Genomic DNA, 65,706 nt, shown 5'->3' with positions numbered 1-65,706 from the left:
TCAGATCTTGGAAAGGATATTTGTGTGTTTATTGTGTGGTCAGGGCATGATGGCGAGTGAGGGGTGTTTGTGTGTCTGCTGTGTGGTCAGGGCATGATGGCGAGTGAGGGGTGTTTGTGTGTCTGCTGTGTGGTCAGGGCATGATGGCGAGTGAGGGGTGTTTGTGTGTCTGCTGTGTGGTCAGGGCATGATGGCGAGTGAGGGGTGTTTGTGTGTCTGCTGTGTGGTCAGGGCATGATGGCGAGTGAGGGGTGTTTGTGTGTCTGCTGTGTGGTCAGGGCATGATGGCGAGTGAGGGGTGTTTGTGTGTCTGCTGTGTGGTCAGGGCATGATGGCGAGTGAGGGGTGTTTGTGTGTCTGCTGTGTGGTCAGGGCATGATGGCGAGTGAGGGGTGTTTGTGTGTCTGCTGTGTGGTCAGGGCATGATGGCGAGTGAGGGGTGTTTGTGCGTCTGCTGTGTGGTCAGGGCATGATGGCGAGTGAGGGGTGTTTGTGTGTCTGCTGTGTGGTCAGGGCATGATGGCGAGTGAGGGGTGTTTGTGTGTCTGCTGTGTGGTCAGGGCATGATGGCGAGTGAGGGGTGTTTGTGCGTCTGCTGTGTGGTCAGGGCATGATGGCGAGTGAGGGGTGTTTGAGTGTCTGCTGTGTGGTCAGGGCATGATGATAAGGGAGTGGTGGTGAGAGGAATTACAGATGGTTAAATAAACGAAGGTAGGCAGTACTAATCCCATCATGTTGCTAGACATACCTCCTGTACAGATCATTCCCCAAAGCACTGGTTATGCCCTCCACATTATTAGTCACCAACCCTGTGGTGCTGGTCACACCCCTTTTGATGGCACACAATAGGCCCTTCATAAACTTCAGCTCCAGGCCAGTGTGGACCTTAATCTGGCACTGACTATAGGGAAATGTCAGACTGAAAATAATTAAAGGACAAGCATATCAGACAGCCTTAAATCTTATTTTAGCTGTTCTTTATTAATCATGCCTGTTTTCCCTTCATGTTGATGAGCTAGAATAACCAGACATAGCAAGACTTGTTCAAGGTGAACATTAAATATGTTGATATTACAGTATGTAGTTAATTGGGCAATTCCGGTCAGATCGTGGTGGCATTAGGGCAATACTTGCCTTATTTTGTAAAAAGCATTTCAGGGCGAATGTGAAAGCAACATCCATACCTCCCAACTGTCCCGCATTCAGTGGGACAGTCCCATTTTCCTAGGACTGTCCTGCTGTCCCACTCACAGGCCACAGTGTCCCGCGGTGGGAAAGGCAGTAGTTGGGGGGAACACACACCGCTGCTCACCACCGCTATGCAGAGCAGCGGATAAACAGCTGGTAAATACTATAGACAATTTGTGCATGCACAGCATCTATTCACCGTGCAGGGGGAGCCTGGGGGCATGCCTCCACAGTGACAGAAACGGCGGTACCACTAAGCTCCACCCATTCATTGAGGCTCCACCCACTTTGCGGCCACAAGCGCACTTTAGGTACACCTAGGGTCCCGGTCCACTGGCCACCAATGTTAGGAGGTATTGCAACACCTATGATCAAGTTGTTAAAATGGACATGTACTTGCCCACTTGAGAGGCGTGTCATAAAATTGACTTACATACAAATGTAAATGAGTCTCAAAGCAGTTACTTAGTTTGTCACAAATCCTGGCTATGAGAAACCTTATTCCAAAATGCATGTAGCAATAGGGATCATTGTGTCTCCTAATAAGAAGTGGCACTGATGATCCCATTTGAATGTATATACCTGTATCACAAATTTATTTTTGTAACAGCAACAACATTTGGTTAAGGTGCAATCAAGGAGATTGCTAGACTCTTCAGTTGGGGAGAGTTGGTAAGTATGGCCTAGGGCGTGCTATGGCAAAGTTTGGGAGGATTGGAGGTGGAGCTTTTTTGTCCCGATTGGTCATTAGTAAATGTTAGGAGCCATGTATAATTAAATTAGCAGGAAATGTGGTAAACATTAGGGACGGCCATCAGTATATCCTCCATCAATGGTTGCCATTGATGTAGAATATGGCAAGAACCATTGATGGTATGTATTTTACAACGTATAATCAATGGTTCTTACCATCAGCGTTTTATGCATGCCCAGAGGAAATGTGCGGCTCCAGCGGCTGCTACTGCACTAGCTTTACTGCAGCCACTCTGCCAGAGTCAGGACTGCCGGGCTCCTTCTCTCCCCATACTGTATGCTGACCTCTTAAGACTCTGAGACCAGTAGTTGCACAGCCCCTGCCCACTCCCTCGTAGACAGAGCAGTATCACACGCCCTACTCCGAGCCTATTGGTTCAATATCAACATTGGGCATACGTCTACCACTGATGTGGGGAAAACATCTGCTTCCCCCCATCGATGGCAAAAAATATTCAATATTTGGCATAGACCATTGACGATTTTGAATCATTGATGGTTGAAAGCCATCTCTTGTAAACATTCTTTGATCTCTGTTAAAGACAAAGCCAGTCAGAGCCAGGACTAAATTTAGCCCAAATCACCATAGGGCCTATTAATCATTCAATATTTGCGGCATATCCCCCGAAAACACCCATTTTCAGGGAATACCTGCAATACTAAGTATCACCCCAATGTAACATGGAAGGACAGCAGCAGTGGATTACTCCTGATAATGTCGATATTATCTTAAAACATAAAGCTATACCTTTAAACACACTTTTACCATGGAGCCGCTGCGGCTGCTAGAATTAATATGCACTCTACGTACCTTTTACGCTATTTGCATAATGAGTCCCGTACCATGTACGGACTCTGCATACAAACGCCGCGCTGGGGGTACAAAGTACACGCAGCGTGTACACACTCAATTAATACACTTTTAAACCTTATACAGTTAGGCAATGTAATACACTTTAAACCCTAGCAGGGAAAAGAGGACACAACACCGATTTGTAGTTAATAATCACTGGGTTCCGACACCACAGAGTAATATTTCTGAAAGGGGGTTAACGATACAAATTATGCACTACAATACAACAGAGTAAATGGCTACAGTCAATGTACATACGTGAGAATATTCGCATGCGCCTCCCGGTCCGGTCCTCCGCTATCAGGTTGATAACGTTGAGAGTCTTGTGCCCGGCCAGGCTGCAACTGGCTTTTTATACAATACTTCCAAAAGCAATACAATGGATACTGTAATCCCTTTGTCCATTGGACACAGGAGTGCACCTTTACAGTACAGGAGAGGTCATAGGTTGATTTGAAAAGGTGGGCGATGTCTTTCTCAACTGCTCTTGTGGGTGGTCTCCTCTGGATTCCCACCGCATACATAATATACAGTAAATACAGTTTATATCTATATTCTGCTTCTGCATCTAACTATCCGCAGGAACATGCGATCTTCCGCAAACCAACACTGGAATGTTACCCTTAATATACCCTACAGCTGGATACCAAACACCACCTTATAACCTTAGTCTGTCCCCTCTTATCCTGTAAAGGCGAATCCCTTTGTTCTGGATTCATTTAAACTGTTGATACTTTCTGATGTGGTGCAGGGGGACTATGTGTACAATGTGCACTATTTGGATTAAATATGTAATGTTTTGATAGCTCTCCATGCGTTCACAAACTCCGCCGTAAATACCCATACCACGCGCAGGACCGCGGGAACGACCATTCGCAAATTGCGGATATGTGCACGCACGGCGGAACAAGTGCACGCGCAGTGGGCATGTGTATGTATTTTATACGTGCTGTGTGTTCTGTAATATTTTTCGACTTTGACAGTCCACCCTTTGGCAGTCAACAATAACTGCCACTATCTAATCACTAAACAGAAAAATATCAATACAATATCTACAGACGATTGGATGGTAGGAGGAGAGTTGTAGGCGGTAAATGTATGACCTAGTGGGATAGTAAAAAGCATGTATGTATGAATCCATGTCTGAGGGGCATGTATCATCGTGCCGTATATCTTCTAGATAAGCTTCGAGGTATTGCGAAGTATACATTAAATCCTTCTTATCCCGTATTAAGGGTCTGTAAGTGGGCCAACAAACACTACCGAGCTCTTTTCGGCTTCTTGTTCCAACAAATGGGGTGCACATTTAGTTGATGATACATGGAGGGGGAACATATGTGAGTGCTAGTATATGTGGATATCACCTGCCGACTATGTGTGTCATTAACTGGAGGTTGTAGAGATGAAGATAAGACACATATCTAAAATACATTCACATAACATTTTCATAATCATTCTTGGGTAGGGTCGATGTCTTTTCCGGATCGGTGTGTCTGGGCAGAGGGGGAGACAAAGGAAAAACGGGTGAAAGAAACAGGCCATGGAATTCATTTGCAATCCTTATCATAACACTGTCTCTATGGATGGGTCGTAAATTAAATCTGCTGCTGCAACAGCGCCCCCGCTCCTTAGACTCATCAGTTTTGTGCCGTGCTTGCGCCGCGTTAGAATTCGAACACACCTAAATATCAAGCCAATAATTATGATGACTCCCAGGATACAAAGGAGAAACTTTCCTACACTCATAATAACATTTTGAGCCCACTCTCCTAATCCTGAGAACCAATTTCGTGGGTTCAACCATGAGACCCAGCCGGTCAGCTCATTACCCACAGCGGTCAGGGTAAGGTTGTGTCTCCTCCGGAACTCCCACTTCAAGTGCAATATATCATCCATCTTTTGATCGATAATCTCTGTGGGGTCGTCAGTGCTGTTAGTAATATACGTGCAGCACTTCACACCGTATTGAATTGCCAAAGTGACACAGTACCCACCCGTCACGGCTGTGATATAATTGAGGACCATCCTGTGCTGGATCAGTTCTGTCTTGTAAGCTTGTAACTCCCTACCCGTATACCTGAAGGTGTCATCATACATCTCAGTGATATTATCTATCAAGTTCGCTAGCGCATGGATATACCTATAATTTATAATTCCTCTGGCAGTACGGGTGATGTCTAATGCGAGAAGGAATTGAATCCCGGTGGATTCGTGGATCAAATCAGAGGCTACGTGCTCTGTCCTCTCTATGAGGTGTCTTTTGATGATGTGTTCATAGTGAGTATGAGTATAAGGAGCCTGAGCACTGCGGTGAACATCTTTCATCTTATCATGGGTTATGGTCATGACCTCTGGCAACACTCTTCCAACATAACACAATCCCTCTGAGTTCGGGGTAAGCCACTTATACACCTTCCTCCCACATATGAAATAGGCATCATCGGGGAGAACATATGGGACAGAATATGACATTACCATATTACAAACTTTCCAAGTGAAAACCCCAATCCCTAGTTCTCCCATCTGCTCAGTACAAGCATCAGGCTGGATGATATGAGCACAGTACCCTGGTGATACTTCTCCAACCCACATGGTCTTGCTTCCTCGAGTATACCTATACCGAAAATACCTTCCACCGTTGGCTATTTGGTGTACAAGTTTAGAGTCTATGGGTATCCTATCAGCTCTGTGCGAAAAGGCCATTGTCTGGTTAGTCCATGTCACTTCCCAATTTCCCGGTTTTCGGTAATTGGAAATATTGAAACATAATAAGGATCTATCTACATGATACTGGTGGAGCTTCAAACTAGGGGGCCTAGAAATATTGAATTTCTTGTCCACCGGTCTCCCACCCCGTAATTCGAGTACCTCATCTATTGCTAACGGGTACGGTACTAATCCTGACTTGCTCTGACCTTGAGGTACTTGTGAGCACACCCAGCATTCTGTCTGGTTTAAGACCTTACCCACTAGTGAGTGGTAATCACTCAATGGATGACGGTCCATGTTGATATTAAGGCTGGATTGACATCTCTGGATGCACCCATCCTCGACTATGTTCTCACAATTCTTACAAATGCGTTGTTCTTGAGATTCTACAAATCCATCCTCGCCATCAGAACCCATTCCAGATCCTTTCTCGACCTCTCTGGGACCCTCACCGAAACAGACTGTCCTGGTCAACAACAGGATTAACAGTTAAACCCGGAACGCAGTCTCTTGGGGTAAGTCCATCTTGCTAAGGGAAGAGAAGGGAAACAAGAAGGGGGAGAAAGGGAAGGAGAGAAGGAGGGTAGTGGGGGATGGAGAAAATAAAAAAAAACTTGTGTGACAACCGCCTCTGGTCTTGTTGTTCTCCGCGCTCAGGTGCCGTGACAACAGTCCTGCCTCTCAACTGTCACGGTCCGGCGGATCGGGTTCCGGGACCAGCGGTACTTACCTGTCCGGACGCTCTGGCGTGGTACCTCCGATGGGGGTGCGGGCTGCTGGCGAGGGGCACGACTTGCAGGCATATCTGGGAGGAGAGGTCTCAGAGGCAGCAGCAAACGTTTGTGCAGCTTCCAGCTGCAGAGGTATGTGATGGGCGTCGCCGCCTTGGAAGGATCAGCTAATCTAAAACACTCAGTCACCTGCAAGGTTTGCAAAACCAATGGGAAACAGTCTGCAGGTATAAATCTGGGGATTTCTGGGTAAGAAATCGCCAGTGCAACGTCTCTCACACAGTAGTGTGTGTGTGTGTGTGTGTGTGTGTGTGTGTGTGTGTGTGTGTGTGTGTCAATCTGCGCTCCACAGCCTTGAATCTACAGCATTCTGTTCCAGTTTCTCTGCAAGTTCCTAGAATTCCAGGCTTCTTCACTTCACTGACTGAATCCTCAGTTCTCAGCTCCAGCATAATCCTCTCAGAAGTCCTATGAAAAAGACTTTTATCCAGCCTACCCGGTTTATCCTGTGGAAAGCTACCGACACCGAAACCCAAGCCACAACTCCGGATATTCAAGATCCAAGCCCCGTGACAGTTTGCACTGGCCCAATGGATCCGGAGGGAGCGCAAGGTTCCGGTACGGACCTTCTACAGAGTATCGCTTCTCGTCTCGGGAGTCTGGAGGAGTCCCAGCGTCAGTTGGCGCAATTTTTTCAAGGTATATCTACTCGGCAAGATTCCATGCAGGTCGACATCGCCAACATGGCCGCCAGTCGACGAACTGAACCTCAACAAGTTGCGCCTCCTCCAGTGCCGATGGTTGCATCACCCTCTTCCTTACGCTTACCCACGCCCACCAAGTTCAACGGGAACCCGAAGATGTGTCGTGGGTTCTTGAATCAGTGTGAGATTCATTTCTCTCTGCAGCCTTTCAGCTTCCCATCCCAGAAAGCTAAAGTTGCTTATATAGTATCTCTCCTGGCAGGCTCTGCTCTGGACTGGGTGTCACCTCTGTGGGAAAGAGCCGATCCCCTACTTGATAATTACTCTGAATTCCTAGTCTCCTTCCGTAAGATTTTTGACGAACCCGGAAGGACCACATCGGCTTCTATTGAGATAATGCGTCTCCGGCAAGGGAACCGGACCGTCGGTCAGTACGCAGTGCAGTTTCAGACCCATGCCTCTGAACTCCGGTGGAACGAGGAAGCATTAGTAGCCGCCTTCTGGAGTGGTCTAGCAGAGAAAATTAAGGATGAACTGGCTACTAGGGATTTACCACCCAAGTTGGATGATCTGATTTCCTTGTGTACCAAGGTGGATCTGAGCTTCCGAAAGCGACAATTGGAAAAGAATCGAGGGGAACATCCGAGATTCCGTCCTCTGCCACCTCCTTCTACCTCTCCACCTGAGGTGACTCAAGACGAGCCTATGCAAGTTAATAGGGCTCGCCTCACGCCTGAGGAACGTCAAAGGAGACGCAGGGAGAACTTGTGTCTGTATTGCGGAGCTTCCGGCCACTTGGTGGCTTCTTGCACTCAGCGTCTGGGAAACTAGACCTCCTAACCAGCCGTGGAGACACTAGGTTAGGAGTGTTGAATTCGTCTCCATCTCACTCTGAACCAGCCTTTGAAGTTACCTTGACCTTGCCGCAGGGTCCTAAAAATTTCCATTCTCTTCTAGATTCGGGAGCCGCTGGGAATTTCGTCACAGCAGATGTGGTGCAGCAATTTCAGATACCTACAGTCAAGCTTCCTCGTCCGATTTCTCTTTCCGCTATGGACGGTAGCAGAATATCCAGTGGAATTGTCACCCAACAGACTCTCCCTCTTCAGTTATGTGTAGGAGCACTCCATAAGGAGTTACTTAATTTCTTAGTTATTCCAAGGGCTACTCATGATATTGTTTTAGGGCTTCCTTGGCTCTAGAGGCACAACCCAAGAATTAATTGGGAAAATATGCAAGTTTTGGCTTGGGGAGAGACCTGTTCCCGTTCCTGTCTTCCTTGTATCAAACCTCTGAATAAATGCAACCTGGAATCTCATCCTCTAATTCCGCCTCAGTATTCTTCTAATTCCGATGTCTTTAGCAAGTAAGCAGCAGAGGTTCTTCCTCCTCACAGATCCTGGGACTGTCCTATTGATCTTCTACCTGGGAAAACACCTCCTAGGGGGCGAGTATACCCTCTCTTGGCTCCTGAGACAGAATCCATGTCGGAGTACATTAAGGAAAATCTGGCCAGAGGGTTCATCCGGCCTTCCACGTCCCCGGCCGGTGCAGGGTTTTTCTTTGTACAGAAAAAAGATGGAGGTCTTCACCCTTGCATCGATTACCGGGGTTTAAATGAAATAACAATCAAAAATCGTTACCCATTACCCCTGATCTCGGAGCTTTTTGATCGAGTTAAGGGTGCTTCAATCTTCTCCAAATTAGATCTCAGAGGAGCATATAATCTGATCCGGATTAGAGCGGGTGATGAGTGGAAAATGGCCTTTAACACTCGAGATGGGCAATTCGAGTATCAAGTTATGCCCTTCGGCTTTAGTAATGCGCCAGCTGGTTTCCAGAACTTTGCGAATGAAATCTTCAGAGATCTACTGTATAAATCGGTCGTAGTATACCTAGATGACATCTTGATTTTCTCGTTCTCTATGAAAGACCATCGTTTGCAAGTTCAAGAGGTGCTTAAGAGACTTCGGCAACACCACTTATACTGCAAGCTTGAAAAATGTGTTTTCGAACAGCCTTCTATGCCTTTCCTGGGGTACATAATTTCAGGCTCTGGGTTGGAGATGGACCCAGCCAAGGTACAAGCGATCCTCAATTGGCCCAAACCCAACACTCTTAAATCTATACAGCGATTCTTGGGCTTTGCAAACTTCTATCGAAGATTTATCAAGGGATTCTCTGCTATAGTGGCTCCTATCACCGCTCTTACCCGGAAGTAGGCTAATCCTAGGGAATGGTCACCAGCGGCTGAAGCAGCGTTCCTACACTTGAAACAGGCCTTCACTACGGCTCCGGTTCTAAGGCAACCTGCTACCAACAAAGCCTTTGTATTGGAGGTTGACGCTTCTGCCGACGCTGTGAGAGCAGTCCTCTCCCAGAGGTCGGAGGATAACAAGTTGCATCCATGTGGATTCTTTTCCAAAAAATTTCTTCCAGCGGAGAGGAATTATACTATAGGGGAGCAAGAACTTTTGGCCGTAAAGTTAGCTCTAGAAGAGTGGCGGTATCTCTTGGAGGGAGCCAAATTCCCCATCTCTATTTTCACTGATCATAAGAACCTAATCTTCCTCAGGAATATCCAGTGTCTGAACCCTCGCTTAGCTCGGTGGGCTATGTTCTTCACCAGATTCAACTCTGTTCTTACTTTTAGACCCGGGGCTCAAAACCAAAAAGCAGATGCTCTCTCCCGGTCCTACTCCTCAGATGACTGTAAGGACTCACCTCCTCCTCAGCCGGTATTAGAGACTCGAAATTTTGCTTCGACTAAGATTCAACTCCCAGTGGGGAGGGTGTTCGTTCCTCTCTCTCTCCGGAAGAAGTTGTTATCCTGGGCTCATTCTTCACGGTTTTCCGGTCATGCTGGAGTCCACAAGACGACAGAATTTATTCAGCGCTCTTATTGGTGGCCTTCTTTAAAGTCTGATATCTCTACCTTCATTGCCTCCTGTACCAAATGTGCACAACACAAGATCCTTCGACAACGTCCCGTTGGGCAATTGTCTCCGTTAGCTGTTCCCAAGTTGCCTTGGACACATCTTTCTATGGACTTTGTCACAGATTTACCCGCTTCTAAAGGGTACACAACCATTTGGGTAGTTATCGATCGCTTCTCCAAGATGGCTCGATTTGTACCCCTCAAGGGTCTTCCTTCGGCACCTGAATTAGCACAGCTCTTCATCTCAGAAATCTTCAGATTCCATGGTCTGCCAACCGAGATAGTTTCCGATCGCGGAGTCCAGTTCGTGGCCAGGTTTTGGAGAGCTCTCTGCACAGCTTTACAAATTCAACTAAAATTTTCAACAGCGTATCATCCTCAGACCAACGGGAGCACGGAAAGAGTCAACCAGGATTTCGAGACCTTCCTCAGAATTCATGTCTCGTCCTCCCAGGACGACTGGTTCGAACATCTGCCATGGGCAGAATTTGCTCATAACAATTCCTACCACTCTTCCACAGGTCATACTCCCTTCTTCACAATATATGGGTTACATCCCTGGGTTCCTCAGTTCTTGGCTCTACCCAATCTGGATCTCCCTGCAGTACAAAAAACTTTTAAGGAACTCTCCAGAATTTGGAAAATAGTTCATCAAAATCTACGAAAGACATCCATCCGTTATAAATTCTGGGCGGATAAGAAAAGAAGAATTGCACCTAAACTATCTGTAGGTGATCAAGTTTGGCTCTCAACTCGTAACTTGAGGTTACGTGTTCCATCTATGAAATTTGCTCCTCGCTACATCGGTCCCTTCCCAGTGGAACAGGTGATCAGCCCAGTAACTTACAAACTTAAGTTACCTTCCTATTTAAGAGTCTTCCCAACCTTCCATATCTCGCTTCTAAAACCCCTAATTTTAAACAAGTTCTGCAAAATTCTTCCCCGTTCTCCAAGAGTGGTCACAGACCGCGGGGTCGAATTCGAGGTTAAGAAGGTCCTTGATTCCCGGATGCGACACGGTCGTCTACAATATCTCCTGGACTGGAAGGGATATGGTCCTGAAGAGCGTTCTTGGGAGGATCCATCAGATATACACGCCCCTGCGTTGCTTCACAAGTTTCATGAAGAGAATCCTAGCAAGCCTGGTGGCTGTCCAGTGGCCATCCCTAAAAGGGGGGGTAATGTCACGGTCCGGCGGATCGGGTTCCGGGACCAGCGGTACTTACCTGTCCGGACGCTCTGGCGCGGTCCCTCTGGTGGGGGTGCGGGCTGCTGGCGAGGGGCACAACTTGCAGGCATATCTGGGAGGAGAGGTCTCAGAGGCAGCAGCAAACGTTTGTGCAGCTTCCAGCTGCAGAGGTATGGGCATCGCCGCCTTGGAAGGATCAGCTAATCTAAAACACTCAGTCACCTGCAAGGTTTGCAAAACCAATGGGAAAAAATCTGCAGGTATAAATCTGGGGATTTCTGGGTAAGAAATCGCCAGTGCAACGTCTCTCACACAGTACTGTGTGTGTGTGTGTGTCAATCTGCGCTCCACAGCCTTGAATCTACAGCATTCTGTTCCAGTTTCTCTGCAAGTTCCTAGAATTCCAGGCTTCTTCACTTCACTGACTGAATCCTCAGTTCTCAGCTCCAGCATAATCCTTTCAGAAGTCCTATGAAAAAGACTTTTATCCAGCCTGCCAGGTTTATCCTGTGGAAAGCTACCGACACCGAAACCCAAGCCACAACTCCGGATATTCAAGATCCAAGCCCCGTGACATCAACCTTCCCGGAACAGACACTCCAGTGATACGATGTTCTCTACACTCTGCTCTTTGTCACGGGTTCTCTCTGGGTCAGCGACCTTCTTACAGTGGGACGAGTGGACCCAAGTGTCTCTTTCGGCAACCTTTAATGCTGTCGTGCTGGTTAGTAAAACTTGGTACGGTCCTTCCCACCTGTCAATGAGGCAACCTGAGCGTAGAAAATTTAGAATCATTACATAATCCCCAGGTTCAATGTCATGACAGAAAAACAGAAAAATAGAATAGGTGAGCGCCTGACACAGAACAGGTGAGCGTGTGCACGCCCCGTGAATGTCTAAAATAAAAAGCCGTATCAGGACATCAAGTCTATTCACTAACTGAGGAAGCCGCCGAGGGTGATAGGAGGCGGAGAAACGCGTATGTGATTATCAGCAGCAGTTACACGGATCCTCTCTGTTCTACAAGTCCCCTACAAGCCTGTGTGGAAAGGATCAGAGTCTCCGGATAAGGCTCACGGAAAGGAAATTCAGCTAACAGAGCCGGGAGCGAACTGACCTGTTCAATTGTCCACAGACGACAAACGGGGTAAAGTGAATTTATTCATCTAAATAGCTACATGGCCATGTAGATAATCTAGCACTAATGGTGCAAATAACTGTTTCCCATAATGGAATAAAAGGACTTTAAGATCCTAACAAAACACACTGTGGAAAGGAAAATAATTTATCACTGTGAACTGCAACGTATTCCAGTCGAGTCCATCAATTAAGTCCAATTAAAAACGGACTGAAGATAATGTTCTAGTGATTATTCAACAGAAACTATTTGAATGTGGACAGTGCCATGCTATTTTAGAGTATTAAGAATTGTCTTTTAAATGTATAAATAAATAAGATATATTTTGTTGCAAATTATAGGGGAGTAACTATTTTTTCTGCTCTGCAGAGACTGCTTTGACATAAATAGAAAGCTATTAAAATAACATAAAATTGGAGCAGTCACTGGAGACCAGAGGAAGGGGTGAGATACCTATATGTGATATATACGGAGAGGGTGACTGTGAATTTTATTGATATAGAGCTTTTTAATTGAGATATATATATATATATATATATGTATATATATATTTGCTTTTTACTATATACTATTAAAAGAATACAAATAAATAAAAGTAAATTCTTTATACATATTCTACAGTGTGTCAGCGCTTTCAAAATTTCTTTCTTTTTCAATGTCATGACAATTACTGTTCGGTAGGTCAGGAATCACCAGCTTTAGATTTCTATTTTGATTCCTCAGCTGCTGGCTAATCTTAACCTAATATTTTATAGTCACTTCGTTATTGCATTTCAAATCATCCTGGGGGTCTATCATTACATGGGGTTGTCGGCCAAAAAGAATCTCAAAGGGTGATAGGTTAAGGGGGGATCTGGGAGTGGTTCTGATGCTGTACAATACTAGTGGCAAAGCTTCTGGCCACAACAATCCAGTCTCAGCCATCACTTTGCTCAGCTTGTTCTTAATAGTGCTGTTCACTCTCTCCACCTTCGCACTTGCCTGTGGTCGGTATGGAGTATGCAGCTTGCTATTAATTCCCATCAGTTTGCACATAACCTGAAAGTCTTCACCTGTAAAATGGGTACCCCTATCGCTTTCAATTATTCTAGGGATACCATATCTACACACAAATTCCTGCACAATTTTCTTTGCCGTGAACGTAGCAGTATTTGTGGCAGCAGGGAACGCTTCTACCCAATTGGAAAACACATCAATACAGACTAACACATATTTTAAATTCCTACAGGGTGGTAACTGTATGAAATCAATTTGTATTACCTGAAAAGGGCCGTCTGTCGGAGGGATATGGGATGGTTCTGTTGGTATTGACTTTCCAATATTCTTCCTCAAGCAAGTAAGACATGTCATTGCTCTCTTACCTGCATGAGAAGAGAATCCTGGCGCACACCAGTAGGCTCTCACCAGCTTACACATACCCTCTTTACCCAGATGAGTCAGACCGTGTGCCGCCTCAGCTAAGCTTGGAAGATATGCTATGGGGGCCACTGGCTTACCCTGTCCACCTGTCCAGAGTCCTGAGGACTCCTGGCCATACCCCTTTGACCTCCAGACCGCCTTTTCCTGTGGAGAACACAAATTTAGCATTTCAATTAATTTTTGTGTGTTGATTGTGTTGAATGTCATCAGTGATGTGATGTTCATTTGGATGGGGGTGCTGGCTGCTGATTTAGCAGCTTTGTCTGCCCGGCTGTTACCAAGTGAGATTGGATCTTGGTTGTAAGTGTGTGCTTTGCACTTGATAACAGCCACTCTGTCTGGTTCTTGTATCGCTGTTAGAAGCCTTTTTATGTGGGATGCATGAGCTACAGGTGTGCCAGCTGCCGTCATGAAGTTTCTAAGGCGCCATAGGGCCCCGAAATCATGCACTACTCCAAAGGCATACCTAGAATCTGTGTATATATTGGCTGACTTACCCTTGGCCAATTCACACGCTTTGGTTAGGGCGACCAGCTCAGCAACTTGTGCTGAGTGCGGTGGGCCCAGGGGCTCAGCTTCTATGATACCTCTGTCATCTACGACTGCGTATCCAGTACACAGGTCTCCCGAGTCTGTATGTCTGTGGCAACTACCGTCAGTGTAAAAAGTAAAATCTACGCCTCCCAGTGGGTTGTCACTAATGTCAGGTCTTGCAGTGAAAGTCTGGTTTAGGTATTCCATACAATCATGCATATCAGTGTCTGCACTAAATCCTCCTTCACCATCCTTCTCATCCTCCACCCTTTGTGCCTGTCCAGGCACACCCGGCAGACAAGTTTCAGGATTTAGTGCGCTGCATCTCTTTATGGTGATGTTTACAGGGGCCATTAGTGCTAATTCCCACTTTGTAAACCGTGCCGATGAGACATGTCTGGTTTGGGCGGAGTTCAGTAAGGCTGATACTGCATGAGGTGTATGGATTGTCAGGTTGTGTCCTAACACTACGTCTTTGCTTTTACTTACTAGCAAAGCTATCGCTGCAACACTTCGCAAGCATGTGGGGAGAGACCGCGCTACGGTGTCCAACTGTGCACTGTAGTAAGCTACCGGCCTGCTGGCATCACCATGTCTCTGGGTTAGGACACCTGCCACACACCCAGCACTTTCCGTACCATACAATTCAAAGAGTTTACCATAATCTGGCATGCCTAATGCAGGTGCCTGTAATAGGCACTGTTTGAGTCTCTCAAATGCCAGTTCGGACTCATCTGTGTGCGAGATCCGATCTGGTTTGTTCGAAGAGACCATTTCTTGCAAAGGCAAAGCCAGTATGGAGAACCCTGGGATCCAGTTTCGGCAGTACCCACACATTCCAAGAAAGGTGCGGATCTGTTGCTGGGTTTGTGGCAGAGTCATGTCGCGAATCGCCTGTATTCTATCAGCGGTGAGGTGTCTCAGTCCTTGCGTGAAGCAATGTCCCAAATATTTTACCCTGGTCTGGCACAGCTGTAACTTATCCTTTGAAACCTTGTGTCCCGTATTAGAAAAGTGAAACAGAAGCTGTTTCGTGTCTTTCAAGGATGGTTAGAGTGAATCAGAACACAGCAGTAAGTCATCTACATACTGTATTAATACTGATCCGCTCTCAGGTTGAAAGGATTGTAAACAGTCATGCAAAGCCTGGGAGAAAATACTTGGGCTGTCAATAAAACCTTGGGGTAGGCGAGTCCAGGTGCACTGTACTCCCCTGTATGTAAATGCAAACAGGTATCGGCTGTCAGGGTGCAGAGGGACCGAAAAGAAGGCAGAACAGAGGTCAATGACAGTGAAAAATTTAGCAGTAGGGGGAATTTGCATGAGGATGACAGCTGGATTTGGCACTACGGGGAATTGGCTCTCAACTATCTTGTTTATCCCCTTAGATCCTGCACTAGCCTGTAACCCCTCCCCCCACTCTTTTTCACAGGGAAGATGGGACTATTGGCAGTGCTGGACGTCCTGACTAGGATGCCCTGTTGTAGCAAGCGCTCTATGACTGGGTACACTCCTAATTCCACCTCTGGCTTCAGAGGATACTGAGGGATTTTTGGAGCTATCCTACCATCTTTTATTTGCACTACTACTGGAGCTACATTCGCCATCAATCCAGTGTCTTGTCCATCTTTGGTCCAGAGGGATCCCGGTATTCGTGAGATCATTTCCTCTACCTTTGATGGACACCTGTCTATAACAGCAGAGTGTGACATTAGCCTTTGTGGGGTGTCTAACATATCCTGCACTTCCTGAACGTGATTCTCGGGTATATCTAAGAAGACACCCTCAGGAGTACAATATATGACACACCTCATTTTACACAATAAATCTCTCCCAAGTAGATTAGTCGGAGCTGATGCAGCTAGCAAAAAGGAATGCTTGGTCTGCAAAGGCCCTATCGTAATCTCCGCAGGTCTACTCAAAGGGTAGTGTTGCACTATTCCTGTTACTCCCATTGCCAAAATTGTTTTACCCGTGGTTTTCATACCTACCGTCGAATTTAACACTGACCTGGCCGCCCCTGTATCTACAAGAAAAGGTAATGATCTACCAGCTACATCAACTGTGACCTCGGGTTCACTACCAAGGCTAGCAATCAACTTCACTGGCTGCAGACTACAGGTGTGGCCCAACCCCTATTGTTTATTGTGACCCTCCCGCAGCGCACTGGCAGCTACAATATGTGAGGGGGGTAACTGAGAATTTTCAGAGGTCTGCCAGTCCCTCCTAGGTGGGTACCTCCTTGTTTCCCCTGCATGTGGCTCATAACTTCTCCTATGCGATCCCTGATCCCAATTATGTGTATTATAGTGTGGTTCATATCCTGGTCTAGGGGGTCGGTATACCTTATGTGTGTTTTTATACCTACAATTTCGTGCAAAATGTCCTTCCTCCTGACAGTTATAGCATACTACTACACGTGACTTACCATCAGGGGTCTGGGGTTTTGGCTGATGCGGTTTTGTTGTAAGAGCATTTATACTTACTGTCATCAGCATGTCCCCCTGAGACTCCCTATGCTTAATGACGTTCCGATCGTGCTCGATAGTGGACTCTCTTAATGCAGCCACCGAGATACCTCTCCAGTTAGGTAGAGAGGTTTGTACCCTTGTTCTTAATGTCTCTTTTAACCCGTCCATTAATACTGACACAGCTACCTCCCTGTGATGTACATTTTCCTTAATGTCCTCGATCCCAGTGTATCTAGCCATTTCCTGCAGTGCTCGGTGGAAATATTCAGATGCCATTTCACCTTCTTTTTGTCTTATGGAAAAGATTTTATTCCATTTGACAACAGTAGGGAAATATACTCCTAATTGCAGATTGATTTGTCGTACATTCTCCTGAGTGTACTCATCAGTGAGAGGTACTTCTGCGTCTAATTTACAATCAGTAATGAATTTCGCGGGGTCAATATTGGAAGGTAAACATACTCGTAGCACTGTTTGCCAATCTTTGTTTGTGGGTTCGGTGGCGTTACCTAACTCTTTAATGAACCTCTGGCATGCGACTAGATCCTATATGGGATCGGGAAATTCTGACATAATTGCCCTCAATTCTGTCCAGGACCAGGGACAATGCATGGCACTGTTCCTGACGGGAGTTACTCCCTGAGCGTCAGTCTTTCCATTGGGGACTGCGATCACCCTGACAGGATTTAGTTAAACTACGTCATTCTGAGTTGACTCCAAAATCTGAGGTGCTATTGTCTCTGCATAATGTATGGTACCGTACTTACCTGTGGACACAACCTCACTTATTCCTCCGCTAGGGGGCCTTACTACTGCTCTTGCTGGTTGGGCCATGCCCACCTGAGTATTCTGTATGGTGGCTGCTAGAGAGAGTGCCGATATCGTGCTGGGCTCATCTTCTTGCTCGCAGTGCTGAGGAAAATTTAAAATGGGATACAATTGGCAAGGGTTAGCGTTAGTACATTTATCAACTATACTCTTATCGGATACCAATATGCCATTGTCTGTAGCCACTTTCTCCCCCATAATATACGGTGGTGGTGCGGTTGCCATCATTTTCCTGCTAGGTTTGGAACCTGCTGCGTGAGCTAATTCTCTTTGCATATCGCCCTCTTGCTGCCATAAGTTTAAACAATCTGTGTGTCTGACCCTTTGTTTTCGGGATTTTATCAGACATATCCTAATCCTTAAATTCTGCAATACCTCTGGTTCAAAACTGCCTACCTTAGGGAATGGTTCCCTATCTCCCGCAGTCATACGTTCCCATTCATTGCACAAAACTTCTGTGTGTGGTCCATATTTCTCACACATTATGAACCTCGCTGACCCCTGGGCCGCGGTATGTCAACCTGAACCCTGGTTGAACGTCCCTTACTTGAGCAACTGGCCCCCATATTTTGCAGGTATTGTCCTTTCGGCTAATCCCACAAAAAAAAACAAAATACTCAATATAAGGCAACGGTGAAAGTTCTCCGAGCGCTTTTCACCCGCTCACCGCCCACGTTGGCCAGTACTACCATACACTGTCGATAGCAAAGGCAATGTACCCAACTTAGGGCCCTATGTAACCTCTATTTACTGGAAGTTTCTGGGAATAACTTACCCTTTCCAGTAAATATAGGCTGTTGGAGATTTCCTGAGAGAGGCCAGCGAAAACTCCTTAAACCTTTATTATACACAAATCACGCTTGCGTATGCTATATACAGCGCTAATGATACCGCGATTTTACGCAAAGCTCGTAAAAAGGTTATCACGTTGCGCTAAATATTGCACCCACGAACGCGCGGTCCAATTGCACAGCGTATAGGTACTTGTTACTTATCCGCCGTACGACCACTGGAATCGGTTTTCAGGCTGCGAAACCTCAGCCGGAGCGTATAAAAAAAAACTAAATGATTAAACCTTCGCTAACCCCCTGGGCCGCGGTACTCTAACACAATTGGCTACCTTGCTTCTTTGTACTTAAATCTATATTAACGTAAGTCAGCTGCCTCACGCCACCAAGTCTCCACTCACTTGATGCACCACTCGACGGGATCCCGAATTCCCTGGGTCCACTACGTTCTCTGTTATGTTTGCTCACTCACGTTCACTCATTCAAATACACTTTGGTTTTTCTGTACAGAAAATTATCTTTCATTCAGATAAACAGCTTTACTCCCAGAGGCAATACAGTAAAAAAGGTTTTATTTAAACTAAATCTTGGAAACCGAGCAATTTGTGCTAATGTAGCGTGGCTACTGTCCCGCCCCTAAACTAAACAATGCTATTGTGTAATTTGTACTCAGCGGTCGTACCCTTACGCACGATGCGTAAACAAGCGACCGTGTGTATGTCTTTACGTTGCATACGCAGTCTCGTACTTTGTCCGAGACACGTGTACAAAAACCGTACGTCCGCAATAGTACAAATCCCACACTTCTATAAATGTAAGCGATGTTACCTATAATCGCTCACTTAACACAACACAGTTTCTTTCTGTATAAACCTTTTTAACTAGGCCAGACTGTGTTTGTGTTTTACGTTTACTTCCTTAATATTTATTCTATATTTTAACTAAATAGCAACAAATTTCTCTGCACAGGTCTAAATGAATCTAGTAATCAGTACTTATGGCAACAATGTGAGCAGGTATACAGAGTACAGGTGTACGCTTGTGTTGTGTGCGCATTTGGCGCCAAACAGAAATTCACAGACTTTTTTTTAAATAGCTTTGCGTATTTACTCTACGGGTCCCACCAGCATCCCTACAAACCATGCAGAGCAGACGCCATCTAATCAGCAATAAAATAGGGTTTCCAGTGTATCCTGCGGCCAGAAAAAGGTTTACGTAGGATACCTGTCCGCCCTTTGCTGATAGATAAAGTCTGCTTTAACCTGCTATGCTGCGGGTATGTGGAAAAACCGGACGATGCCCCCAATTGATAATGTCGATATTATCTTTAAACATAAAGCTATACCTTTAAACACACTTTTACCATGGAGCCGCTGCGGCCGCTAGACTTAATATGCACTCTACGTACCTTTTACGCTATTTGCGTAATGAGTCCCATACCATGTATGGACTCTGCGTACAAACGCCGCGCTGGGGATACAAAGTACACGCAGCGCGTACACACTCAATTAATACACTGTTAAACCTTATACAGTTAGGCAATGTAATACACTTTAAACCCTAGCAGGGAAAAGAGGACACAACACCGATTTGTAGTTAATCACTGGGTTCTGACACCACAGAGTAATATTTCTGAAAGGGTGTTAACAATACAAATTATACACTACAATACAACAGAGTAAATGGCTACAGTCAATGTACATACGTGAGAATATTCGCATTCGCCTCCCGGTTCGGTCCTCCGCTATCAGGTTGATAACATTGAGAGTCTTGTGCCCGGCCAGGCTGCAACAGGCTTTTTATACAATACTTCCAAAAGCAATACAATGGATACGGTAATCCCTTTGTCCATTGGACACAGGAGTGCACCTTTACAGTACAGGAGAGGTCATAGGTTGATTTGAAAAGGTGGGCGATGTCTTTCTCAACTGCTCTTGTGGGTGGTCTCCTCTGGATTCCCGCTGCATACATAATATACAGTAAATACAGTTTATATCTATATTCTGCTTCTGCACCTAACTATCCGCAGGAACATGCGATCTTCCGCAAACCAACACCGGAATGTTACCCTTAAAATACCCTACAGCTGGATACCAAACACCACCTTATAACCTTAGTATGTCCCCTCTTATCCTGTAAAGGTGAATCCCTTTGTTCTGGAATCATTTAAACTGTTGATACTTTCTGATGTGGTGCAGGGGGACTATGTGTACAATGTGCACTATTTAGATTAAATATGTAATGTTTTGATAGCTCTCCATGCGTTCACAAACTCCGCCGTAAATAACCATACCGCGGGAGCGACCATACGCAAATTGCGGATATGTGCACGCACGGCGGAACAAGTGCACGCGCAGTGGGCGTGTGTGTGTATTTTATACGTGCTGTGTGTTCTGTAATATTTTTCGACTTTGACACTCCATATCTCTTATCCCATCCCGCTATTTCAGACAGCAGCCACAGCCCCCATAAGTTTCTAAATAAGTCACAAGATCTCCTAGGAGGCAAGCTGTCATTATACAAATTAATGTGGTTACCTTGAGTACCGAGGTTTTCAGGTGACTCATGCTCAGGACAACAGCTGCAGAAGATCAGCCAGGTATGGACTGTGACTGTTAAAAAGCCCGGGCCTAGCAGTTTGTGTGTGTGTGACTGCGGCATCAGGGGGGTGGCCACAGCTGAAGAGGATATGGTCACTGCTGAAGGGGTGTGGTCATGGCTCACAGGGGCATGCCATAAGTCACTGGGGCTTGGCACACCCCCTTCAATCTGTATGCCGGTCGGCCATGCTGTGCGCCAGACCAGCCCATCAGGCCATTGCTCACCATATTGCACTTTCTCTACCTTTTGATGTGTTGATTTTTACGTTTCTTTTTATATTCTAAGCCATTAGCTCCCCATTTTCTTATGAACTACCCTTTTCTTCATAATCACAGCATGTCTAACTTCATGCTGTCTGTAACTGGGGATAAATACTACAGCTTCCTGCTATATTGATATTCATAGTCCTAAATTGTTCTGCCAGGAAACACAAACAAGAAGTCTCTTTTCCTTCCTCTGTGTGTCAGGAAGCTTTCTACTCTCATTACTTTTGTAACCGGCTCCTGACATTTCCACACAAATGCAGAGGGAGCTAATTTGCTGGATTCCACTCAACCACACACATGGGACCTCATTCAGAGATAGGACACAGATCGTTGCACGTGCAGCAAGATCTGCGTCCATCTCCTCACATGCTGGGGGCCACCCAGCACAGGTCAAGGCTGCCCTGCAATGTAATAGCGGACGCATCGATTTAAGGTCGACCCCTGCCTGCGCAGCCTGGCTGCTAGGGGCAGGCCAGCATGAGAAGCGCCACCCTGCGCTGCGATCACAATCTAACTGCATTCGCATCGCAAATGCAACCGCATCAATAAGGGTCGACCCCTGCCTTGCTGTGAAGGCAGGCGCACTGCCACCATCTTTTGCCCCCCCCCCCCCCCTCCCCCCACTGCCCTCCGATGTCAATCACAGTGCTGTCGCATCCTGCTGGGTTGTGATCCCGTTGGGAAAGTTCACGCGTGGCGGTTGCACATGCGCAAATGTCCAAAAATCGCCAGTTTACAATTTTCAGACATTTGCAATCCAATTTGAATGAGGGCCAATATAACTGCACAAGATGATGTGTAGTTCCACTAGCAGTGGTGACACTGTGGTAAGCAGTGACACCTCTTTGTCTGTATGTGGCTCAGTGACTCAGGGGCAGATTCAGAGATGGACGAAATTACATGCGAATGCAACGCAAATGCACACACACACACACACACACACACACACACACACACACACACACACACACACACACACACACACACAATGCATAAGATCAATATTGAACCTCCCACCATACAAATTTACATCCAAAATGCACAAACATAAAATAAAGACAAACCCAGTGATGTATATTACAAATGTCAGACAAACACACACTATAACAAATGCAAACAAAATTCAAAACAAGAGAACGCAAGTAGAATACCACATAAGACAAAATGTTGCCAATGCCTTGAGAGGCAATGTCAGGATGCATGAATCTGCCCCTGTTCAGATTCCCCTGTCCAGTGCAGCACCCACCAGTAAAGGATTGTCTGATCAGCAAACAAATAATAATGTCTACCAATGTATTACGTAGTACAAGGCAACATCCAGTTGGCGATGATGTGGTGCAGTTCAAAAAACATTTGAGAAAAAAAAAAAAAATTGTGTTACAAATAATTACACATTAGGAACCTAATTTTTATGCAGATGAATGCTAATTTAACATTGTTTGTGTTTTGTGTATTTATGCATTTTCAGGCGATTTTTATTTAGTTCATTTGGTTTGTAGTTCTACAGATAAATCCCACTTTAAAAAAAACAACAACGTAATTTCTGCAGCGGGGTACACTGTGATTCCACAGGGAATTACATTGGGGTGTAGAGTTGGATCTTGATCCGAGGCACCAACAGGCTAAAAGCTTTGACTGTTCCCAGGATGCATAGCGCCGGCTCCTCTATATCCCCGCCTCCAGGCACTGGAGCTCAGTTTGTAAGTTGGTCCCTGCAGTGCAGGCAGCTAACAGGGTGGACTGCGCTAGGCAGCCCTGACAAGAGCATTTTTTTTGAGAAAGAAGACTTCAAGGGCCGCAGCACAGGCACTTAAAAGTGCTATATGTCACTCTGACATATCGTGCTGCGGCTCCCTCACCTCCTCCAGCGACGCTGTATACTCGCGCGCCCTGGTTGCCGGGTACTTACCGTGGAGGCGCTCCGGTTCCATCAGGCACACTCACAGCTGCTGCTCTCCTGGATCGCGTTGCCGCATCATAGGGAATAGGTAATAGGGTCCCCCAGGTGGGACCTGCTGAAATTGCGATCCGGCGCGGTCTCCGGAGACGGAACGCGCCACTGGCGTGGACACTGTGGCTGTGCAGGGACCCCACTAGACCACCAGGGCAAGAGGCACAGGTCGGATTTCTTAAAATCCATTTGATATAGGCCCCGCAGTACCCGGTGGTGAAGTCCAGCAGAGGGATAAGGCTCTGACCTGTAGCCCCTCCCCCAGCCCCAGGCGCCATCTACAGCAGATGTTCCCTCCCTGGAGCTGCATCTCTCTCTCTCCCTCACTCCCTGTCAGCGTTTGGGCACCATTACACAGAGCTGCGCTGATCCTGGGACTGCTGGGCAAAGTCTCCTCTGTAAAGCCGCCTGCATCATCAGCGCTGTGCATTTACAGGACACGTAAGTATTCTACATGTCATTTAGACAGTGTTAGTTAAGAAAAAGTGCATAACTACAAGGATATTTAGGACAAGTATCCTGTGATATACATCCAGTATTTACTGTGCATTGTTATATCTGTATACATACATAGCTTTACTTAGTATTGCTAGTCCAGTGCAGTTTTATTGTTGTTTGTAATAATTTCTGCATTGTACATGTGACTGTGTGTGCCAATAGCTGCTGAGTGGTTCCTATTCCGTGTTTCTCACACATATTGCTATCCTTATATTCTGCACCCTGAAGGGGGCTAAGTGCATCAGGGTTCTATATATCTATAGTGTTCACAGGATATACTACTTTGGTATTTTTCTCTGTGTATTTCAGTCACCATATACCACTTAAATCCTCTGTTTGTACTCTGCATTTACAGTCACACTCCACAGGGTTTTTTGTCAGGTAATTTGTCTGGCTATATTGTACCGTTACGCCCTAAGGCTATGTTTCCAAATTATGTCTGCTGTACAGGGCGGGAGATCCGTGGCTTATCCTGCGTCATGCAGTGCTGACGCCACGCCACGGATTTATCTGAGGAAAATATTCCAGCTGTGGGTCCAGGTACTGGGGGTCCTATACCCCTCAGTCAGTCTGCAGCACCGGTGGCACACCAAGACCCACCTTGGGCTGCTTTTTCCAATCTACTGACTACGCTAGTAATGAGACTTGCGCCCCCTGTGGGACCTCCTGTGCCATTGCAGCCACATATTGTCCCTGCAGTTAATCCACCATGGGCAGATACACTGTCCACTCAGCTGCAGCAATTAAATCAGTCTTTGGTTAAATAAAAACCTAACCCTCGCCCTCCTAGGACCAAGGGGTCATCTAAGCGGGCCATTACTTCCTCACAATCCACGCATGTTTCGGATACTTCATCTGATGAAGATGGTGTATATACTGACCCCTCAGACACTGATGCAGATGCTTCTGATGGGGAATCTATTACACAGGTGGATGTTCCTGACCTCTTGGAGGCTATCAAACTGATTCTTCAGATTGATAATGATGATTCTGAACCTCCAGATACGTCTAAGAAACCCGATAAATTCAAGCGTCAGAAGGTCACTAAATTAGTTTTGCCACATTCTGACCATTTAGTTGACATACGTCAGGAATCCTGGGAGACTCCAGGAAAGAAATTCTCCCTGTCTAAAAGGATGCTAGCTCATTATCCTCTCGCTGCAGAGTTAAGTAAAATTTAGGAAACACCACCGCCGGTGGACTCACATGTCGCACGTCTGGTGGTGTCATCTACTCTGCCTGTTACTATCGTCACCTCTCTGAAGGAACTGACAGAAAAGCGCGTGGAGGGTTGCTTGAAGTCTATTTACACCCTTGCGGGTCATTACATTCAGGAGGCGGCCTCTGAGGCCGGTGTCTTGGCAGCCAAAGCATCTACAACGTCCATTCTGGCTCGCCGGTTTCTGTGGTTATGGCCCTGGTCTGTGGATCTGGACTCTAAAAAGACCTTGGAGGAGATCCCCTTTAATGGAGATATCCTTTTGGCGAAAATCTGAACAAGATTGTTGCTGACTTAGCATCTGCTAAAACTGCATGTCTGCCGAGTGCTAATCCTTTGGCTCTGAAGGCTAGAAGTACCACCTTTCATTCCTTACGACCTCCAAGTAAAGCAAACGGTCAGGCGTACCCGAAACAGGCTCGCACTTCCAAAACCTCTAAGCACAAACCTATATGTTCCTGGGCTGCCCGTCTGCCTGCTTCCAAACCAGACAAGACTGCTGCATAACGGGGTGGGCCTCCCCCTAGGGGACCCCAGGGTGGGAGGCCGACTTCTACGGTTTGCCCAGGTATGGTTACAGACCACTTCAGATGCCTGGGTAAGGGAAGTCGTCACTCATGGATACGCCATCTCTTTCAAGAAACGTCCCCCTTGCCAGTTTTGCTCGACAAACATCCCTTCGGATCTGTTAAAAGCAAAAGCTCTCCATTTGGTGGTGTAATGCCTCCTGGACACAGGAGTGATAGTGCCGGTGCCTCTGGCTCAGAGAGGCAGGGGGTACTATTCTGAAACCGAATGGTTCCTCCCGACCCACCCAAATCATTGGACAAATTTGTGAAGGTATCCAAATTCCGTATGGAAACTCTTCACTCTATTGTTCTGGCCTTGTAGCCCATGGACTATATGGTATCCCTGGACATACAGGATGTTTACCTACATATACCTATTGCCATGTCGCATCAGCAATACTGTGGTTTGCTATTGGCAACCTACATTTTAAATTCCAGGCCTTACCTTTTGGTCTGACCACGGCTCCGAGAATCTTCACCAAGGTCATGACGGCTCTGCTCTGCCATCAAAGTATCAGGATCCTGCCGTATCTCGACGACTTGTTGATCCTGGCAAACTCCCCAGAGGTTCTCTTCTGTCATCTGGAACTGACGGTCCAATTCCTACAAGACCATGGGTGGCTCATCAACTGGAAGAAATCTTCGCTGGTCCCTGCTGAGAGCATGGTGCACCTGGGGGCATTACTGGACACACACAACCAATGGTTGTTCTTATTTCTGGAGAAAGTCCTGAAACCTCAGGACAAAAATAAGGTGCTTCCTATCTCGCCCACATGTGTCGCTACACTCGGCAATGCAATTACTAGGCCTCATGGTGTCGGCTTTCGACATGGTAAAGTACGCTCAATTTCATTCCCGCCCTTTGCAGAGGTTAATCCTTTCCAAGTGGGACGGCATGCCTCACCAGATCAGGACTCACATGATCTCCTTTACTCCGGAGGTTTGCATGTCACTGGGCTGGTGGCTACAGGACCAACGATTAAGCGGGGGGGTCGTCCCTTCTGGATGTCACGATCCGGGTATCTGGACGCCATTACCTGCCTTTCAGATGTCTCCTGAGGCTCGCTCAGCGTTCCAAGGCCGGATCTCATCTGTGTCCACATACTGCACATTCCTCCTGTCACGCTGAGATGCTGTCACAGCGGCGCCATGTTTGAATCCTGCATGGCGTCTCCCGTTCTCCGCGGCCTCTGCCGCCGCTCCTGTGTTATAGGTGCAGGTTGTCAGTGTGGTGTTCCATGCCTGCCGCGGCCTCCGTTGTCATCCACGAGTATCAGCATACATTTCTCAGTCTGGCGTCTCCTGTCCTCTGCGGCCGGCGCCGCCATTGCAGTTATGTTTCCACATGGTTTCCTAAACCAGTTTTCCCTCCAAGTTCTAACATGGGCGCAGCCATGTTGGATTCAATCACATGCTTCAGTTCCTCCAATCCACTGCCTGGAGATCTGCATAATTGCCCAGCCAATACCTGCATTGCTGCAGGTATAAGTATCCTGTGCCTGGGCCAGCAAATGGTCAGTGCTTTGTTTGTCATACCTTGTTCCAGTCTCTCTCCTGTGGTTGTGTTTCCAGGTTCCAGCTCCTGTCTCCAGCATCCACCAAAGAGACCCGCACCTGCCTACCATCCTGCGGTGCAGCCTGACTCTGCAGTCCTCCATGGCTGATCCAGTTTCCAGCTTCCAGCTATTTCATCTGCTTCCAGCAGTATCCGCTACCACCGGTAATCATCCTTCAATTCCTCTGTTTCCACGCTCCCTAGCATCTTACTATATTCACTCCATGTTTCATCACCTGGCTGGTTCCACCCAGCATTCATTCAGTGACTTTATCATCTGGCTGATTCCATTCCGCATCCACTCCGTGTCTTACCACCTGGCTGGTTCCATCCAGCAATTACAACAGCTGATTCAAGTTACCAACTTCATCTGTTCCATCTACTGGCATGTTCCTTGGATATCTTCACTACTACAGCCAGGCTTGGTAAGGTTATTCCATCTAAGGACTGCAACAGCTGTTCTTACCTACCAGTGTCCTGTGTAACCATTTCATGGTCAGAGTGCTCCAGGAATCATATTATTTATCATTGCCATTATTTACCTTGAATGCTGTTTGTTTACACGGAGTCTGTTAATAAACTTTTATTTTGACTTTTACCTGGTTGTCCTGGTCACACCTTCGGGTTTCCTTTTAACACTTACATGTCCAGGTGTCTGATTAAACCTCCCCGGTTTAAGTTCCTCTCAGCCCCTACAACTGAGGCTTTCTCCTGTCAGCCAAAACCCTCAGTTGTGACAGTAAGCACTGACCATATGAATCCAGCCGGAGACCAGGATCAAGCGGCTAGGCCGATGCAAGAACTGGCAGCCAGACTCGAACATCAGGAGGCTGCACAAGGCCACATCATCCGCTGTCTCCAGGATCTCTCTACGCGGCTGAATGGGATTAAAACGACCCTCCGTGGACCTGGCACGTCCGGTGCGTCCACTACAGTGACACCAGCTGTAACCCCACCCACCTTACCCATTTCCATTCCACGTCTTCATCTCCCAACGCCAGCAAAGTTTGACGGATCTCCAAGGTTCTGCAGGGGATTTCTTAACCAATGCGAAATCCACTTTGAGCTTCAGCCTGGCAATTTCCCCAGCGACCGTACTAAAATTGCCTATATCATTTCCCTTCTCAGTGGCTCAGCCCTTGACTGGGCATCACCTTTATGGGAGAAGTCTGATCCCCTGCTGTCCTCCTATATGGACTTTGTGGCAACATTCAGGCGCATCTTCGACGAGCCAGGCCGGGTAACCTCTGCTTCATCTGAGATTCTCCATTTACGCCAGGGAACACGTACTGTGGGACAGTATCTCATACAGTTCAAAATCCTGGCATCCGAACTGGCATGGAACGACGAGGCCCTGTATGCTGCATTCTGGCATGGCTTATCAGAATGCATCAAGGATGAGTTAGCTACCAGAGACTTGCCCTCTAAGTTGGATGAGCTAATTTCTCTTTGCACGAAGGTTGATCTACGTTTCACACAGAGAGCAACCGAGCGAGGAAGATCGTCTGCTCCAAAATCTTCTGCTCCTCCTCTTCGTCAACCGTCTCCATCCAAGGATGAGCCCATGCAAATTGGCCGTTCCCGTCTATCTCCCGCTGAGTGCCGAAGACGTCTCTCTGTGTCTCTCTGTCTCTATTGTGCAGCTCCGTTTCACATTATCAATGCCTGTCCTAAACGTCCGGGAAACTCCAAATCCTAGCTCGCCAAGGAGAGGGCCGGCTAGGAGTAATGATCTCCTCTCCATCTCCTCATGATTGTAATCTCCCAGTCTCGCTCTAAATTGCTCAACATTACAGGAACGTCATTGCCCTCCTTGATTCCGGAGCAGCTGGGAATTTCATAACCGAAGCTTATGTTAAACGGTGGTCCCTACCCACCGAGAGACTTCCTTCGTCCGTCTCCTTAACTGCAGTAGATGGAAGCAAGATTTTTGACGCAGTTATTTCTCTAAGGACTCTACCAGTTCGTCTGAGAGTGGGAGTTCTTCATGCAGAATTTATTTCCTTTCTAGTGATTCCAAGAGCCACGCATCCAGTGGTTTTGGGCCTTCCATGGCTCAGTCTCCACAATCCGTCGATTGACTGGACGACTACGCAAATACTAGCATGGGGTCCCTCCTGTGCTAAGACTTGTTTGTCCAAAGTGCTTCCTGTTTGTTCTTCTTTCCCCAGGTCGTCTGATGTTCCACCTCCTCCATATCAAGACTACACGGATGTGTTCAGTAAGGCTTCTACTGATATCCTTCCTCCTCATAGAGAATGGGACTGCCCAATTGATCTCATTCCAGGGAAGGTTCCACCTCGAGGCCGAACTTACCCGTTGTCTCTGCCTGAGACGCACTCCATGGAGGAGTACATCAAAGAGAACCTGGCGAAAGGTTTTATCCGACCTTCTTCTTCTCCAGTTGGAGCAGGCTTCTTCTTCGTTAAGAAGAAGGACGGTGGTCTGCGACCGTGCATCGATTACAGAGGTCTGAACGACATTACCGTCAAGAACCGGTATCCTTTACCTTTGATTACAGAGCTCTTCGATAGAGTCAGCGGAGCAACCATCTTTGCAAAGTTGGATTTGAGGGGTGCCTACAATCTCATCCGGATCCATGAGGGTGACGAGTGGAAGACCGCTTTTAACACCCGTGATGGACATTATGAGTACCTCGTCATGCCCTTCGGATTGAGCAATGCTCCAGCTGTCTTCCAGCATTTCGTGAATGAGATCTTCAGAGACATCTTATGTGTCAGAGACATAACCATGTCGTGGTTTATCTAGATGATATCCTCATCTTTGCCAATAATCTAGAGGAACATCGTTTCTGGGTAAAGGAGGTTCTGTCCCGTCTCCGAGTCAATCATCTTTATTGCAAATTGGAGAAATGTGTCTTTGAAGTTAAATCCATTCCGTTCCTAGTTTACATTGTGTCCGGTTCCGGACTAGAGATGGATCCTGAGAAACTACAAGCAATCCAGAATTGGCCGATACCCTTAACCCTCAAAGGGGTCCAGAGGTTCTTAGGGTTCGCCAATTATAACAGAAAGTTCATACGAGACTTTTCCACCATTGTGGCGCCTATCACTGCATTAACCAAGAAGGGTGCTAACCCGTCCAAGTGGTCTGAAGAAGCTACGCAAGCTTTTCATCTTCTAAAACAACGTTTCATCTCTGCACCAGTTCTGAAACAGCCCGACACCGACTCTCCTTTCATCTTAGAGGTGGATGCCTCCTCCGTTGGAGTAGGAATGGTGTTATCCCAAAGGGCTAAAGATGGCCATCTACATCCCTGCAGTTTCTTCTCCCGGAAGTTCTCCCCAGCTGAGCGCAACTATGCCATTGGCGACCAGGAGTTGCTAGCCATCAAGCTCGCTCTTGAGGAGTGGAGATATCTGTTGGAGGGAGCTTCTCATTCAATCACGATACTTACTGACCACAAGAATCTTTTATACCTGAAAGGCGCACAATGTCTTAACCCCCGTCAGGCCAGATGGGCACTTTTCTTTTCCAGGTTCGACTTTAAACTCCAGTTCTGTCCGGGCTCTCAGAATCGCAAGGCCGATGCCCTTTCCTGCTCTTGGGAGCAAGAAAACGAGTCAGAGTCTTCAGATAAGCATCCTATTATTAATCCGTTGGCATTCTCCACGGTAGGGATGGACTCTACGCCCCCACCAGGGAAAAGTTTTGTGAAGCCGGTGTTAAGGAAGAAGCTCATGCATTGGGCCCATGCTTCCCGTTTTGCCGGACATACATGCATTCAGAAAACCCTCGAGTTTATCTCTAGGTCCTACTGGTGGCCAACTCTGAAGAAGGACGTCAAGGAGTTTATTGCCTCTTGCCCAAAGTGTGCCCAACACAAAGTTCCCCGCCAGTCTCCTGCGGGGCAACTGGTTCCATTATCTGTTCCCAGTCGACCGTGGACCCATTTGTCGATGGACTTTGTTACAGATCTGCCTATATGCAATAAGTTTAATACCATCTGGGTGGTAGTTGACCGGTTCACCAAGATGGCACATTTCATACCCCTCACCGGTCTCCCATCAGCTTCCAAGTTGGCCCAAGTGTTTATCCAAGAGATCTTCCGACTTCACGGTCTTCCTGAAGAGATCATCTCCGATCGTGGAGTACAATTTGTAGCCAAATTTTGGCGAAGTTTGTGTCAAGCCCTCCAAGTCAAGTTAAAGTTTTCTACAGCTTACCATCCTCAGACCAATGGTCAAACCGAGAGGGTGAATCAGGACTTGCAGGCCTTCCTCCGCATTTATGTGTCTTCCTCCCAAGATGACTGGGTTCAACTCCTTCCTTGGGCTGAGTTTAGCCACAACAATCAATACCATTCCTCATCCTCCTCAACACCATTCTTCATCAACTATGGATTTCACCCTAAGGTTCCAGAATTCCAACCGCTTCCAGCAACTTCTGTTCCAGCAGTGGATGTCACCTTGCGTCCGTTTTCAAACAACTGGAAGAATGTCCGCGCAGCCCTGCTTAAAGCCTCATTTAGGTACAAGAAGTTTGCCGATAGGAAGCATAGAGCGGTTCCTGCTCTCAAGGTGGGTGATCGAGTATGGTTGTCCACGAAGAATTTGAGGTTGAGAGATCCCAGCATGAAATTTGCTCCTCGTTACATCGGTCCTTTTAAAATTGAACAAGTCATCAATCCTGTTGCTTACAGACTCCAGTTACCTCCCTTCTTGAAAATACCCAGGACATTCCATGTTTCTCTGTTGAAACCGCTGATCCTGAATCGGTTTCATTCTGCACTTCCTCCAGCTCCTAAAGTTCAGACTCAACGGGGAGTTGAGTATGAGGTGGCCAAGATTCTGGACTCACGTTTCCGTTATGGTCAGTTGCAGTATCTTATTGACTGGAAGGGCTATGGTCCTGAAGAACGCTCTTGGACCAATGCGTCTGATGTCCATGCTCCTGCCTTGGTCCGGAATTTCCACTCGAAGTTTCCTCTAAAGCCTAAGAAGCGTCCTGGGGCCACTCCTAAAGGGGGGGTGCTGTCACGATCCGGGTATCTGGACGCCATTACCTGCCTTTCAGATGTCTCCTGAGGCTCGCTCAGCGTTCCAAGGCCGGATCTCATCTGTGTCCACATACTGCACATTCCTCCTGTCACGCTGAGATGCTGTCACAGCGGCGCCATGTTTGAATCCTGCATGGCGTCTCCCGTTCTCCGCGGCCTCCGCCGCTGCTCCTGTGTTATAGGTGCAGGTTGTCAGTGTGGTGTTCCATGCCTGCCGCGGCCTCCGTTGTCATCCACGAGTATCAGCATACATTTCTCAGTCTGGCGTCTCCTGTCCTCTGCGGCCGGCGCCGCCATTGCAGTTATGTTTCCACATGGTTTCCTAAACCAGTTTTCCCTCCAAGTTCTAACATGGGCGCAGCCATGTTGGATTCAATCACATGCTTCAGTTCCTCCAATCCACTGCCTGGAGATCTGCATAATTGCCCAGCCAATACCTGCATTGCTGCAGGTATAAGTATCCTGTGCCTGGGCCAGCAAATGGTCAGTGCTTTGTTTGTCATACCTTATTCCAGTCTCTCTCCTGTGGTTGTGTTTCCAGGTTCCAGCTCCTGTCTACAGCATCCACCAAAGAGACTTGCACCTGCCTACCATCCTGCGGTGCAGCCTGACTCTGCAGTCCTCCGTGGCTGAACCAGTTACCAGCTTCCAGCTATTTCATCTGCTTCCAGCAGTATCCACTACCACCGGTAATCATCCTTCAATTCCTCTGTTTCCACGCTCCCTAGCATCTTACTATATTCACTCCGTGTTTCATCACCTGGCTGGTTCCACCCAACATTCATTCAGTGACTTTATTATCTGGCTGATTCCATTCCGCATCCACTCCGTGTCTTACCACCTGGCTGGTTCCATCCAGCAATTAAAACAGCTGATTCAAGTTACCAACTTCATCTGTTCCATCTACTGGCATGTTCCTTGGATATCTTCACTACTACAGCCAGGCCTGGTAAGGTTATTCCATCTAAGGACTGTAACAGCTGTTCTTACCTACCAGTGTCATGTGTAACCATTTCATGGTCAGAGTGCTCCAGGAATCATATTATTTATCATTGCCATTATTTACCTTGAATACTGTTTGTTTACACGGAGTCTGTTAATAAACTTTTATTTTGACTTTTACCTGGTTGTCCTGGTCACACCTTCGGGTTTTCTTTTAACACTTACATGTCCAGGGGTCTGATTAAACCTCCCCGGTTTAAGTTCCTCTCAGCCCCTACAACTGAGGCTTTCTCCTGTCAGCCAAAACCCTCAGTTGTGACACTGGATCTCCAACTGGGTCCTCTTAACAACGAATACCACTCTGCAGGGATGGGGTGCAGTGTTGGAGCAACACTCTCTTCCAGGTCAGTGGACCAGAGAGGAATCTCTCCTCCCGATAAACATTCTGGAGTTGAGGGCAGTGTTCAATGCTCTGAAACTGGCCCTGCCTCTGGTACAGAATAGGCCTGTTCAAGTACAGTCGGACAACGCCACCACGGTGACATACATAAATCATCAAGGTGGCACTCGAAGCCGCATGGCGATACGGGAAGTGTCAAAGATTCTTCTATGGGCGGAACGCCATCTGCCAGCCATATCGGCAGTGTTCATTCCGGGGATCCTCAACTGGGAAGCGGACTTCCTCAGATCTTAAGGACGTACACGCCGGAGAGTGGAGCCTTCATCCGGAAGTCTTTCAACTCCTAGTGCACAGGTGGGGCCTACCAGATGTAGACCTGATGGCGTCTCTTCACAATCACAAGGTTCCGGTCTTCGGAACAAGGACAAGGGATCCTCCAGCAGCGTTTGTGGATGCACTGGCAATTCCATGGAACTTTCGGCAGCCATACATGTTCCCTCCAGTGTCACTCCTGCCCAGGGTAATAAGGAAGTTCAAGCAAGAAGGAGCTTTAATACTTCTAATCGCTCCAGCGTGGCCCAGACGGCATTGGTTCTCATACCTGCAGCGTCTCTCGTTAGAGCATCCTCTTCTACTTCCGCAACGCCCAGACTTCCTCGTTCAGGGCCCTTGTGTATACCAGGATCTGGCCCGACTGGCTTTGACGGCATGGCTCTTGAAGCTTCAGTTCTGAGGACCAAGGGATTTTCTGAGGCGGTCGTTCAAACTATGTTGAAGGCCCGTTAACCAGCTTCGACTTGGATTTATTATAGGGTCTCAAATTCTTCACCTGGTGTGCGGCAAAGAATTATGATGCGTACAAGTTCAGTACTGCCAAACTTTTGGCTTTTCTGCAATAGGGCCTGGACTTAGGCCTTCGTCTTGCCTCCCTCAAGATTGATATTTCAGCCCTGTCGGAATGGTTTCAGAGAAAAATTGCAACTCTGCCTGACGTTCATACTTTCACTCAGGGTGTTTTACGGATTCAACCTCCCTATGTTCATCCTGTGGCTCCTTGGGATTTGTCGGTTGTTTTGGATGCCCTACAAGAGTCTCCGTTTGAACCTCTTGAGTCTGTGGACCTTAAATAGCTTACACTTAAGGTCTTATTTTTGCTGGCTATTGCCTCTGGTAGAAGGGTTTCAGACTTGGGTGCCTTGTCCTATCGGTCACCCTTTCTGATTTTTCACCGTGACCGTGCAGTTCTTAGAACTCACCCTGGTTGTCTGCCTAAGGTGGTGTCGTCTTTCCACCTTAACCAAGAGATTGTGGTTCCGGCCTTTATCTCTCCTGGTTTGTCCTCCAAAGAAGGGTCTTTGGATGTGGTACGGGCTCTCGTATATATGTGAAGAGAACCGCCTCTCTTAGGAGATCTGATTCTCTCTTTGTCCTTTTTTGTTTTTCACAAACGTGGCTAGCCTGTGAATAAGCAGACCTTGGCCAGATGGATTAGAATAGTGATTGCACAAGCTTATGTACAGGCTGGACTTCCAGCTCCTGCTATTATCAAGGCCCATTCTACTCGGTCTGTTGGACCTTCTTGGGCGGCCCGCCGTGGCGCGTCCCTAGAACAATTGTGCAAGGTGGCTACGTGGTCCTCAGTGAACACGTTCATCAGGTTCTATGCCTTTGATATTTCCACCTCCCAGGATGCCTCCTTTGGACGCCGGATTCTTGTGCCCGCTACAGTGCATCCCCTCCCATGAGGAACTGCTTTAGGACATCCCCGATGTAATTCCCTGTGGAATCACAGTGTATACCGCTGCAGAAAAAGAGTTTTATGGTAAGAACTTACCATTGTTAAATCTCTTTCTGCAAGGTACACTGGATTCCACAGGGCGCCCACCCTGACGCACTTAGCTTCTTTGGGTTTGTATGGCATTAGCCGCTGGTACCTTCTCCTGTCGTGAGAATGTGGTTGTCTTTGGCTACTAACTATTGTTGTCTCTTTTACCTGCTACTGCATTGGACTGGTTAACAAAACTGAGCTCCAGTGCCTGGAGGCGGGGATATAGAGGAGGCGGCGCTATGCATCCTGGGAACAGTCAAAGCTTTTAGCCTGTTGGTGCCTCGCATCAAGATCCAACTCTACACCCCAATGTAATTCCCTGTGGAATCCAGTGTACCTCGCAGAAAGAGATTTAACAACGGTAAGTTCTTACCATAAATCTCCTTTTTTGCAGAGATGTTATTTTAGTACTGTTTACAAAAAAAGCTTAGTGTTCATTGAAAACACTGGTATGTTTTGGAAAAAAACATTTAACCTATATGTGTTTTTTGGGGGTTGAGAAGGTAATGTTTGTAATGTAAACAATGATTGCTTATTAATCAGTGAACAGAATACTTGCTAACACCTGCTCAACTAGTTTATAGGAGCAGACTATCGATGTTTACCCACTGCATTTGTCCTACAGAGGTTTGCTAATATACTCTATGTGCATGTTATGGAGGCACACCCAAGTCCTCCCATTCCCCGTACTTGTGTACGTGTTTCTGTGCGTACTGCTGTGCGTACGCACGCATGTCAGACTGCTTCGCACAATGCGTTTTGACGCATGCATATTGTGGTTTTTTTTTGTGCTTGGTGCGCATGCGTACATTATCGATAATCGGGGTTTGTGTGTGCATTTGCATCTTCATCGAGACATATGGGGGGTAATTCAGATCTGATCGTAGATGTGCTAAATCTAGCACATCTACGATCAGCTTCCCTGACATGCGGGGGACGCCCCGCATGTCAGACCCTGCCCCGTCGCACAAGTACAAAAGCATCGCACGGCGGCAATGCTTTTGTATTTGAAGAGTAGCTCCTCACCAGTGCAGCTCCTGCGCGCTGGCAGGGAGCTACCCATCGCTGTGAGGGTCTCAGCAGCTGCGTGTCACGTCACCCAGCCCCCGCGGCCCGACCCCCCAATGGTCCGGGCACACCTGCTTTGCCCAGACCGCAGCCAAACACCACCGGCCAGTCCCCTCCCGCCCAGTGACCACCTCTGCCTGTCAATCAGGTAGAGGCGATCACTGGGCTGAGACAGCCGTCGGCTGTCTGGCATGTGCCGGCGCACTGCGGCACCGATGCATGCGCAGTTCAGACATGATCACTGCTGTGCGAAAATGCACAGCAACGATCAGGTCTGAATTAGCCCCATAGAGACGCACGATTTCAGAGAAACTACACTACACTAAAAAAGCACGGATAGAGATTAGTAACTACTACATCACTACTGACTTTGGACGGCATACCAAAGTCATTCCAGTTAAGGACGTCCCTTTAGGCTGTGTATAATTTATATTGAAGATAGGATGACTACATGTTATTTCCAGGGAATCTTTATTGGCTGCCGGGTAGATAAATATAGGGTTCCCCACACTCCTTGACAAAGGTTCCTATTGAATCTAAATGACTCGGAGGCGGAAGTGACTGTCTTCCCCCCCCCCCCCCCCCCCACCAGTTCAAGCACATTGAACATTAGTTCCATCTTACCTTCAAGACAGGACTGTTTATTCTGTTTTCTTGCACCAACATAATTTTTTAGGGACTGTTAATATTGTATGTTTTTAGCTCATTTTTAGGGCAACAGTGTTACTAAAAAAATTATTTTAAAATGAATACCTTTTTGGAATTTTTACTCCTGTAGAAAGCCCAATTCAATGCGGGACATTAGGGAGGACAAAAAATAGAACTTTGTAAACTGGGGAAGGAAATGAATCCTTCATACGAAAGAAAGATTTCTAGTTACAATGTTGGGGTAGGCTTACTGTTCTAATCAGGGCTGTCTTAACAGTAGTGTGGGCCCCTGGGCACGACAATGCACTGGGGCCCCTACCTATCCTCCAGCTGTAGGGGTTGGGGGTGCTAGCAGCAGCAGCTTTGATGTCCCGTGGGCAGTAGGGGGTGTTCTATCTTCAGCTCAACATGTAGGACCTGGAGCAGTAATTTCTGCTAATTAATCCTTTACTGCACAGATGCGGCGGAGGGAACACTAAACTGTATAAGGGGGCATTGGGCCGAATGAAGGGGCCCTGGTACATGATTTCCAGGGTGGTAGGGGGTGTTTAACACGCAGGGGAGGGGTGGATAGTGGAGTGGGCTTAATATTCTACATTTTCCGGTGAGATGGCAGCTTGCTTGACTGCAGATATCTCCAGTTCCTGGAAATAGATTTCTTAGCTTTGAATGGGATAAAAACACTAAAGAGTCTCACCTTTAAGGAGGTATTGGGGACTTGGGGATCAGAGTTCAGAAGCCAGAGCAATCCACCAATGAAAATATAAAACTGTATACCAGACATGCAGAGCTAGAGCAGGGACCAGCTGCTGGAAGGCAGATGTCTCTGGTTCTGGGCATAGTAGAGACAAGCTGCCAGTGTCAACCAAAAGGGGGGAGTCCCAGCTTATGGAGTATACCCTCAGAAAAACTATAAGTCAAACAGATGGGGACCACTGCTTTGAAGTCGGATATCTCTGGTTCCCCTTGCTCAATTTTCAAAAATCTGGTACTCCCAGAAAGAGGGGACCCTCAGCAATCAGCCTAGGGCCCTTATATTCCTGGAGCCCTTGGGCAAGTGCCCATTGAGCCCATATGAATAGATGGCCCTGGTTCTGATGAAATGCGCTTTGTTGAAAAGAAACCTTTATGTGCACAAGATACACCTCATAGTGAGTGGGGTATGCCCTCTTTCACTTTTTTTAAGTGTTCCCGAGAAATTAAGGCAGGTATATCTCCTATGAAATACAATGATACCTTTGACCGGGTGTAGCATGGTATGCCGGCTGTCAGGGTCCCAGCACACAGCATATTGGTGCTGGAATCCCTACCGCCGGCAAACCGACAGCGTGGCGAGTGCAAATGAGCCACTTGTGGGCTCGCTGCGGGCACGGTGGTGCACTGCGTGCACAATGCTATCAATTTCCCTACAGGGGGGTCGTGGACCACCAAGAGGGAGGAACGGTGTTGGTATGCCGGCTGTCGGGATTCCGGCACCGGTATACTGTGCGCCGGGTCCCTGACAGCAGGCATACCATGCTACACCCCATCAATGGTATCCTTGTTTTTCATAGGAGACCACCCCTTTGACGGTGGCTCTCTGTTCTTCAAGCACTTTCCTTTATGTGTGACTCACAAAGGTGGAATCAAAAGGAAAATAGTATCTTGAACGTACTACTCATATTCGTTTTTTTTATGTTTTCGCTGTACATCAGGGCCGGATTTCACACAAGGCAACCCTGGTTAGTACTTGGATGGGAGACCACCTGGGAAAACAAGGTGCTGTAGGTATTTTTATACTGCCAACACCGTTCTGTTGATGCATTCCATTTTCAAAACTTATTCACTTATGTACCAGTAGTTAGAAGTAGAAAAGCTCTAACAGAAACTGCTGTAGGTATTTTTATTCTGCCAACACCGTTCTGTTGATGCATTCCATTTTCAAACTAATTCATTTATGTACCAGTAGTTAGAAGTAGAAAAGCTCTAACAGAAACAACAAAGCTCATCTACAGCCATACCACACTGGATATGCCCAATCTCATCTGATCTTGGAAGTTAAGCAGTGTTGTTCCTGGTTAGTACTTGGATGGGAGACCACCTGGGAATACAAGGTGCTGTAGGTATTTTTATACTGCCAACACCGTTCTGTTAATACATTCCATTTTCAAACTTATTCATTTATGTACCAGTAGTTAGAAGTAGAAAAGCTCTAACAGAAACCATGAAGCTTGTCTACAGCCACACCACACTGGATATGCCCAATCTCATCTGATCTTGGAAGCTAAGCAGTGTTGTTCCTTGTTAGTACTTGGATGGGAGACCACCTGAGAATACAAGGTGCTGTAGGTATTTTTATACTGAAAACACCGTTCTGTTGATGCATTCCATTTTCAAATTTATTCATTTATGTACCAGTAGTTAGAAGTAGAAAAGCTCTAAAAGAAACAGCAAAGCTCATATACAGCCACACCACACTGGATACCACCCAATCTCTTCTGATCTTGGAAGCTAAGCAGTGTTGGGCCTGGTTAGTACTTTGATGGGAGACCACCTGGGAATACAAGGTGCTGTAGGTATTTTAATACTGCCAACACCGTTCTGTTGATGCATTCCATTTTCAAACTTATTCATTTATGTACCAGTAGTTAGAAGTAGAAAAGCTCTAACAGAAACTACACAGCTCATCTACAGCCGCACCACACTGGATATGCCCAATCTCATCTGATCTTGAAAGCAAAGCAGTGTTGGGCCTGGTTAGTACTTGGATGGGAGACCACCTGAGATTACAAGGTGCTGTAGGTATTTTTATACTGCCAACATCATTCTGTTGAGGCATTCCATTTTCAAACTTATTAATTTATGTACCAGTAGTTAGAAGTAGAAAAGCTCTAACAAAAACCGCAAAGCGTATATACAGCTACACCAAACTGGATCCCCCCAATCTCTTCTGATCTTGGAAGCTAAGCAGTGATGGGCCTGGTTAGTACTTGGATGGGAGACCACCTGGGAATACAAGGTGCTGTAGGTATTTTTATACTGCCAACACCGTTCTGTTGATGCATTCCATTTTCAAACTTATTCATTTATGTACCAGTAGTTAGAAGTAGAAAAGCTCTAACAGAAACAACAAAGCTCATCTACAGCCACACCACACTGGATACGCCCAATCTCATCTGATCTTGGAAGCTAAGCAGTGTTGGGCCTGGTTAGTACTTGGATGGGAGACCACCTGGGAGTACAAGGTGCTGTAGGTATTTTTATACTGCCAACACCGTTCTGTTGATGCATTCCATTTTCAAACTTATTCATTTATGTACCAGTAGTTAGAAGTAGAAAAGCTCTAACAGAAACCATGAAGCTTGTCTACAGCCACACCACACTGGATATGCCCAATCTCATCTGATCTTGGAAGCTAAGCAGTGTTTTTCATTGTTAGTACTTGGATGGGAGACCACCTGGGAATACAAGGTGCTGTAGGTATTTTTATACTGAAAACACCGTTTTGTTGATGCATTCCATTTTCAAACTTATTCATTTATGTACCAGTAGTTAGAAGTAGAAAAGCTCTAACAGAAACCGCAAAGCTCATATACAGCCACACCACACTGGATACCACCCAATCTCTTCTGATCTTGGAAGCTAAGCAGTGTTGGGCCTGGTTAGTACTTGGATGGGAGACCACCTGGGAATACAAGGTGCTGTAGGTATTTTTATACTGCCAACACCGTTCTGTTGATGCATTCCATTTTCAAATTTATTCATTTATGTACCAGTAGTTAGAAGTAGAAAAGCTCTAAAAGAAACAACAAAACTCATCTACAGCCACACCACACTAGATACGCCCAATCTCATCTGGTCATGGAAGCTAAGCAGTGTTGGGCATGGTTAGTACTTGGCTGGGAGACCCCCTGGGAATACAAGGTGCTGTAGGTATTTTAATACTGCCAACACCGTTCTGTTGATGCATTCCATTTTCAAACTTATTCATTTATGTACCAGTAGTTAGAAGTAGAAAAGCTCTAACAGAAACTACACAGCTCATCTACAGCCGCACCACACTGGATATGCCCAATCTCATCTGATCTTGAAAGCAAATCAGTGTTGGGCCTGGTTAGTACTTGGATGGGAGACCACCTGAGATTACAAGGTGCTGTAGGTATTTTTATACTGCCAACATCATTCTGTTGATGCATTCCATTTTCAAACTTATTCATTTATGTACCAGTAGTTAGAAGTAGAAAAGCTCTAACAAAAACCACAAAGCTCATATACAGCCACACCAAACTGGATCCCCCCAATCTCTTCTGATCTTGGAAGCTAAGCAGTGTTGGGCCTGGTTAGTACTTGGATGGGAGACCACCTGAGAATACAAGGTGCTGTAGGTATTTTTACACTGCCAACACTGTTCTGTTGATGCATTCCATTTTCAAACTTATTCATTTATGTACCAGTAGTTAGAAGTAGAAAAGCTCTAACAGAAACAACAAAGCTCATCTACAGCCACACCACACTGGATACGCCCAATCTCATCTGATTTTGGAAGCTAAGCAGTGTTGGGCCTGGTTAGTACTTGGATGGGGGACCACCTGGGAATACAAGGTGCTGTCGGTATTTTTATACTGCCAACACCGTTCTGTTGATGCATTCCATTTTCAAACTTATTAATTTATGTACCAGTAGTTAGAAGTAGAAAAGCTCTAACAGAAACCATGAAGCTTGTCTACAGCCACACCCCACTGGATATGCCCAATCTCATCTGATCTTGGAAGCTAAGCAGTGTTGTTCCTTGTTAGTACTTGGATGGGAGACCACCTGGGAATTCAAGGTGCTGTAGGTATTTTTATACTAAAAACACCGTTCTGTTGATGCATTCCATTTTCAAACTTATTCATTTATGTACCAGTAGTTAGAAGTAGAAAAGCTCTAACAGAAACCACAAAGCTCATATACAGCCACACCACACTGGATACCACCCAATCTCTTCTGATCTTGGAAGCTAAGCAGTGTTGGGCCTGGTTAGTACTTGGATGGGAGACCACCTAAAAATACAAGGTGCTGTAGGTGTTTTTATACTGCTAACACTGTTCTGTTGATGCATTCCATTTTTAAACATTTATTTATGTACCAGTGGTTAGAAGTAGAAAAGCTCTAACAGAAACTTCAAAGCTCATCTACAGCAGCACCACACTGGATACGCACAATCTCATCTGCTCTTGGAAGCTATGCAGAGTTGTGCCTGGTTAGTACTTGGATGGGAGACCACCTGGGAATACAAGGTGCTGTAGTTATGTTTATACTGCCAACACTGTTCTGTTGATGCATTCCATTTTCAATCTTATTCATTTATGTACCAGTAGTTAGAAGTAGAAAAGCTCTAACAGAAACCGCAAAGCTCATATACAGCCACACCACACTGGTTACCACCCAATCTCTTCTGATCTTGGAAACTAAGCAGTGTTGGGCCTGGTTAGTACTTGGATGGGAGACCACCTAAAAATACAAGGTGCTGTAGGTGTTTTTATACTGCTAACACCGTTCTGTTGATGCATTCCATTTTTAAACATTTATTTATGTACCAGTGGTTAGAAGTAGAAAAGCTCTAACAGAAACTTCAAAGCTCATCTACAGCAGCACCACACTGGATACGCACAATCTCATCTACTCTTGGAAGCTATGCAGAGTTGTGCCTGGTTAGTACTTGGATGGGAGACCACCTGGGAATACAAGGTGCTGTAGTTATGTTTATACTGCCAACACTGTTCTGTTGATGCATTCCATTTTCAATCTTATTCATTTATGTACCAGTAGTTAGAAGAAATTTAGGTGGATTATTGCGCACTTTGGGAGAGGAATATGCCGCAAACCATTAAAATACCAAAAAGACACTAACATCAATGTCAAGGATTATGGCATACACAAGGTTAGGTATTTGTGGTGAGCGCTGTTCCTTCCCAAGGACGTGTGCAAAAATTATTTACTCAATGTCCAATTTCTTAAAAAGACATTTTTATTTTTATATCCATGATAATTTGGTGACACAATGCACATTATACATGGATTGGACATACATAAAACATGAAATCGTTTGAATAAAATTGATGAATTATTGCACAGACCCTTAATTGTAAACAAATTACAAAACAGTCTATGTGCAAATCATATGATGGTGGAACTTCTGGCTCATACCGTAGGAGGCATGTGGTGTGTGCCTTTCCAAGAAGGTCACAGTCCCATTAATAGTGCCGTACTATTAATGGGACTGTGACCTTCTTGGACTCTCACCGGGAACCTGTGATATCCATCTACATTGGCAAAGTGTGTGGTGTGTTGCTGGGCTGCTAGCTGGAACCCTATTTACATCGAAGGCACACACCACATGCCTCCTACGGTATGAGCCAGAAGTTCCACCATCATATGATTTGCACATAGACTGTTTTGTCATTTGTTTACAATTAAGGGTCTGTGCAATAATTCATCAATTTTATTCAAACGATTTCATGTTTTATGTATGTCCAATCCATGTATAATGTGCATTGTGTCACCAAATTATCATGGATATAAAAATAAAAATGTATTTTTAAGAAATTGGACATTGAGTAAATAATTTTTGCACACGTCCTTGGGAAGGAACAGCGCTCACCACAAATACCTAACCTTGTGTATACCAGTAGTTAGAAGTAGAAAAGCTCTAACAGAAACCACAAAACTCATCTACCTCCACACCACACTGCATACGCCCAATCTCATCTGATCTTGGAAACTAAGCAGTGTTGGGACTGGTTAGTATTTGGCTGGGAGACCCCCTGGGAATGCATGGTGCTGTAGGTATTTTTATACTGCCAACACTGTTCTGTTGATGCATTGCATTTTCAAACTTATTCATTTATGTACCAGTAGTTAGAAGTAGAAAAGCTCTAACAGAAAATGCAAAGCTCATCTACAGCCACACCACACTGGATATGCCCAATCTAATCTGATCTTGGAAGCTAAGCAGTGTTGGGCCTGGTTAGTATTTGAATGAGAGACCACCTGGGAATACAAGTTGCTGTAGGTGTTTTTATACTGCCAACACCGTTCTGTTGATGCATTGCATTTCCAAACTTATTCATTTATGTACCAGTAGTTAGAAGTAGAAAAGCTCTAACAGAAACCACATAGCTCATTTACAGGCACACCACACTGGATACGCCCAATCTCATCTGATCTTGGAAGCTAAGCAGTGTTAGGCCTGGTTAGTACTTGGATGGGAGACCACCTGGGAATACAAGGTGCTGTAGGTATTTTTATACTGCCAACTCAGTTCTTTTGATGCATTCCATTTTCAAACTTATTCATTTATGTACCAGTAGTTAGAAGTAGAAAAGCTCTAACAAAAACAGCGAAGCTCATCTACAGCCACACCACACTGGATACGCCCAATCTCATCTTATCGTGGAAGCTAAGCAGTGTTGGTCCTGGTTAGTACTTGGATGGGAGACCACCTAGGAACACAAAGTGCTGTAGGTATTTTTATACTGCCAACACCGTTCTGTTGATGCATTCCATTTTCTAAATCATTAATTTATGTACAATTAGTTAGAAGTAGAAAACCTGTAACAGAAACCAGAAAACTCATCTGCAGCCCCACCACACTGGGTACGCTCAATCTCTTCTGATGTTGGAAGCTAAGCAGTGTTGACCCTGGTTAGTACTTGGATGGGAGACCACCTGGGAATACAGGGTGCTGTAGGTATATTTGTACTGCCAACACTGTTCTGTTGATGCATTGCATTTTCAAACTTATTCATTTATGTACCAGTAGTTAGAAGTAGAAAAGCTCTAACAGAAAATGCAAAGCTCATCTACAGCCACACCACACTGGATATGCTCAATCTAATCTGATCTTGGAAGCTAAGCAGTGTTGGGCCTGGTTAGTATTTGGATGGGAGACCACCTGGGAATACAAGTTGCTGTAGGTGTTTTTATACTGCCAACACCGTTCTGTTGATGCATTGCATTTCCAAACTTATTCATTTATGTACCAGTAGTTAGAAGTAGAAAAGCTCTAACAGAAACCACATAGCTCATTTACAGGCACACCACACTGGATACGCCCAATCTCATCTTATCGTGGAAGCTAAGCAGTGTTGGGCCTGGTTAGTACTTGGATGGGAGACCACCTAGGAACACAAGGTGCTGTAGGTATTTTTGTACTGCCAACACCGTTCTGTTGATGCATTCTATTTTTAAACATATTCATTTATTTACCAGTATTTAGAAGAAGAAAAGCTCTAACAGAAACAACAACACTCATCTACAGCCACACAACACTGGACACGCCCTATCTCATCTGATCTTGGAAGCTAAGCAGTGTTGGGCATGGTTAGTAGTTGGATGGGTGACCACCTGGTAATACAAGGTGCTGTAGGTATTTTTATACTGCCAACACCGTTCTGTTGATGCATTCCATTTTCAAACTTATTCATTTATGTACCAGTAGTTAGAAGTAGAAAAGCTCTAACAGAATCCACAAAGCTCATCTACAGCTACACCACACAGGATACACCCAATCTCATCTGATCTTGGAAACTAAGCAGTGTTGGACCTGGTTAGTACTTAGAAGGGAGACCACCTGTGAATACAAGGTGCTGTAGGTATTTTTATACTGCCAACACCGTTCTAATGATGCATTCCATTTTCAAACTTATTCATTTATGTACCAGTAGTTATAAGTAGAAAAGCTCAAACAGAAACCGCAAATTTCATCTACAGCCATACCACACTGGATACGCCCAATCTCATTTAATCTTGGAAGCTAAGCAGTGTTGGACCTGGTTACTACTTGGATGGGAAACCACATGGGAATACAAAGTGCTGTAGGTATTTTTATACTGCCAACACCGTTCTGTTGATGCATTCCATTTTCAAACTTATTCATTTATGTACCAGTAGTTAGAAGTAGAAAAGCTGTAACAGAAACAACTGATTTAATCTACAGCCACACCACACTGGATACACCCAATCTCCACTGATCTTGGAAACTAAGCAGTGTTGGGCCTGGTTAGTGCTTGGATGGTAGACCACCTGGGAATACAAGGTGCTGTAGGTGTTTTTATACTGCCAACACCGTTCTGTTGAGGCATTCTATTTTCAAATTTATTCATTTATGTACCAGTAGTTAGAAGTAGAAAAGCTCTAACAGAATCCACAAAGCTCATCTACAGCTACACCACACAGGATACACCCAATCTCATCTGATCTTGGAAACTAAGCAGTGTTGGACCTGGTTAGTACTTAGAAGGGAGACCTCCTGTGAATACAAGGTGCTGTAGGTATTTTTATACTGCCAACACCGTTCTAATGATGCATTCCATTTTCAAACTTATTCATTTATGTACCAGTAGTTATAAGTACAAAAGCTCAAACAGAAACCGCAAATTTCATCTACAGCCATACCACACTGGATACGCCCAATCTCATTTAATCTTGGAAGCTAAGCAGTGTTGGACCTGGTTACTACTTGGATGGGAAACCACATGGGAATACAAAGTGCTGTAGGTATTTTTATACTGCCAACACCGTTCTGTTGATGCATTCCATTTTCAAACTTATTCATTTATGTACCAGTAGTTAGAAGTAGAAAAGCTGTAACAGAAACAACTGATTTAATCTACAGCCACACCACACTGGATACACCCAATCTCCTCTGATCTTGGAAACTAAGCAGTGTTGGGCCTGGTTAGTGCTTGGATGGTAGACCACCTGGGAATACAAGGTGCTGTAGGTGTTTTTATACTGCCAACACCGTTCTGTTGAGGCATTCTATTTTCAAATTTATTCATTTATGTACCAGTAGTTAGAAGTAGAAAAGCTCTAACAGAAACCACAATGCTTATCTACAGCCACACCACACTGGATACGCCCAATCTTATCTGATCTTGAAAGCTAAGCAGTGTTGTCCCTGGTTAGTACTTGGATGGGAGACCACCTGGGAATACAAGGTGCTGTAGGTATTTTTATACTGCCAACACCGTTCTGTTGAGGTATTCCATTTTCAAACTTATTCATTTATGTACCAGTAGTTAGAAGTAGAAAAGTTCTAACAGAAACCACAACGCTTATCTACAGCAACACCACACTGGATACGCCCAATCTCATCTGATCTTGAAAGCTAAGCAATGTTGGGCCTGGTTAGTACTTGGAAGGGAGACCACCTGGGAATACAAGGTGCTGTATGTATTTTTGTACTGCCAACACTGTTCTTTAAATACATTCCATTTTCAAACTTATTCATTTATGTACCAGTAGTTAGAAGTAGAAAAGCTCTAACAGAAACAACAAATTTTGTCTACAGCCACACCACAGTGGATACGCCCAATCTCCTCTGATCTTGGAAGCTAAGCAGTGTTGGGCCTGGTTAGTACTTGGATGGGAGACCACCTGGGAATACAAGGTGCTGAAGGTCTTTCTATACTGCTAACACCGTTCTGTTGAGGCATTCCATTTTCAAACTTATTCATTTATGTACCAGTAGTTAGAAGTAGAAAAGCTCTAATAGAAACCACTTAGCTCATCTACAGCCACACCAAACTGGATACGCCCAATCTCATCTGATTTTGGAAGGTAAGCAGTGTTGGGCCTGGTTAGTGCTTGGATGGGAGACCACCTGGTAATACAAGGTGCTGTAGGTATTTTTATGCCAACACTGTTTTGTTGATGTATTCCATTTTCAAACTTATTCATTTATGTACCAGTAGTTAGAAGTAGAAAAGCTCTAACAGAAAATGCAAAGCTCATCTACAGCCACACCACACTGGATATGCCCAATCTAATCTGATCTTGGAAGCTAAGCAGTGTTGGGCCTGGTTAGTATTTTGATGGGAGACCACCTGGGAATACAAGTTGCTGTAGGTGTTTTTATACTGCCAACACCGTTCTGTTGATGCATTGCATTTCCAAACTTATTCATTTATGTACCAGTAGTTAGAAGTAGAAAAGCTCTAACAGAAACCACATAGCTCATTTACAGGCACACCACACTGGATACGCCCAATCTCATCTTATCGTGGAAGCTTAGCAGTGTTGGGCCTGGTAAGTACTTGGATGGGAGACCACCTAGGAGCACAAGGTGCTGTAGGTATTTTTGTACTGCCAACACCGTTCTGTTGATGTATTCTATTTTTAAACATATTCATTTATTTACCAGTATTTAGAAGAAGAAAAGCTCTAACAGAAACAACAACACTCATCTACAGCCACACCACACTGGGTACGCCCTATCTCATCTGATCTTGGAAGCTAAGCAGTGTTGGGCCTGGTTAGTAGTTGGATGGGTGACCACCTGGTAATACAAGGTGCTGTAGGTATTTTTATACTGCCAACACCGTTCTGTTGATGCATTCCATTTTCAAACTTATTCATTTATGTACCAGTAGTTAGAAGTAGAAAAGCTCTAACAGAATCCACAAAGCTCATCTACAGCTACACCACACAGGATACGCCCAATCTCATCTGATCTTGGAAACTAAGCAGTGTTGGACCTGGTTAGTACTTAAAAGGGAGACCACCTGTGAATACAAGGTGCTGTAGGTATTTTTATACTGCCAACACCGTTCTATTGATGCATTTCATTTTCAAACTTATTCATTTATGTACCAGTAGTTATAAGTAGAAAAGCTCAAACAGAAACTGCAAATCTCATCTACAGCCATACCACACTGGATACGCCCAATCTCATTTAATCTTGGAAGTTAAGCAGTGTTGGACCTGGTTACTACTTGGATGGGAAACCACATGGGAATACAGGGTGCTGTAGGTATTTTTATACTGCCAACACCGTTCTGTTGATGCATTCCATTTTCAAACTTACTCATTTATGTACCAGTAGTTAGAAGTAGAAAAGCTCTAACAGAAACAACTGATTTAATCTACAGCCACACCACACTGGATACACTCAATCTCCTCTGATCTTGGAAACTAAGCAGTGTTGGGCCTGGTTAGTACTTGGATGGTAGACCACCTGGGAATACAAGGTGCTGTAGGTGTTTTTATACTGCCAACACCGTTCTGTTGAGGCATTCCATTTTCAAATTTATTCATTTATGTACCAGTAGTTAGAAGTAGAAAAGCTCTAACAGATACACAATGCTTATCTACAGCCACACCACACTGGATACGCCCAATCTTATCTGATCTTGAAAGCTAAGCAGTGTTGGCCCTGGTTAGTACTTGGATGGGAGACCACCTGGGAATACAAGGTGCTGTAGGTATTTTTATACTGCCAACACCGTTCTGTTGAGGTATTCCATTTTCAAACTTATTCATTTATGTACCAGTAGTTAGAAGTAGAAAAGTTCTAACATAAACCACAACGCTTATCTACAGCAACACCACACTGGATACGCCCAATCTCATCTGATCTTGAAAGCTAAGCAATGTTGGGCCTGGTTAGTACTTGGAAGGGAGACCACCTGGGAATACAAGGTGCTGTATGTGTTTTTGTACTGCCAACACTGTTCTTTAAATACATTCCATTTTCAAACTTATTCATTTATGTACCAGTAGTTAGAAGTAGAAAAGCTCTAACAGAAACAACAAATTTTGTCTACAGCTACACCACAGTGGATACGCCCAATCTCCTCTGATATTGGAAGCTAAGCAGTGTTGGACCTGGTTAGTACTTGGATGGGAGACCACCTGGGAATACAAGGTGCTGTAGGTCTTTTTATACTGCCAACACCGTTCTGTTGAGGCATTCCATTTTCAAACTTATTCATTTAGGTACCAGTAGTTAGAAGTAGAAAAGCTCTAATAGAAACCACTTAGCTCATCTACAGCCACACCAAACTGGATACGCCCAATCTCATCTGATTTTGGAAGGTAAGCAGTGTTGGGCCTGGTTAGTGCTTGGATGGGAGACCACCTGGTAATACAAGGTGCTGTAGGTATTTTTATGCCAACACTGTTTTGTTGATGTATTCAATTTTCAAACTTATTCATTTATGTACCAGTAGTTAGAAGTAGAAAAGCTCTAACAGAAAATGCAAAGCTCATCTACAGCCACACCATACTGGATATGCCCAATCTAATCTGATCTTGGAAGCTAAGCAGTGTTGGGCCTGGTTAGTATTTGGATGGGAGACCACCTGGGAATACAAGTTGCTGTAGGTGTTTTTATACTGCCAACACCGTTCTGTTGATGCATTGCATTTCCAAACTTATTCATTTATGTACCAGTAGTTAGAAGTAGAAAAGCTCTAACAGAAACCACATAGCTCATTTACAGGCACACCACACTGGATACGCCCAATCTCATCTTGTTGTGGAAGCTAAGCAGTGTTGGGCCTGGTTAGTACTTGGAAGGGAGACCACCTAGGAACACAAGGTGCTGTAAGTATTTTTGTACTGCCAACACCGTTCTGTTGATGCATTCTATTTTTAAACATATTCATTTATTTACCAGTATTTAGAAGAAGAAAAGCTCTAACAGAAACAACAACACTCATCTACAGCCACACCACACTGGATACGCCCTATCTCATCTGATCTTGAAAGCTAAGCAGTGTTGGGCATGGTTAGTAGTTGGATGGGTGACCACCTGGGAATACAAGGTGCTGTAGGAATTTTTATACTGCCAACAACGTTCTATTGATGCATTCCATTTTCAAACTTATTCATTTATGTACCAGTAGTTATAAGTAGAAAAGCTCAAACAGAAACCGCAAATCTCATCTACAGCCATACCACACTGGATACGCCCAATCTCATCTAATCTTGGAAGCTAAGCAGTGTTGGACCTGGTTACTACTTGGATGGGAAACCACATGTGAATACAGGGTGCTGTAGGTATTTTTATACTGCCAACACCGTTCTGTTGATGCATTCCATTTTCAAACTTATTCATTTATGTACCAGTAGTTAGAAGTAGAAAAGCTCTAACAGAAACAACTGATTTAATCTACAGCCACACCACACTGGATACACCCAATCTCCTCTGATCTTGGAAACTAAGCAGTGTTGGGCCTGGTTAGTACGTGGATGGTAGACCACCTGGGAATACAAGGTGCTGTAGGTGTTTTTATACTGCCAACACCGTTCTGTTGAGGCATTCCATTTTCAAATTTATTCATTTGTGTACCAGTAGTTAGAAGTAGAAAAGCTCTAACAGAAACCACAAAGCTCATCTACAGCCACACCACACTGGATACGCCCAATCTCCTCTGATCTTGGAAACTAAGCAGTGGTGGGCCTGGTTAGTACTTGGATGGGGGACCACCTGGGAATACAAGGTGCTGTAGGTATTTTTATACTGCCAACACCGTTCTGTTGAGGTATTCCATTTTCAAACTTATTCATTTATGTACCAGTAGTTTGAAGTAGAAAAGCTCTAACAGAAACTTCAATGCTTATCTACAGCCACACCGCACTGGATACGCCCAATCTTATCTGATCTTGAAAGCTAAGCAGTGTTGGCCCTGGTTAGTACTTGGAAGGGGGACCACCTGGGAATACAAGGTGCTGTAGGTATTTTTATACTGCCAACACCGTTCTGTTGAGGTATTCCATTTTCAAACTTATTCATTTATGTACCAGTAGTTAGAAGTAGAAAAGTTCTAACAGAAACCACAATGCTTATCTACAGCCACACCACACTGGATACGCCCAATCTCATCTGATCTTGAAAGCTAAGCAATGTTGGGCCTGGTTAGTACTTGGATGGGAGACCACCTGGGAATACAAGGTGCTGTATGTATTTTTGTACTGCCAACACTGTTCTTTAAATACGTTCCATTTTCAAACTTATTCATTTATGTACCAGTAGTTAGAAGTAGAAAAGCTCTAACACAAACAACAAATTTTGTCTACAGCCACACCACAGTGGATACGCCCAATCTCCTCTGATCTTGGAAGCTAAGCAGTGTTGGGCCTGGTTAATACTTGGATGGGAGACCACCTGGGAATACAAGGTGCTGTAGGTCTTTTTATACTGCCAACACCGTTCTGTTGAGGCATTCCATTTTCAAACTTATTCATTTATGTACCAGTAGTTAGAAGTAGAAAAGCTCTAATAGAAACCACTTAGCTCATCTACAGCCACACCAAACTGGATACGCCCAATCTCATCTGATTTTGGAAGGTAAGCAGTGTTGGGCCTGGTTAGTACTTGGATGGGAGACAACCTGGTAATACAAGGTGCTGTAGGTATTTTTATACTGCCAACACCGTTCTATTGATGCATTCCATTTTCAAACTTATTCATTTATGTACCAGTAGTTTGAAGTAGAAAAGCTCTAACAGAAACAAGTAATTTCATCTACAGCCACACCACACTGGATACGCACAATATCTTCTGATCTTGGAAGCTAAGCAGTGTTGGGCCTGATTTGTTCTTGGAATGGAGACCACCTGGGAATACAAGGTACCGTAGATATTTTTATACTGCCCACACCGTTCTGTTGATGCTTTCCATTTTCAAACTTATTAATTTATGTACCAGTAGTTAGAAGTAGAAAAGCTGTATCAGAAACCAAAAAGCTCCTCTGCAGCCACACCACACTGGATGTGCCCAATCTCCTTTATCTTGGAAGCTAAGCAGTGTTGGGCCTGGTTAGTACTTGGATGGGAGACCACCTGGGAATACAAGGTGCTGTAGGTATTTTTATACTGCCAACACCGTTCTATTGATGCATTCCATTTTCTAACTTATTCATTTATGTACAATTAGTTAGAAGTAGAAAACCTGTAACAGAAACCTAAAAACTCATCTACAGCCCCACCACACTGGTTACGCCCAATCTCTTCAGATGTTGGAAGCTAAGCAGTGTTAGCCCTGGTTAGTACTTGGATGGCCACCTGGGAATACAGGGTGTTGTAGGTATTTTTATACTGCCAACGTCGTTCTGTTGATGCATTCCATTTTCAAACTTAATTATTAATGTACCAGTAGTTAGAAGTAGAAAATCTCTAACAGAAACAGCAAAGCTCATCTACAGCCACACCACACTGGATCCGACCAATCTCTTCTGATCTTGGAAGCTAAACAGTGTTGTCCCTGCTTAGTACTTGGATGGGAGACCACCTGGGAATACAGGGTGCTGTAGGTATTTTTATACTGCCAACGTCGTTCTGTTGATGCATTCCATTTTCAAACTTAATTATTTATGTACCAGTAGTTAGAAGTAGAAAAGCTCTAACAGAAAAATCAAAGCTCATCTGCAGCTACACCACACTGTATATGCTTAATCTCATCTGATCTTGGAAGCTAAGCAGTGTCGGTTCTTGTTAGGACTTGGATGGGAGACCACCTGGAAATACAAGGTGCTGTAGGTATTTTTATACTGCCAACACCGTTCTGTGGATGCATTCCTATTTCAAATGTATTCCTTTATGTACCAGTAGTTAGAAGTAGAAAAGCACTAACAGAAATCACAAAGCACATCTACAACCACACCACACTGGATATGCCCAATCTCATCTGATCTTGGAAGCTAAGTATTGTTGGGACTGCTTAGTACTTGGATGGGAGAATACCTGGGAATACAAGGTGCTGTAGGTATTTTTATACTGCCAACACCGTTCTATTGATGCATTCCATTTTCAAACTTATTAATTTATGTACCAGTAGTTAGAAGTAGAAAAGCTCTAACAGAAACCACAAGGCTCATCTACAGCCACATCACACTGGATACGCCCAATCTCCTCTGATCTTGGAAACTAAGCAGTGGTGGGCCTGGTTAGTACTTGGATGGGAAACCACCTGGGAATACAAGGTGCTGTAGATATTTTTATACTGCCAACATTGTTCTGTTGAGGCATTCCATTTTCAAATTTATTGATTTCTGTACCAGTAGTTAGAAGTAGAAAAGCTCTAACAGAAACCACAAAGCTCATCTACAGCCACACCACACTGGATACGTCCAATCTCCTCTGATCTTGGAAACTAAGCAGTGGTGGGCCTGGTTAGTACTTGGATGGGAAACCACCTGGGAACACAAGGTGCTGTAGGTATTTTTATACTGCCAACACCGTTCTGTAGAGGCATTTCATTTTCAAACTTATTTATTTATGTACCAGTAGTTAGAAGTATAAAAGCTCTAATAGAAACCACTAAGCTCATCTACAGCCACACCACACTGGATACGCCCAATCTCATCTAATCTCGGAAGATAAGCAGTGTTGGGCCTGGTTAGTACTTGGATGGGAGACCACTTGGGAATACAAGGTGCTGTAGATATTTTTATACTGCCAATACCATTCTTTTGATGCATTCCATTTTCAAAATTATTCATTTATGTACCAGTAGTTAGAAGTAGAAAAGCTCTAACAGAAACCACAAAGCTCATCTATAGCCACACCACACTGGATACACCCAATCTCCTCTGATCTTGGAAGCTAAGCAGTGTTGGGCCTGGTTAGTACTTGGATGGGAGACCACCTGGGAATACAAGGTGCTGTAGGTATTTTTATACTGCCAATACCATTCTTTTGATGCATTCCATTTTCAAAATTATTCATTTATGTACCAGTAGTTAGAAGTAGAAAAGTTCTAACAGAAACCACAAAGCTCATCTATAGCCACACCACACTGGATACGCCCAATCTCCTCTAATCTTGGAAGCTAAGCAGTGTTGGGCCTGGTTAGTACTTGGATGGGAGACCACCTGGGAATACAAGGTGCTGTAGATATTTTTATACTGCCAATACCATTCTTTTGATGCATTCCATTTTCAAACTTATTCATTTATGTACCAGTAGTTAGAAGTAGAAAAGCTCTAACAGAAACAACTGATTTAATCTACAGCCACACCACACTGGATACACCCAATCTCCTCTGATCTTGGAAACTAAGCAGTGTTGGGCCTGGTTAGTACGTGGATGGTAGACCACCTGGGAATACAAGGTGCTGTAGGTGTTTTTATACTGCCAACACCGTTCTGTTGAGGCATTCCATTTTCAAATTTATTCATTTATGTACCAGTAGTTAGAAGTAGAAAAGCTCTAACAGAAACCACAAAGCTCATCTACAGCCACACCACACTGGATACGCCCAATCTCCTCTGATCTTGGAAACTAAGCAGTGGTGGGCCTGGTTAGTACTTGGATGGGGGACCACCTGGGAATACAAGGTGCTGTAGGTATTTTTATACTGCCAACACCGTTCTGTTGAGGTATTCCATTTTCAAACTTATTCATTTATGTACCAGTAGTTAGAAGTAGAAAAGTTCTAACAGAAACCACAATGCTTATCTACAGCCACACCACACTGGATACGCCCAATCTCATCTGATCTTGAAAGCTAAGCAATGTTGGGCCTGGTTAGTACTTGGATGGGAGACCACCTGGGAATACAAGGTGCTGTAGGTATTTTTATACTGCCAACACCGTTCTGTTGAGGTATTCCATTTTCAAACTTATTCATTTATGTACCAGTAGTTAGAAGTAGAAAAGTTCTAACAGAAACCACAATGCTTATCTACAGCCACACCACACTGGATACGCCCAATCTCATCTGATCTTGAAAGCTAAGCAATGTTGGGTCTGGTTAGTACTTGGATGGGAGACCACCTGGGAATACAAGGTGCTGTATGTATTTTTGTACTGCCAACACTGTTCTTTAAATACGTTCCATTTTCAAACTTATTCATTTATGTACCAGTAGTTAGAAGTAGAAAAGCTCTAACACAAACAACAAATTTCGTCTACAGCCACACCACAGTGGATACGCCCAATCTCCTCTGATCTTGGAAGCTAAGCAGTGTTGGGCCTGGTTAATATTTGGATGGGAGACCACCTGGGAATACAAGGTGCTGTAGGTCTTTTTATACTGCCAACACCGTTCTGTTGAGGCATTCCATTTTCAAACTTATTCATTTATGTACCAGTAGTTAGAAGTAGAAAAGCTCTAATAGAAACCACTTAGCTCATCTACAGCCACACCAAACTGGATACGCCCAATCTCATCTGATTTTGGAAGGTAAGCAGTGTTGGGCCTGGTTAGTACTTGGATGGGAGACAACCTGGTAATACAAGGTGCTGTAGGTATTTTTATACTGCCAACACCGTTCTATTGATGCATTCCATTTTCAAACTTATTCATTTATGTACCAGTAGTTAGAAGTAGAAAAGCTCTAACAGAAACAAGAAATTTCATCTACAGCCACACCACACTGGATACGCACAATATCTTCTGATCTTGGAAGCTGTTATGATTCCCGAACTCCAGACCAGAGGAGATCTTATGGCAGAGGTCTGAGTACAGGGAAGATCTGCTGGTAGTGGGAGCAGGAGAGCCTAGTAACCCCTGGCGCCCTAACTCCGTTGTCTCGCCCGTGTTATCAGAAATCCCCTGCGAGACTATGGTTGCTTGAGCCCATGGCAGCCGCGTTCGAAGGGCGGATTATGTCTGCCCAACCCCGATGCCCCCTCAGGTCTTAATGGGAGACAAAGGGAAATCCGAGACAGGGTGATAACAAGGGGCCCTCTGACTAAGCAACCAGGCCAGGGGTTACAAGCTAACTAACTTAAACCAAAGGTATGTGCGGACTAGCCGCCAGGGAAAAGGACAACCAAGGATCCACCGATCCGTTACTCCTATCCAGCACCGCTGGATACCAGAGTGGATCTGTGGGAGCGGAATCCTCCGCAAAAGCTCCAGAACACAAATATACTAAATAATAAACAGTAAGCGGACAAGCCGCAACACACGGCTGCGCCGCGACTCACGAACACCACAGGATGTTAAAGGTGCTCGGTCAGACTCCAGGAATGATGACAACTTTCCGAGTACAGGACCACTGAGGACAGGAACAACCGGATTGAGCAAGACTGGAACTCTCTGCAACAGACACAGGCAAACAGGAAGCTATCACCGGCGTCTGTGGGAAGTCCAAAGGGTGCTTATAACAGAGAGCTCCCCAATCAGGAGCCAGACTGGGTAATCACCATAAAACGGAAAAGAGTAATCACCATGAATGCCGTGCAGCTTGCAAGCTGCACGGCCAGCACACCATAAAATAATTAGAACAGACCCAGCAACGGGGAACGCGGCCCGAACGTGGCGTCCCCGTTGCTAGGGTCAGAGCGGCTCCGTGCGCCCGGCGTCTAGCGTTGCCAGGGAGCCGGCGGCTGTACGCGCACGGCGTCCCTGGTTGCTAGGCGCCGGGCCGCACCGACGAGCGGACCCCGGCGCCTAACAGTACCCCCCCCTTGAGGAGGGGTCAAGGAACCCCTAAAGCCAGGTTTCTGAGGAAATTCTCGAAAAAATGCCCTTTTGAGCCTCGGGGCATGAAGATCCTCATCCAGGACCCAAGACCTTTCCTCTGGCCCATAACCTCTCCAATGTACCAAAAAATAAAGCCAACCCCGGGAAAACTTGGAGTCGAGAACCTTCTCAACCAGGAACTCCTGCTGACCCTGTACATTTATTGGTGATCTCCCCTGAGATATTTTACGAGGAAATCTACTGGACGAAACATATGGTTTCAGCAATGAGCAATGGAAGGTATTTCCGATCCGTAAAGTTTTTGGTAAACGTAACCGGAAAGCAACTGGATTGACTTTTTTGATAATGTGAAATGGTCCAATAAATTTAGGACCCAATCTGGCTGAGGTTTGTCGAAGTTTAATGTTGCGAGTCGACAACCACACCCTATCTCCTACTTTAAAAGTGCATGGCCGCCGGAGCCTGTCAGAAAATCTTTTTTCCCGGAATGCCGCTTTTCTGAGAGCCAGGTGTACTTTTCTCCAAATGAGTCTAAGATGAGAGGTCAGGGCCAGTGAGGAGACAGAGGAATGTTGAAAAAATGAATTAGCCCTGGGGTGAAAACCAAAAACTGCAAAAAATGGAGACACATTGGTGGAAGAATGACAGGCATTATTATAAGCAAACTCCGCCAATGGAAGAAACTCAGACCAGTCATTTTGGAGTTTGGCCGAGTACAAACGCAAATATTGTTTTAGAGATTCATTAACTCGCTCAGTCTGCCCATTGGATTGGGGATGATAGCCAGACGTTAAAGATAATTTCATCTTTAATGAAGCACAAAAAGACTTCCAAAATTGTGCAATGAATTGTGGACCCCGATCAGAAACAATATCAGTGGGTAAGCCATGGAGTCTGAAAACATGGCGGAGGAACAAGACTGCCAATCCCTGGGCAGATGGCAATCGGGGAAGAGCAATGAAATGGGCCATTTTGCTAAAACGGTCCACTACCACCCATATGACTCGGCATCCGGCTGACAGAGGGAGGTCCACCACAAAATCCATGGAGATATGCGACCATGGCCTAAGAGGAACATTCATGGGCATAAGTTGACCGATAGGCAAAGAACGAGGAACTTTATGCTGTGCACAGACCTGACACGAAAAAACAAACTCTTTAATGTCTTTGGAAAGACCAGGCCACCATACTGAGCGGGAGACTAATTCCAAAGTCTTAGCGATTCCCGGATGCCCGGCAACTTTGCTATCATGAAACTCCGTCAAAACAGTTGCTCTCAAAAACTCAGGGACAAAAAGACGACCAGCAGGAGTATTTCCAGGAGCTTGATGTTGAAGCAGCTTTAACTGGGTAAATACATCCTGTGTGAGGCCTGCCCGAATGACTGAAGACGGAAGTATGGGAGTAACAGGACTGTTGTCTTGAACTGGAAGAAAACTGCGTGACAGGGCATCTGCCTTAGTATTCTTGGAACCTGGCCTGAAGGTGATAATAAATTTGAAACGAGTAAAAAATAAAGCCCAACGAGCCTGCCGGGCATTCAGTCGTTTAGCTGATTCAATGTATTGAAGATTTTTGTGATCAGTCAAAACTGAAATGGTATGAGTCGCTCCTTCAAGCCAATGCCTCCACTCCTCGAAAGCCCATTTAATAGCCAGCAATTCCCGGTTACCAACATCGTAGTTGGATTCTGCAGATGAGAATTTCCTGGACATAAAGGCACAAGGATGTAATTCGAGGGAATCCGGATCCTTCTGAGATAGGATAGCCCCTACTCCAACCTCCGAGGCATCAACCTCAACAATGAAAGGCAATTCTGGGTTGGGATGTCTGAGGACAGGGGCTGAGACAAAGGCTTGTTTCAAGGCCTGAAAAGATAACTCAGCTTCACGTGACCAATTGGTAGGATCTGCTCCCTTCTTAGTCAGTGCCACAATGGGAGCAACTAGGTCAGAGAAGGAGTGAATAAATCTTCTATAGTAGTTCGCAAACCCTAAAAAGCGCTGAATTGCTTTTAAGTTGGTGGGTTGCGCCCAACTAAGGATGGCTTGGAGCTTCTTTGGTTCCATACAGAATCCCCGAGGGGAAATAATGTACCCTAAAAAGGATACCTCCGTGACATGAAATTCACACTTCTCAAGCTTGGCATATAGGTGATTTTCACGTAATTTTTTTAGAACCTGACGCACCTGGGTAACATGTTGTTCTACAGAGTCAGAATAAATCAAAATATCGTCTAAGTAGACTACAACGAACCTTCCAAGAAACTCACGGAGCACATCGTTAATGAGATCCTGGAAAACTGCCGGAGCGTTAGACAGGCCAAATGGCATAACCAGATACTCATAGTGGCCTGACTGAGTACTGAATGCCGTTTTCCACTCATCCCCTGACTTGATTCTGATGAGGTTATATGCTCCTCTCAGGTCAATCTTAGAAAAAATCACAGCCGAACGTAGCTGATCAAAGAGGACAGAGATCAGCGGCAGAGGGTAAGTATTCTTTACTGAGATTTTATTCAAAGCTCTAAAGTCAATGCAGGGTCTAAGTGAACCATCCTTCTTCTCTACGAAGAAGAAACCTGCACTTAAAGGGGATTTAGATGGCCTGATAAATCCTTTCCCAAGGCTTTCTTTCACATACTCATTCATGGCCACCGTTTCAGGACCAGACAATGCATATAACCTTCCTTTAGGCAACGTGGCACCACGAATTAGCTCAATGGCACAATCATAAGGCCTATGGGGAGGCAGAATATCCGCATTGCCCTTGGAAAATACATCAACAAAATCCTGGTATTCCACAGGAATGGGTGCGGGAACGGCGGCAGCTACTCGGATAGGAAGCGTAATACATTCTTTATTACAGATGGTACCCCATTGTAAGATCTCCCCCGACTGCCAATTTTATGAAAGGCCAGCCAAGGGTGACCCAGAACCACAGGAACTGCTGGACAATGGGTAAGGAAAAACTCAATCTTTTCAGAATGCAGAGCTCCTACCGAAAGTAAAACAGGAGGTGTACAGAGAGAAATAACCCCATTGGACAAGGGACTCCCATCTAAACCATGCATGGTGACACACCTACCCAAGGTTAACTGAGGAATACCTAAGGCCTTGGCCCATGTTAAATCCATAAAGTTCCCTGCAGCTCCACTGTCCACAAAAGCAGAGACCGAGGAACAGAGGCTGCCAAAGGAAACTTTAGCAGGAACTAACAGTGAATTATTTGAGGAGATAAGCTGCAGACCAAAGTGAACCCCCTCACAACTCACTTGGTCGGGAAGTTTCCCGACGTGTTCGGACAACTACGGGCAAAATGTCCCTTACCTCCACAGTATAAACAAAGACCAGAATTTTGCCTCCTGGTTCTTTCTTCAGGAGACAATTTGGAGAGACCTATCTGCATAGGCTCCTCCATGTCCACAGGAATGGAAAAAACACAAGGAGTAGATCCGACAGATGCTCCTTTTTCAGCCCTCCGCTCTCTGAGCCGACGATCTATCTTAATAGAGAGCTCCATGAGTTTATCGAGAGTCTCAGGAGCGGGATACTGAAGGAGACTGTCTTTTATAGATTCAGATAAGCCGAGGCGAAACTGACTGCGTAAGGCTGGGTCATTCCATCCACAGTCGTTCGACCAACGGCGAAACTCCGTACAATAAATCTCTGCGGGATTCCTACCCTGTCTGAGAGCACGCAACTGACTCTCAGCGGACGCCTCTCTATCAGGGTCGTCATACAATAGCCCTAAAGATTTTAAAAAGGCGTCTACAGACAATAAGGCCGGATCGTCTGTCTTTAAACCAAAAGCCCAGGTCTGAGGATCCCCCTGAAGCAGAGAAATAATAATTCCAACCCGCTGAGCCTCCGTACCTGAGGAGACTGGTCTTAAACGAAAATAAAGTTTACAAGACTCTTTAAAATTAAAAAACTGTTTTCTATCCCCAGAAAAACGGTCAGGCAGATGCATTTTTGGTTCAGGGATGACCCTCGGGGAAGTCCGTAACAGATCTTCCTGTGACCTCACCCGGAGGGACAGATCCTGAACCATCTGAGTAAGTTCTTGAATCTGACTAACTAGAAGTTGGCCAGGATTTGGCCCAACACCGGTGGGATTCATGAGGCCGACAAAAATCTCCCAACTGAATAAGTGAAAAAAAATTAACTCCTTTTAATTTTTTTTTTTTTTTGTCTGGCCGGTGATAATGTTATGATTCCCGAACTCCAGACCAGAGGAGATCTTATGGCAGAGGTCTGAGTACAGGGAAGATCTGCTGGTAGTGGGAGCAGGAGAGCCTAGTAACCCCTGGCGCCCTAACTCCGTTGTCTCGCCCGTGTTATCAGAAATCCCCTGCGAGACTATGGTTGCTTGAGCCCATGGCAGCCGCGTTCGAAGGGCGGATTATGTCTGCCCAACCCCGATGCCCCCTCAGGTCTTAATGGGAGACAAAGGGAAATCCGAGACAGGGTGATAACAAGGGGCCCTCTGACTAAGCAACCAGGCCAGGGGTTACAAGCTAACTAACTTAAACCAAAGGTATGTGCGGACTAGCCGCCAGGGAAAAGGACAACCAAGGATCCACCGATCCGTTACTCCTATCCAGCACCGCTGGATACCAGAGTGGATCTGTGGGAGCGGAATCCTCCGTAAAAGCTCCAGAACACAAATATACTAAATAATAAACAGTAAGCGGACAAGCCGCAACACACGGCTGCGCCGCGACTCACGAACACCACAGGATGTTAAAGGTGCTCGGTCAGACTCCAGGAATGATGACAACTTTCCGAGTACAGGACCACTGAGGACAGGAACAACCGGATTGAGCAAGACTGGAACTCTCTGCAACAGACACAGGCAAACAGGAAGCTATCACCGGCGTCTGTGGGAAGTCCAAAGGGTGCTTATAACAGAGAGCTCCCCAATCAGGAGCCAGACTGGGTAATCACCATGAATGCCGTGCAGCTTGCAAGCTGCACGGCCAGCACACCATAAAATAATTAGAACAGACCCAGCAACGGGGAACGCGGCCCGAACGTGGCGTCCCCGTTGCTAGGGTCAGAGCGGCTCCGTGCGCCCGGCGTCTAGCGTTGCCAGGGAGCCGGCGGCTCTACGCGCACGGCGTCCCTGGTTGCTAGGCGCCGGGCCGCACCGACGAGCGGACCCCGGCGCCTAACAGAAGCTAAGCAGTGTTGGGCCTGATTTGTTCTTGGAATGGAGACCACCTGGGAATACAAGGTACCGTAGATATTTTTATACTGCCCACACCGTTCTGTTGATGCTTTCCATTTTCAAACTTATTAATTTATGTACCAGTAGTTAGAAGTAGAAAAGCTGTATCAGAAACCAAAAAGCTCCTCTGCAGCCACACCACACTGGATGTGCCCAATCTCCTTTATCTTGGAAGCTAAGCAGTGTTGGGCCTGGTTAGTACTTGGATGGGAGACCACCTGGGAATACAAGGTGCTGTAGGTATTTTTATACTGCCAACACCGTTCTATTGATGCATTCCATTTTCTAACTTATTCATTTATGTACAATTAGTTAGAAGTAGAAAACCTGTAACAGAAACCTAAAAACTCATCTACAGCCCCACCACACTGGTTACGCCCAATCTCTTCAGATGTTGGAAGCTAAGCAGTGTTAGCCCTGGTTAGTACTTGGATGGGAGACCACCTGGGAATACAGGGTGTTGTAGGTATTTTTATACTGCCAACGTCGTTCTGTTGATGCATTCCATTTTCAAACTTAATTATTTATGTACCAGTAGTTAGAAGTAGAAAATCTCTAACAGAAACAGCAAAGCTCATCTACAGCCACACCACACTGGATCCGACCAATCTCTTCTGATCTTGGAAGCTAAACAGTGTTGTCCCTGCTTGGTACTTGGATGGGAGACCACCTGGGAATACAGGGTGCTGTAGGTATTTTTATACTGCCAACGTCGTTCTGTTGATGCATTCCATTTTCAAACTTAATTATTTATGTACCAGTAGTTAGAAGTAGAAAAGCTCTAACAGAAAAATCAAAGCTCATCTGCAGCTACACCACACTGTATATGCTTAATCTCATCTGATCTTGGAAGCTAAGCAGTGTCGGTTCTGGTTAGTACTTGGATGGGAGACCACCTGGAAATACAAGGTGCTGTAGGTATTTTTATACTGCCAACACCGTTCTGTGGATGCATTCCTATTTCAAATGTATTCCTTTATGTACCAGTAGTTAGAAGTAGAAAAGCTCTAACAGAAATCACAAAGCACATCTACAACCACACCACACTGGATATGCCCAATCTCATCTGATCTTGGAAGCTAAGCATTGTTGGGACTGCTTAGTACTTGGATGGGAGAATACCTGGGAATACAAGGTGCTGTAGGTATTTTTATACTGCCAACACCGTTCTATTGATGCATTCCATTTTCAAACTTATTAATTTATGTACCAGTAGTTAGAAGTAGAAAAGCTCTAACAGAAACCACAAGGCTCATCTACAGCCACATCACACTGGATACGCCCAATCTCCTCTGATCTTGGAAACTAAGCAGTGGTGGGCCTGGTTAGTACTTGGATGGGAAACCACCTGGGAATACAAGGTGCTGTAGATATTTTTATACTGCCAACATTGTTCTGTTGAGGCATTCCATTTTCAAATTTATTGATTTCTGTACCAGTAGTTAGAAGTAGAAAAGCTCTAACAGAAACCACAAAGCTCATCTACAGCCACACCACACTGGATACGTCCAATCTCCTCTGATCTTGGAAACTAAGCAGTGGTGGGCCTGGTTAGTACTTGGATGGGAAACCACCTGGGAACACAAGGTGCTGTAGGTATTTTTATACTGCCAACACCGTTCTGTAGAGGCATTTCATTTTCAAACTTATTTATTTATGTACCAGTAGTTAGAAGTATAAAAGCTCTAATAGAAACCACTAAGCTCATCTACAGCCACACCACACTGGATACGCCCAATCTCATCTAATCTCGGAAGATAAGCAGTGTTGGGCCTGGTTAGTACTTGGATGGGAGACCACCTGGGAATACAAGGTGCTGTAGATATTTTTATACTGCCAATACCATTCTTTTGATGCATTCCATTTTCAAAATTATTCATTTATGTACCAGTAGTTAGAAGTAGAAAAGCTCTAACAGAAACCACAAAGCTCATCTATAGCCACACCACACTGGATACACCCAATCTCCTCTGATCTTGGAAGCTAAGCAGTGTTGGGCCTGGTTAGTACTTGGATGGGAGACCACCCGGGAATACAAAGTGCTGTAGGTATTTTTACACTGCCAATACCATTCTTTTGATGCATTCCATTTTCAAACTTATTCATTTATGTACCAGTAGTTAGAAGTAGAAAAGCTCTAACAGAAACCACAAAGCTCATCTACAGCCATACCACACTGGATACGCCCAATCTCCTCTCATTTTGGAAGCTAAGCAGTGTTGCGCCTGGTTAGTACTTGGATGGAGACCACCTGGGAATACAAGGTGCTGTAGGTATTTTTATACTGCCAACACCGTTCTGTTGAGGTATTCCATTTTCAAACTTATTCATTTATGTACCAGTAGTTAGAAGCAGAAAAGCTCTAACAGAAACCACAATGCTTATCTACAGCCAAACCACACTGGATACGCCCAATCTCCTCTGATCTTGAAAGCTAAGCAGTGTTGGGCATGGTTAGTACTTGGAAGGGAGCCCACCTGGGATTACAACGTGCTGTATGTATTTTTGTACTGCCAACACTGTTCTTTAGATTAATTCCATTTTTAAACTTATTCATTTATGTACCAGTAGTTAGAAGTAGAAAAGCTCTAACAGAAATAACAAATTTTGTCTACAGCCACACCACGGTGGATACGCCCAATCTCATCTGATCTTGGAAGCTAAACAGTGTCGGTCCTGGTTAGTACTTGGATGGGAGACCACCTGGAAATACAAGGTGCTGTAGGTATTTTTATACTGCCAACACCGTTCTGTGGATGCATTCCTATTTCAAATGTATTCCTTTATGTACCAGTAGTTAGAAGTAGAAAAGCTCTAATAGAAATCACAAAGCACATCTACAACCACACCACACTGGAAATGCCCAATCTTATCTGATCTTAGAAGCTAAGCATTGTTGGGCCTGGTTAGTACTTGGATGGGAAACCACCTGGGAATACAAGGTGCTGTAGATATTTTTATACTGCCAACATTGTTCTGTTGAGGCATTCCATTTTCAAATTTATTAATTTCTGTACCAGTAGTTTGAAGTAGAAAAGCTCTAACAGAAACCACAAAGCTCATCTACAGCCACACCACACTGGATACGTCCAATCTCCTCTGATCTTGGAAACTAAGCAGTGGTGGGCCTGGTTAGTACTTGGATGGGAAACCACCTGGGAACACAAGGTGCTGTAGGTATTTTTATACTGCCAATACCATTCTTTTGATGCATTCCATTTTCAAAATTATTAATTTATGTACCAGTATTTAGAAGTAGAAAAGCTCTAACAGAAACCACAAAGCTCATCTACAGCCACACCACACTGGATACGCCCAATCTCATCTAATCTCGGAAGATAAGCAGTGTTGGGCCTGGTTAGTACTTGGATGGGAGACCACCTGGGAATACAAGGTGCTGTAGGTATTTTTATACTGCCAATACCATTCTTTTGATGCATTCCATTTTCAAAATTATTCATTTATGTACCAGTAGTTAGAAGTA

At 45.3% G+C, this 65,706-nt stretch overlaps 5 non-coding genes and 80 pseudogenes across 5 annotated transcripts; all 85 read left to right on the top strand.

The window, feature by feature from the left end:
* The first annotated feature begins 38,794 nt into the window (after positions 1-38,794).
* LOC135001529 (5S ribosomal RNA) lies at positions 38,795-38,913 on the top strand. Its single transcript, XR_010202937.1, has one exon. It is a non-coding gene; the product is annotated as a 5S ribosomal RNA (ribosomal RNA).
* A 107-nt stretch (positions 38,914-39,020) lies between these two features.
* Positions 39,021-39,139, top strand: LOC135001492 (5S ribosomal RNA; annotated as a pseudogene).
* A 107-nt stretch (positions 39,140-39,246) lies between these two features.
* Positions 39,247-39,366, top strand: LOC135001497 (5S ribosomal RNA; annotated as a pseudogene).
* Positions 39,367-39,473: 107 nt separating this feature from the next.
* Positions 39,474-39,592, top strand: LOC135001532 (5S ribosomal RNA; annotated as a pseudogene).
* A 107-nt stretch (positions 39,593-39,699) lies between these two features.
* Positions 39,700-39,818, top strand: LOC135001447 (5S ribosomal RNA; annotated as a pseudogene).
* A 107-nt stretch (positions 39,819-39,925) lies between these two features.
* Positions 39,926-40,044, top strand: LOC135001446 (5S ribosomal RNA). Its single transcript, XR_010202933.1, has one exon. It is a non-coding gene; the product is annotated as a 5S ribosomal RNA (ribosomal RNA).
* Positions 40,045-40,151: 107 nt separating this feature from the next.
* Positions 40,152-40,270, top strand: LOC135001461 (5S ribosomal RNA; annotated as a pseudogene).
* A 107-nt stretch (positions 40,271-40,377) lies between these two features.
* LOC135001490 (5S ribosomal RNA) lies at positions 40,378-40,497 on the top strand (annotated as a pseudogene).
* Positions 40,498-40,604: 107 nt separating this feature from the next.
* Positions 40,605-40,723, top strand: LOC135001455 (5S ribosomal RNA; annotated as a pseudogene).
* Positions 40,724-40,830: 107 nt separating this feature from the next.
* On the top strand, positions 40,831-40,949 carry LOC135001457 (5S ribosomal RNA; annotated as a pseudogene).
* Positions 40,950-41,056: 107 nt separating this feature from the next.
* Positions 41,057-41,175, top strand: LOC135001511 (5S ribosomal RNA; annotated as a pseudogene).
* A 107-nt stretch (positions 41,176-41,282) lies between these two features.
* LOC135001517 (5S ribosomal RNA) lies at positions 41,283-41,401 on the top strand. Its single transcript, XR_010202936.1, has one exon. It is a non-coding gene; the product is annotated as a 5S ribosomal RNA (ribosomal RNA).
* Positions 41,402-41,508: 107 nt separating this feature from the next.
* LOC135001499 (5S ribosomal RNA) lies at positions 41,509-41,627 on the top strand (annotated as a pseudogene).
* A 107-nt stretch (positions 41,628-41,734) lies between these two features.
* Positions 41,735-41,854, top strand: LOC135001453 (5S ribosomal RNA; annotated as a pseudogene).
* Positions 41,855-41,959: 105 nt separating this feature from the next.
* On the top strand, positions 41,960-42,078 carry LOC135001481 (5S ribosomal RNA; annotated as a pseudogene).
* A 107-nt stretch (positions 42,079-42,185) lies between these two features.
* Positions 42,186-42,305, top strand: LOC135001472 (5S ribosomal RNA; annotated as a pseudogene).
* A 1,194-nt stretch (positions 42,306-43,499) lies between these two features.
* LOC135001482 (5S ribosomal RNA) lies at positions 43,500-43,618 on the top strand (annotated as a pseudogene).
* A 107-nt stretch (positions 43,619-43,725) lies between these two features.
* LOC135001464 (5S ribosomal RNA) lies at positions 43,726-43,844 on the top strand (annotated as a pseudogene).
* A 107-nt stretch (positions 43,845-43,951) lies between these two features.
* On the top strand, positions 43,952-44,070 carry LOC135001491 (5S ribosomal RNA; annotated as a pseudogene).
* A 107-nt stretch (positions 44,071-44,177) lies between these two features.
* Positions 44,178-44,296, top strand: LOC135001473 (5S ribosomal RNA; annotated as a pseudogene).
* A 107-nt stretch (positions 44,297-44,403) lies between these two features.
* On the top strand, positions 44,404-44,522 carry LOC135001471 (5S ribosomal RNA; annotated as a pseudogene).
* Positions 44,523-44,629: 107 nt separating this feature from the next.
* On the top strand, positions 44,630-44,748 carry LOC135001525 (5S ribosomal RNA; annotated as a pseudogene).
* Positions 44,749-44,855: 107 nt separating this feature from the next.
* Positions 44,856-44,974, top strand: LOC135001467 (5S ribosomal RNA; annotated as a pseudogene).
* Positions 44,975-45,081: 107 nt separating this feature from the next.
* On the top strand, positions 45,082-45,200 carry LOC135001534 (5S ribosomal RNA; annotated as a pseudogene).
* A 107-nt stretch (positions 45,201-45,307) lies between these two features.
* LOC135001531 (5S ribosomal RNA) lies at positions 45,308-45,426 on the top strand (annotated as a pseudogene).
* Positions 45,427-45,533: 107 nt separating this feature from the next.
* Positions 45,534-45,652, top strand: LOC135001449 (5S ribosomal RNA; annotated as a pseudogene).
* A 107-nt stretch (positions 45,653-45,759) lies between these two features.
* Positions 45,760-45,878, top strand: LOC135001454 (5S ribosomal RNA; annotated as a pseudogene).
* Positions 45,879-45,985: 107 nt separating this feature from the next.
* Positions 45,986-46,104, top strand: LOC135001527 (5S ribosomal RNA; annotated as a pseudogene).
* A 107-nt stretch (positions 46,105-46,211) lies between these two features.
* Positions 46,212-46,330, top strand: LOC135001448 (5S ribosomal RNA; annotated as a pseudogene).
* A 107-nt stretch (positions 46,331-46,437) lies between these two features.
* Positions 46,438-46,556, top strand: LOC135001510 (5S ribosomal RNA; annotated as a pseudogene).
* Positions 46,557-46,663: 107 nt separating this feature from the next.
* Positions 46,664-46,782, top strand: LOC135001530 (5S ribosomal RNA; annotated as a pseudogene).
* A 107-nt stretch (positions 46,783-46,889) lies between these two features.
* On the top strand, positions 46,890-47,008 carry LOC135001516 (5S ribosomal RNA; annotated as a pseudogene).
* A 107-nt stretch (positions 47,009-47,115) lies between these two features.
* LOC135001503 (5S ribosomal RNA) lies at positions 47,116-47,234 on the top strand (annotated as a pseudogene).
* Positions 47,235-47,341: 107 nt separating this feature from the next.
* LOC135001459 (5S ribosomal RNA) lies at positions 47,342-47,460 on the top strand (annotated as a pseudogene).
* Positions 47,461-47,564: 104 nt separating this feature from the next.
* Positions 47,565-47,683, top strand: LOC135001515 (5S ribosomal RNA; annotated as a pseudogene).
* Positions 47,684-47,790: 107 nt separating this feature from the next.
* On the top strand, positions 47,791-47,909 carry LOC135001484 (5S ribosomal RNA; annotated as a pseudogene).
* A 107-nt stretch (positions 47,910-48,016) lies between these two features.
* Positions 48,017-48,135, top strand: LOC135001474 (5S ribosomal RNA; annotated as a pseudogene).
* Positions 48,136-48,242: 107 nt separating this feature from the next.
* Positions 48,243-48,361, top strand: LOC135001462 (5S ribosomal RNA; annotated as a pseudogene).
* A 107-nt stretch (positions 48,362-48,468) lies between these two features.
* Positions 48,469-48,587, top strand: LOC135001502 (5S ribosomal RNA; annotated as a pseudogene).
* Positions 48,588-48,694: 107 nt separating this feature from the next.
* LOC135001501 (5S ribosomal RNA) lies at positions 48,695-48,813 on the top strand (annotated as a pseudogene).
* Positions 48,814-48,919: 106 nt separating this feature from the next.
* Positions 48,920-49,038, top strand: LOC135001498 (5S ribosomal RNA; annotated as a pseudogene).
* Positions 49,039-49,145: 107 nt separating this feature from the next.
* On the top strand, positions 49,146-49,264 carry LOC135001519 (5S ribosomal RNA; annotated as a pseudogene).
* A 107-nt stretch (positions 49,265-49,371) lies between these two features.
* On the top strand, positions 49,372-49,490 carry LOC135001524 (5S ribosomal RNA; annotated as a pseudogene).
* A 107-nt stretch (positions 49,491-49,597) lies between these two features.
* On the top strand, positions 49,598-49,716 carry LOC135001458 (5S ribosomal RNA; annotated as a pseudogene).
* A 104-nt stretch (positions 49,717-49,820) lies between these two features.
* Positions 49,821-49,939, top strand: LOC135001526 (5S ribosomal RNA; annotated as a pseudogene).
* A 107-nt stretch (positions 49,940-50,046) lies between these two features.
* Positions 50,047-50,165, top strand: LOC135001479 (5S ribosomal RNA; annotated as a pseudogene).
* A 107-nt stretch (positions 50,166-50,272) lies between these two features.
* Positions 50,273-50,391, top strand: LOC135001520 (5S ribosomal RNA; annotated as a pseudogene).
* A 107-nt stretch (positions 50,392-50,498) lies between these two features.
* On the top strand, positions 50,499-50,617 carry LOC135001513 (5S ribosomal RNA; annotated as a pseudogene).
* A 107-nt stretch (positions 50,618-50,724) lies between these two features.
* Positions 50,725-50,843, top strand: LOC135001507 (5S ribosomal RNA; annotated as a pseudogene).
* Positions 50,844-50,950: 107 nt separating this feature from the next.
* Positions 50,951-51,069, top strand: LOC135001495 (5S ribosomal RNA; annotated as a pseudogene).
* A 107-nt stretch (positions 51,070-51,176) lies between these two features.
* Positions 51,177-51,295, top strand: LOC135001514 (5S ribosomal RNA; annotated as a pseudogene).
* A 107-nt stretch (positions 51,296-51,402) lies between these two features.
* LOC135001489 (5S ribosomal RNA) lies at positions 51,403-51,521 on the top strand (annotated as a pseudogene).
* A 107-nt stretch (positions 51,522-51,628) lies between these two features.
* LOC135001500 (5S ribosomal RNA) lies at positions 51,629-51,747 on the top strand (annotated as a pseudogene).
* A 107-nt stretch (positions 51,748-51,854) lies between these two features.
* On the top strand, positions 51,855-51,973 carry LOC135001469 (5S ribosomal RNA; annotated as a pseudogene).
* A 333-nt stretch (positions 51,974-52,306) lies between these two features.
* On the top strand, positions 52,307-52,424 carry LOC135001466 (5S ribosomal RNA; annotated as a pseudogene).
* A 107-nt stretch (positions 52,425-52,531) lies between these two features.
* LOC135001483 (5S ribosomal RNA) lies at positions 52,532-52,646 on the top strand (annotated as a pseudogene).
* A 107-nt stretch (positions 52,647-52,753) lies between these two features.
* On the top strand, positions 52,754-52,872 carry LOC135001533 (5S ribosomal RNA; annotated as a pseudogene).
* Positions 52,873-52,979: 107 nt separating this feature from the next.
* On the top strand, positions 52,980-53,098 carry LOC135001477 (5S ribosomal RNA; annotated as a pseudogene).
* A 107-nt stretch (positions 53,099-53,205) lies between these two features.
* On the top strand, positions 53,206-53,324 carry LOC135001485 (5S ribosomal RNA; annotated as a pseudogene).
* A 107-nt stretch (positions 53,325-53,431) lies between these two features.
* On the top strand, positions 53,432-53,550 carry LOC135001509 (5S ribosomal RNA; annotated as a pseudogene).
* Positions 53,551-53,657: 107 nt separating this feature from the next.
* LOC135001523 (5S ribosomal RNA) lies at positions 53,658-53,776 on the top strand (annotated as a pseudogene).
* Positions 53,777-53,883: 107 nt separating this feature from the next.
* On the top strand, positions 53,884-54,002 carry LOC135001463 (5S ribosomal RNA; annotated as a pseudogene).
* A 107-nt stretch (positions 54,003-54,109) lies between these two features.
* LOC135001493 (5S ribosomal RNA) lies at positions 54,110-54,228 on the top strand. Its single transcript, XR_010202934.1, has one exon. It is a non-coding gene; the product is annotated as a 5S ribosomal RNA (ribosomal RNA).
* Positions 54,229-54,335: 107 nt separating this feature from the next.
* Positions 54,336-54,454, top strand: LOC135001486 (5S ribosomal RNA; annotated as a pseudogene).
* Positions 54,455-54,561: 107 nt separating this feature from the next.
* LOC135001506 (5S ribosomal RNA) lies at positions 54,562-54,680 on the top strand (annotated as a pseudogene).
* Positions 54,681-54,787: 107 nt separating this feature from the next.
* On the top strand, positions 54,788-54,906 carry LOC135001494 (5S ribosomal RNA; annotated as a pseudogene).
* A 107-nt stretch (positions 54,907-55,013) lies between these two features.
* LOC135001505 (5S ribosomal RNA) lies at positions 55,014-55,132 on the top strand. Its single transcript, XR_010202935.1, has one exon. It is a non-coding gene; the product is annotated as a 5S ribosomal RNA (ribosomal RNA).
* Positions 55,133-55,239: 107 nt separating this feature from the next.
* LOC135001504 (5S ribosomal RNA) lies at positions 55,240-55,358 on the top strand (annotated as a pseudogene).
* A 107-nt stretch (positions 55,359-55,465) lies between these two features.
* On the top strand, positions 55,466-55,584 carry LOC135001518 (5S ribosomal RNA; annotated as a pseudogene).
* A 107-nt stretch (positions 55,585-55,691) lies between these two features.
* On the top strand, positions 55,692-55,810 carry LOC135001468 (5S ribosomal RNA; annotated as a pseudogene).
* Positions 55,811-62,347: 6,537 nt separating this feature from the next.
* LOC135001465 (5S ribosomal RNA) lies at positions 62,348-62,465 on the top strand (annotated as a pseudogene).
* Positions 62,466-62,572: 107 nt separating this feature from the next.
* LOC135001460 (5S ribosomal RNA) lies at positions 62,573-62,691 on the top strand (annotated as a pseudogene).
* Positions 62,692-62,798: 107 nt separating this feature from the next.
* LOC135001456 (5S ribosomal RNA) lies at positions 62,799-62,917 on the top strand (annotated as a pseudogene).
* Positions 62,918-63,024: 107 nt separating this feature from the next.
* On the top strand, positions 63,025-63,143 carry LOC135001470 (5S ribosomal RNA; annotated as a pseudogene).
* Positions 63,144-63,250: 107 nt separating this feature from the next.
* On the top strand, positions 63,251-63,369 carry LOC135001478 (5S ribosomal RNA; annotated as a pseudogene).
* Positions 63,370-63,476: 107 nt separating this feature from the next.
* LOC135001508 (5S ribosomal RNA) lies at positions 63,477-63,595 on the top strand (annotated as a pseudogene).
* Positions 63,596-63,702: 107 nt separating this feature from the next.
* LOC135001522 (5S ribosomal RNA) lies at positions 63,703-63,821 on the top strand (annotated as a pseudogene).
* A 107-nt stretch (positions 63,822-63,928) lies between these two features.
* Positions 63,929-64,047, top strand: LOC135001452 (5S ribosomal RNA; annotated as a pseudogene).
* Positions 64,048-64,154: 107 nt separating this feature from the next.
* On the top strand, positions 64,155-64,273 carry LOC135001488 (5S ribosomal RNA; annotated as a pseudogene).
* Positions 64,274-64,380: 107 nt separating this feature from the next.
* On the top strand, positions 64,381-64,498 carry LOC135001476 (5S ribosomal RNA; annotated as a pseudogene).
* Positions 64,499-64,605: 107 nt separating this feature from the next.
* Positions 64,606-64,724, top strand: LOC135001475 (5S ribosomal RNA; annotated as a pseudogene).
* Positions 64,725-64,831: 107 nt separating this feature from the next.
* LOC135001450 (5S ribosomal RNA) lies at positions 64,832-64,950 on the top strand (annotated as a pseudogene).
* A 107-nt stretch (positions 64,951-65,057) lies between these two features.
* LOC135001451 (5S ribosomal RNA) lies at positions 65,058-65,176 on the top strand (annotated as a pseudogene).
* Positions 65,177-65,283: 107 nt separating this feature from the next.
* Positions 65,284-65,402, top strand: LOC135001521 (5S ribosomal RNA; annotated as a pseudogene).
* A 107-nt stretch (positions 65,403-65,509) lies between these two features.
* On the top strand, positions 65,510-65,628 carry LOC135001487 (5S ribosomal RNA; annotated as a pseudogene).
* Positions 65,629-65,706: the final 78 nt, after the last annotated feature.

Source organism: Pseudophryne corroboree, unplaced genomic scaffold (assembly GCF_028390025.1).
Source record: "Pseudophryne corroboree isolate aPseCor3 unplaced genomic scaffold, aPseCor3.hap2 scaffold_1648, whole genome shotgun sequence".
Classification (NCBI taxonomy): Eukaryota; Metazoa; Chordata; class Amphibia; order Anura; family Myobatrachidae; genus Pseudophryne; species Pseudophryne corroboree.
Note: the sequence above shows the minus strand (reverse complement) of the source record. Positions and strands in the feature narration are given on the sequence as shown.